Raw genomic sequence first — 71,679 nt, forward strand, 5'->3', positions numbered from 1 at the left:
GTGCAGATCCTGCCAATTTCTACCAGTTCCAACTGTGCTTTAAGTCTCATTGCAAAGCCTCAGTTAGAAAAAGGATCACCTCGGGGTATCCAACAAGAAGAAGAGTTGTTTTTTTTTTGTTTTTTTTTTTTTTTTTTAATATACCATAGGACTATGCAGTTCAATCATCAATCATCTTGGAAAGCTCAAGGAGGAGGTCATCCTCATCCTTCCCTGGGTCCAAGTCGAGCTCGGCTTCCAGTATGCCGTCTGAGAGTTCCCAAAGTAGCGTCTCTAAATCCTCGTCTACAGATACGGGCGCGTTGCCTGTGGAACTCAGCCGGCGTGTCCTTGCTTCTTCTAGCTGGGAAGAAGCTGAAGTCGAGCTTGAGAACTCCATTGGCTCCACAGATTCTGCCTGGCTTCCAAGATGTGCTTCAGGTCTTGGCAGAGCAAGGAAGAGAACAATCAGTATATGCCATTTCTTAACGGGAAATCCCTTTTCTGCAAACCGGCTCTTAAAACCGTAGCCAACCCCTCCTGCACTTCAATCTTACCCAGGGATTGTTATTCAATTAACCCAGGGCGACATTTAGAGCCCAATATATTAGCAGGTACATTTTTCAGTTTGGGGGTTTCTCTGTGAAGCCAGAGCACCTGGAGTCTAGCAAAGATGGTTCAATTGTTGTAGCAAGAGGCACTTTGCCACCTTGCTTAATTTTCCTGTAAAAATGTTAAGAAGTCTCCATCTGCAAATATCTGTTTGCTAAGTTAGTCATTTTTCCCACGGCACACTCAGCAGAGTTTGCTCCCCACTACAGGAAGCTGATCTGCAGCCATCACTTCCCTCTGCTCTCCCTGCACTCTTGTCACCTTGTATGTTTGTTCGGGTGGCATTCTTGAGGACCAAAAGGCAGAGGACACTACTCATCATTTATCACCTCACGAGGAAGTAGGAGAACTTCACCTCATCCTCATTTAGGTATTCAGACAGAGCAAGAAGTCACTGGAAAGCTGTACCGACTTGCAGCATTTAAAGAAAGTAAGTCTAATTAAGCATTCCTGCTAGCTGCTAGAAAGTCATTTCACGTGACTTATTCCTCTGATGGATTTGGGCTTTAATTATCTCAGAACCCTCCTTTTTTCCCCACGTGTGACAGAACTTATGTTTCACTGGGGATATACACCGATTGAGAAAAAGAACAAGTTGTGGTCATCACCTGTTTTGGGGATTTTCTTCAAGTCTGGTGGCTGGGACGTGCTCCAGCGTGGCTGGAACAGCCTAGAAAGCAGCAAAACAGCATTTAGGACTCATGGGTAAAAGATTCCTTACTAGCTTTTTCCTCCATGCTGCTTCTCCTCTGGCATTGCGGAGCCTTAGCCAAAATACAAAACCAAGGTGCTCCTGAAGAAAGTTAATATTCACTTGGAGGTTACTAATGATCTTGTGTCTTTTAAGAACACAGCATTAATGGACAAAATCCTCCACACCAGAGAAATCACAGAATCACAGAGGACTAAGTAAATAGTGCCATTAATCTAATAAATATGGAAGGGTACTACAAGAATTCTGTAGGCAGCTACTGGATTTAAAAGGAAACAGAAAGCCTGTAGAACTTTTGAGTTTTCCATCTTTTCTCCTAGAGGAGGGTGTAAATTTTACAAGGGATCCATTTCTGCATTAGCCCCTGTCCTTACCATAGCTGCTTTTTTGGCTGGAGGTCCCATTGTGTCAGCGTCAGAGGCAGTCCGTGGCTTCACAGCTGCTACAGCAGAGGGAAAACTGCCAGGTGCCTTACGTTTCAGTGCCTTCTTCTTGGGGGAAGCGACTTTCCCATCCCAAGGCTTCGCAAACATGTTAAAGTTGGCTAGAGTAAAAGGAAGAGAGAACTGATACAGTCTTGCTCTGCCTCATGAAAAATCCACGTTCTCTTCCTCATTTCCACGGCCCGTCTACACAGTTAACTGTATTTGGCCAGCAGAATTACACTGCCATTGCCTGGATTCTCAGCAATATCTTCCACATAGTAAACTCCGTCTACCAACAATCCATACAAAGGAACAAAGGAACTGAATAGCTACAGTAAATCATAATCCAGGACGAGGGAAACTCAGACACAGAGCGATCCCAAGTGCAAGCAATACTCTAAGACGTTGTATGAAGTCTAGTAAGATTCACAAATGTTGACAGCTTTTGTATTTAAAGTCTTGCTCCCTCTAGGAAAGGAAAAGCAGCAGGTATAGTAAGACAAGAGAGTGTATGCAACTGTTGTACCAGCTTCCTCTCCCCTGCAGTGATGTCCCACAAAATCTATTAAGTTGTTCTACAAAATCCAAATTTGTAGAGTCATATTCTAGTCTCCCATTCCTGACCTAACATCTGGCTGGCAGGAGAAGAAACGAAAGAAAGCTGGGTACTTGTTTTCTTTGTGTGTTTATTTCCTCGTGTCCCATGAGACAGAGAGAAAGGCTACAATGTGCAGTGCATGCAGCCTTTAAGCCCTCCTTATCTCCCTCACACAATCTCATTTTACAAAGTTGATATAATCTTAACAACGAGGCCTTTGATCCTCTGTCATTTTTGACAGAAACTGGCCCCCCACATTAAGACGCTGAAGCATGCTTTACAAACACATACACGTGTCAAGTTAAGCAACACATGCCAAAGAGGAAGGTGAACTTGAACTCAACGCAGGGAGGACTTCATACCATAAACAGATGGCAGAAAAAAACAGAATACCAAAATTAGACTAAAAAGCCCCTCAATGTGTTAATTTTCTAGTGGGAAATACAGAATACCATCACGTAATTAACGAAAACAGACATGGTTGCATGTTCTGGCCCTTCTTTGCCTTTGAACTTTGCAGCCTTAAACTCTTTTATCCTCTGCATTGAAGGAAAAAGCAAAGCAGATCCTGAGCAAACGGAACTTGCTCAATATGGGAAGCACCTCACCGGGGCAGGTATTAAAGCATCTTATTACCTGATAGCTTTGTGTTCCATAACGATTTCTGCCCGGCTGGGGCAGGTCCAGGTTGTGCTGGGGGAGCTGGCACATTTTCTCCACTCTGCTGCATCCGCAGAGCTTTCTCGCGCTTTATTTCTTCCAGGGTTTTAACACGCACTTCTCCTTCTGGCTTGGCTTTACCTGCCGGCTCCTTCGACTGCACTTTGCTGGGCCCGGAAAGAGTGAGCACGCTCTGCTTCTTGGGCTCACCCTCAATTTTTGCCCCTGCGCTGGGATCTTTGGTTTTACCATGCCATTCAGCCTGGGCTTTGGCTTGACATTCTCGTCTCTGAAGAGCTCTCTCACGACGGATTTCCTCCAGTGTTTTCACATGGACCTCTCCCTTTGGCTTAGCAGCCTTCCCTGTCATCATCAAGAAATGAGAAGCGCCAACATTTAAAGAGAGTCCAACAATAGTTTAAGTCTCCAAAATTTGTCACAGTACTAAGGAAAACTAAGCCTGAGCGTTCCCAATAACGCATCTTAGGACAATAGCCTAACATTCTCCTCCTCCTCTGAGCCACTTGTTGTATTTTGAAGACCAGCCCTATCCAGAGAGAGTTGCTACACAGAAATGCTAGTTTACTTGATTACTTTTTCAGACTGCATTTCAAATTCCTGCTCCCGGCAGTGGCTCTATTCTAATTGTATATGATGGTTCACAGAAGCAGCTTAAAACCTTGACAAGGCACAAGCGGAAAATAAACACACACCTAGAGCCAGATTTCTGATAGTGGCTGTCAGAAGAGCTTCAGCACTCGAGCAAGAGGAATCAGTTCTTTGTTTTCATTTGAATTCCTTTTTAGGGCTGTATGAAAACGGTCTAAGTTCACGGAAAGGAAGAAGGAGAAAGTATATTTAATAGCCAGTTGTTACCTTTCGCAGTACTAGTCCGTTGAGAAGGTAATCCTAGCCTCTCCTTCACAGACTTGGGAACTTGAACTGCAAAACAGAAAAAGACCAAATTAGGGAGGCTGCATAAACGTCAACTTTGTGTTCACATTCAAAAACAAGGCAGGAAAGGTAACTTTGAATCCCGGTGATTAAGACCTCAGCCAACATGCAAAAAGAAACATCGCAGGAAAAGGACAAACAGAAAGCCTAACTACAAAACCCGTGAATCACATCCAGATGCCTGTTTAGTAGCTGTACCTCTCTTTGGTGCTTTGTCAGCATTTCCCGGAACCTCCACCTTCTTCCCCAGCCTTTCAGCAAGGCTGCGCTTCACCGGAAGGGCGCTTACATCAGCTTCAGACAGAGAAAACAAGGAATATTTTAAGAACATTTCTTTGCAGGAAGATTTGAGAACAGTCAACCACAAGCTTCTATTTTTCAAGCATATTTTCATAAAATTGCCTTTCAGCTGCTAAATGGTTTTTTTGCCATTTCTGCAGTCAACACAGATCTCCACTGCAACGCATTTTCCTCTCATACGTCAAAAATACTCTTCAATGCAGTCATATAGAGAAGGCGGCACCTAAATAACAGCTCATAAAAAGTTCTTACCCACGGAGGCTTTCCGTTTTCCTTGTTTCTCAGCAAGATCTAGTCGAACCACAGGTTCCTCCCCTAAAACAAAAGTAAAATTTTTCTATTTCATAGAAACCAGTAGCCAATAGAAATAGTATACTGTTAGCCCATGTCCAAAAAAAACCCAGCAAGGCACTGTTTTGACAGCTAAACCACACAAACTCATATTTCAACTATAATTAACTTAGAAAAAGTATCCATAGTCTCAGTGTTTGCCTCAAATTCCAGCTGAATGTAGTCGAGAATGAATCTGAGTCTGCTTGACAGCTATACTTTGTGCAGAACAGAGCTGCATAAGCAAGCAGAATATTATTAGGTACAAATGCTGAGAAATATTCCTTTCTAAGGTGAATGTCTATGAGTAGAAGTTCTTCTTCACTTCTTTCCCTTTCAAAGGAATTTGCACAACTCTAAACAATATAATTTATACACAGACTCCTATCGCACTACTGTCCACACGTGCCACTGTCAGCCTCTTTAAAGCTTCAGAAATTGCTTCTTACATAGCACTGTCCTCTAGAGCTCTTTCTTCTCGTTACTCTCCTGTTTTTCAGTTATCCCCCTATTTGCATACTGACACATTTTTTTCTTTCTCCTGCTACTGCACTTAACCTGAGCACCAAAGCTTTCCAGTACAACCAGGGACTTTCAGCATAAAAGCATGTTTTGAACAGAAGGCGGCAGCACCAGGAGGCTAACAGGGGTGAATTGCCTTCCTTCTTGCTTAACCTTCCAGTTTAGGAGTAATGAAATCAAAACAAAAGCATGAATTATTACCTTCCTCTGTAGACAGTGTCACAGTTCTCACCACTGTCCGGACATTTTCCTTTTCCGGAGCAGGAAAAATCATAGAATCGACGGGAGGAAGAGAAGATCTTGAAGGACCTTCTGCTCAGAGCAAGCAAAACATAAGGAAGTTTACCAAACAGAAAAAACTATCACGAAGAACAAAAAACTTTAATTATTCATTACTGTCAAACATACAGTGACCAGAGCATGCAAATAAGAGAGGTGACTAGTTTGCCTCTGGTTGCCCTTGGAATTCCCATCTAGAATACCAGCTGGCTGAGAATCAGGTTGCTCGATGCCCCCAGCTAAACATGGAAGTCTATCCCTCAAGCAGCTCCCAGCCACCATCACCTGCCATTCTGAAGCCAATCAAATTTCACTTCTTTGGCAAAATAGTTGGATTCACCAAAGCATAGCCAGCTACCCGGTATTACTGGAAGAGGTTTTTTTTGAAAGAAAAATCATCACACAGGATGAAGGTGAACCGGGTAAGGAAGCAGGGAATATTAACTCACCACCGTGTCTCTTAGTTTTTTCCTTCATTTTCTGCAATTTGATTTCTTCAAGTGTTTTTATTCCAAAATTCAGACCGTCCTCTGAAAACAGAAAACAGTTAATGAGACTAAGGCTTAGAGGCACTCACTGAGGATCACAGATCCTCAGGCTTCTTAGTGCTCAGGAACTTTCAGAAGTATTTAGAATAAAGCCTGTCAACACTCCTCACAAGTGAAACAACCATAGAATCAATGGCATTTTGCCCCTCCTTTCACCCTTCAGGGTAAAAACTGTAGTTTTAATTTTAATCCATTTACGTGATATTAGATCCCTCTATCGTTAGATATGGCTTTCAACAGTGGTTGCCAGGCTGCACGTGCAGCCATTTAAACTCCATGCTGTGACCCTGTTTTGTTCTCCAAAAGGAAAGAAAAGCAGTTCAACTTTCTGACCCAATGGGCACATGATGGTATCAGGGAGAAATGAGATCATGGAAATAACCGAGTCCATTCAGCACCCCTACATTCTGTTGTGTTTTTACGCCACATTGCTTTTGAGTTAATTGTCAAGTTATCCTGCCGATTTATCCTACTACAGGTGCTGGAATACCTTGTTTAGCAGTAGTAGCACTGGCTTTCCGAGTGGAAATCATCCGTAATCCATTTTGGCCTTCCTCAGCTGGTTGCTGGACGGGAGTTTTAGTTTCTTCTCCTTCCGCAGAAAGCTGGTCTGAAGGGGAAAAATCTATTCAGTTATGCATAGGCCAGATTGTTCGTGATTATGTAGCTCATGCAATGACACTTCAGTCCATGGTTCCTATAAAAAAGTTGGTTTTTTTTTGTTTTTTTTTTTTTTTTAATACAGCTACACTGACCTGATGAACTCGTAAGTAGACTACCCTAGGACAAAACATCTAGGACTCTAGATTCTCTCTGCAGCTTTAACTACTACACAACATATTACTCTTCAGACAAAAAAAAAGGAATTTCCTTCCTAGTTTCACATAGAGCTTTACACAACAGACCAGCTAAAGCCAAGAGTGGTTCTAAGCTTTCCTCCAACATTTCAGGTTCTGTCCACTGACTGCCAGACAAAGCCACCAGTGACCTGAGCGGACTGCCTGCCCTATCGCTAGTCAGACCTCAGGTCATCTGTGATTTATACATTCATTTACAGCACAAATTCCTTCCAAGAACCAAAGACTTACACAATCATTTACAGCACAAATTCCTTCCAGGAACCAAACCATGCTCACCATCATCATCTTCATCATCATCTGCAGCATTGATTACAACTGGAGGGTGTGTAGGGCTTGGGACATTTTCCGAGTTTTCCACTTTCATCACCCGCCTTAGCTATGGAGAGGGATTGGACTGGACAGAAAGTTTGTTTTGCTGCAGTGACATCTGAGCCACTTTCAAATCATCGTCCGCGGACTCAGGCGGACTTGGCAGTGTAGCTAGAGGAAGAGGAGGATCATCAGTAATATGGCAGTTTAAAACTTTGACCACAATGCACGAAGATGGTAGCTAAGGCAGATAACCTGCACAGGCAATGAATGCAGCATCTCCTTTTGCCCATCCCGCCACTGTTTACACCGTGAACAATGACTTGCCTTCAAACAACAACACATCTCCCTGCCACCCAGCAGAAGACGAAACAACAGAAAGCAAACTGCAAGGCAAATATCACACAAAGCAGAGAGAAGCTGAGCATGAAAGCAGAAAACAAATACCAGCAGTACAGCAGCAGTACACTCGGTTTAGCTGACCACCTAGGACTGCAGACCTTTTCCTGCACTCACAAATGAACGGTTACCTGATGTCTCCTACACTATTGGCACCCACTAAGTAATATGCAAAATTAATTCTTCAATACTTAAAGAAAAAGGACCTAAACTCACTCTTGCTTGGTGGTAAGAAGACGCCATCGATGTAACGTCCCTTTGCGTGATGAAAAGCACAGTTGGCTTTCTGACAGCCTACTGGCTGCTTCTCCCAGTAGCAGGGAATCTCAGCGCGCTTTTTCTGAAGACAGAAAGAAAGACAAGCTCGTGATAACATGCACCTAAGGTTTGCAAAGAGATGCACAGTTCCAGGTCACGACAGCGATAGGGCTGTCACAATACAGTGCTGAAACATCATTCCAAAGGTCAGTTTATCACGGAAGTATAGTATTTCCGGGCATATTCACAAAGTTTGCAGAAGCTGTAACCACTATGCACGTTTAGCCTTGTCATCATTCAGTTTGAGAAGACAGGCACTCTCAGACATCAGTTTAGGGTGGGTTAAACTAATACACCCAGGATTATACTAGGATTATTCAGAGGGAAAAAGAACATCTTAAATTGCCTACGTTAACTCTATCCAGAACTACTTCTCGGAGACTTCGTTCTTCTGCACCTTTAACTTTCCCCACTGCTTCCTAGCCCAGGCAGCTAGAACAGCATTATCTGAAGGACTCCGGGACACAAGAGACCTGATAGATCATTATCAAGCCTGCTCTCAGGAGGCTAGTACAGCCTGTTTATTACCCCCCTGCTCCAGCAGGTTTTAGCAGTCTAGTTAGCGGTTATTCTGCATCTGTTGAGAAAATACTGTCGGCGTCTAATAAAAGAAAATCTTGCTAAGACATACCTAAGGCATTGATTTTATTTCCCTCTCCTTCCTCCCACCCCCTCCCCTGCTAACAGAAACCAGTGTAATTCCAAAGCAAAGGACTCTGTCCTGCAAAAGCACAATCAGCACACCTACAGCACTGAAAAATGCTTTTGTTGATTTATTTTGAGAACACATCTTTAGGCACTCACATCGATTTCCATGTGTCTGAATCGGCAGACATTCCTGAAACAACGACCCTCCTGCCACAGCGTGCAGACTGTCTCGTTCCCCAGAGCAGCTTCACAGTGGCGGAAGGAACAGTTGTCTCCCTGTAACCAAAAGGAAACCAACAAGGAAAATATAGTACAGCCTCAAAAACGTCCATGCTACTGCCTCAGGTTGCTACGATTGAATTCAGAATCTATCTGGTTATCACGTTAACCAAAGACCAGTGTGCCTCCTCCTCCTACTCTACCCCTTCCTGAAAAAAAAGAAAAAAAAAAAAAAAAAACAACAAAAAAACAAAGCAAAGCAAAGCAAAAGAAACCCAGCCATACCTTGGTACAGGTAGAATAGAAATAGAAGTAGCAATCGTCTCCTTGTTTAGACATGCCGACAAGTTCTGATAACAAGCTCGGGTTCTCTCCACAGGGACTTCCTCTGCTCTTGGAGAGAGCTGTCTTCACCCTTGCTTGGGCTGAAAGTCTTCCACTGGCTTGTGATCAGTGAAATCTTCTTTTTAAAAGTAACCCTAAACAAAGTACCAACAAGTGAAAAATAATGAGTAACAAGCATTTTTCCAGCTTTCTTCTGTTCATCAAATTAGTCTCTTGAGGAGAGCAATGCCTTGAAATCAGCTGTTACGGGAACTAACACAATATTAAACTAAAGTTCTGTAAAGCTGCCAGGAGCTTTGTCAGCAAGTGTTCTCTTCCACGTCCTCAATAATATGCCTTGGAGCACATCCGGAAGCCTGAAAAGGGAGTCACTTCTTCAAAAACCACCTGATCATACATGCAAGGCAATGATCAACTATGGCTACGAGTAACTTCTACAGAACGCAGTATGACGCATTAAATAGCACGTTCCAGTCACTGTGGGTCTTCGAGTTCACCTACCTGGACAACCTCAGCAAAGTTATCGATCTTCAAAGACTTCCAGTTAACTTCTCCTGGAGGCCGAACCAACACTGAATCCGTGAATTAATGATAAAGGGGTAGGAAGAATTTGCCTCCTCACTTTGCCAAGGGAGCCTCTCATCCACAATTCAAACATAGGATGTGCTTTTAAACAGCTTATAACTAATGGAGGAAGCAAGTCCATCTGAACACTCTCTCAGACTGGAGACAGCCAGGGTTAGTTAGCTCTTCAAAAAATAAAAACCAAAAAAAAAAACACCACAAAACAAAACAAAAACAAAAAAACCCAGTGCATTTAGAGATGAACTCGTGATTCAAAGTGGCTGCAAAAATGAGGCTCCATCTTCCACAGCCAGAAAATTTGACTTTTTTTTTTTTTTTTTTAATTCAAAATTCAGTATGTTCCAATCTCTGGTCTTCAAGATTTCTTCACCTATTAAGAAAACACTAAAACCTTTCCCCGTCTTTATTACCTGTACAGCAAAAAACACACCAGTGCACAGAAATACACAAATGTGCATACGCATACACACATATGTGTTTAGACACACACACGAGGAGTGAGTGATAGAAAGTTAGCGAGAGCGACAGTGGAAATCAGAAGTTTTGCCTTTTTGACACAGAGAGCGCGTAAAAACTCTCTCATTTTGAGGGAACTAGAAAAAAATGGAGGATCTACCAAATATTTTGATGAGTATGCCTTCGAGGCCAATGCTTTATACCATGAGTGATCTGGGGGCCAGCACACAAATATGCATACATATGTATCACACAGTATCACGGATTTCTAGGTTGGAAGAGACCTCAAGATCATCGAGTCCAACCTCCGACCTAACACTAAGTACTCCACTAAACCATATCGCTAAGCTCTACATCTAAACGTCTTTTAAAGACCTCCAGGGATGGTGACTCCACCACCTCCCTGGGCAGCCCGTTCCAATGCTTAATAACCCTTTCGGTAAAGAAGTACTTCCTAACATCCAACCTAAAACTCCCCTGTCGCAACTTTCGCCCATTCCCCCTCGTCCTGTCACCAGGCACGTAGGAGAACAGACCAACCCCCACCTCTTTACAGCCTCCTTTAAGGTAACTGTAGAGAGCGATAAGGTCGCCCCTGAGCCTCCTCTTCTCCAGGCTGAACAAGCCCAGCTCCCTCAGCCGCTCCTCGTAAGACTTGTTCTCCAGACCCCTCACCAGCTTGGTCGCCCTTCTCTGGACTCGCTCGAGCACGTCCATGTCCTTCCTGTAGCGAGGGGCCCAAAACTGAACACAGTACTCAAGGTGCGGCCTCACCAGAGCCGAGTACAGGGGGACAATCACTTCCCTAGACCTGCTGGCCACACTGCTTCTTATACAGGCCAGGATGCTGTTGGCCTTCTTGGCCACCTGGGCACACTGCTGGCTCATATTCAGCCGACTGTCAACCAACACTCCCAGGTCCTTCTCGGCCAGGCAGCTTTCCAGCCACTCATCTCCCAGCCTGTAGCTCTGCTTGGGGTTGTTGCGCCCCAGGTGCAGGACCCGGCACTTGGCCTTGTTGATCTTCATACAGTTGACCTCAGCCCATCGCTCCAGCCTATCCAGATCAAATATGTACATGCATACAGGATAAACATATCTATACACACAAGCGTGCACAGTATATGTCGTATGGTATCCATATCGAGAACAACTCGTAGCCCTGATCAGACACGTAGAGTTGCAATCAATTAACAGCAGCAAGACAGCAGATCAAGGATACAGCAAGCTTTGAGAGGCAGGGCAATGCTCACTTTGCCAGTGGCATGGCTGCATGATACCAAGAATTTTGAATTAGTTTGATTTTTTGGAAGCAATTTGTTTTCTTTCTGCGCTGTAGCAAATACCACAGGTTTGCCATCACGTGCTGTTCCCTAATCCATATATCCATCATCATCCATTGCTGCAAGATCATGAAAGGTTAGAAAAGATGACTTAGGTCCAATTTAACAGCCAATGATTTTTCAATGACCAGAGCTGCAACAGATTTTATTTAGCCACAAGCAGGTTTTTTTTTTCTGATGTGAAGTCAGATATTTTGATTTTTTTTTTAAGACACTAAATGTCATAAAACCTGCAACCAGACCAGATAAAGTTCAAATTAGAGTGATTCTGAAGCCTTTCATTAAAATGCTGCACATTTCTGTGCAAATTATTTCTGACTCTTCTGGACAAAAGCGGATGAAATAGTTCTTACAAATTAATAATAAAAGGTTGGAACCTTTTACTCACACAAACACTAGTGAATTTTCCAGGAAGTATTATTTTGGCAGGGAATTTTCCCAAATCTAAAGTAAAGAGGGGAAAAGTTGGGTTCCCGTATTAGTTGTTGGTTTTGACTGCTTGACAAAGGGAATAAAAACAGTAGTTAAGTGCAAGGTTTCCTTCTCTTCTTTAGTATTGAGAGGAATCGTCACTTCTGACCTTTAGCACCTTCAGAAACACACTTAGTGCCATGCAGATTCCTCTGCATCTACTTCTAAAAATTACTGGTGCTCCTTAGCATGGAAGTTGGACTTGAAATCTTTCCCAGACTGAGCTCTTTTGAATGCCCAAGGAGCTCATCATTTTGCTTGTTGCCTTCCATTTTCCTGAACAGACCCAGAACGCTGTTCAGGATATGAATGGATCTGGTCTAAGGAATGGGAAGAAAGCAAAAACCAAGGATACCTCACAGCCCTAAATGCCATAAAAAGCAGTCTCATTTTAAAAAAGATCTCCAAAGCTTTTTTTTTTTTTTTTTCTCCTTGTTGTGACCCTGCTTTTTAATCACCCAGCATCAGCCTTGCTGCAAAACAGTCTCCGCTGATTTACCTGCTTGTTAAAGCACCCCACAGGCTGCAAGTGTTGTGTGCTAGGTGTCAAATTATATTTAACGGTGCATAGGTAAACCATTCATCTTCCCATGGTCAAAGCACAGAAGAGCCTCCTGCTAACACAGCTCATCCTTGCTGTAACTGCTTTTAAACCTATTTGTTGGTAAGAAAAGAGCTCAGTACACCACCTTCACAGGGCAAAAATTCACATGGAAGAGCAGAAAAACCCAGAAGTGCTTCCTGAACTTCACGTTACCAACAGCACCATCGGATTTAGATCCTTGCCTGGCATCCAGGATGCACGGCCTGCAAGCACTGCTGCGATGTGGAAGTGCCAAGGCAGGTTTTTGGCCTGCCCTAAAACACTTTTTTTTTTTTTTCTTTTACAAACAATACAAAGAGTGTGCCAGGTATGCTGTAATGCCCGTGTGCCAGGTCAATAGAGGATATCCAAACAACAGAGGCGCTTCTCCTAATTTCTGGCGTGAAAACACTTTCACAGCATTCTTTTCACGAAGAAACCCCTCTCTATCTTCTCCAATGCTCCAGGACCTGCTGCAGCTGCAGCGGCTGCGCTGGTACCAGCCGCATCTTTGACAAATCTTTTCAACGGTTCTGCTTTACCTCGGCACAGTTGAGGTCACTCCTCTTCCTCTTCCAGCTGAGGAAGCAGCTTGCGGGCTCTGCCACACGGTCGGTGCAGAAGCGAAAGCTGGGAACACAGCAGTCAAACTCTCACTGCTAACGAAGCCACCAGGGCAGAGGGCTGACACAGACCCGCCAGAGGCGAACCGTACCCGCTCTCCCTCCCGGCTGCGAGGCTCGCCACAGCAGCCCCGACCCGAAGCGCTCACAATGCTTTGCTTGGTGATGTCACCGATGAGTCAGAGTCCCCAGATGAGCATCTGCCTTGCCACTCTTTAATGTTGGTGTTGTTTTTTGGTTGGTTGCTTGCTTGCTTTTGAAACTTATGTAGGTTATGGTAAACCTTCAGGTAAACCACAGATCAATGGGGAAGAAGTCCCACACGAGGGAAGGCCGTGCATTTCTTCCAGGCAATGGCGCATTCTTTAGCATGCTGCATTCGACAAAGAAGCTCTCTCCATTTTGCGCAGTGGCAACAGGCACGACTGCAACACACGCACGTGTAGGCAGCACCTGCAGGTCCCAAACCGTTAACCAATTTTTAGATAGCACCAATTTTTTATGTAGTTGCTTTCCCTTCATCCATAACCCCTTTTTTCCTTTCTTTATATCGGGTGGCTCTCCTCCATTGTTCTGTCATTTTACTCCCCAGTGTCTGAGCAGGCACTGGGAATCGTTTCCAGAGGAAGGGTACTGCTGAAGCTACAACATTTACTCTCAGGGAAAAGAGAGTATGTGAAAGAATACATACTTCCTTTCTTTTTCCTGTTGTTTTTTTTTTTAAATCTCTGAAATCAACGCTGCGGCCTGGCAGCAAATAACTATGGGAGTAATGATGATTCCTCATCCTCACTGTAACGTTGTAGTTAATGTCATAAAGAAGCAATTTCCCCAGGCAGTGGCCATTTGAGATGGGAAGGGGCAGTAAGAGGAAGTTTTCCTTAGACTAGCTCTTCCCCCAGAACACCTCGCCATCCAGCAACAAATTCAATTCACCTGCTCCGCCTGATCAGTCAAACGCGCGTCCGACTCCAGCACACGTCACAGCGGTGGTTCTGACGTGGTTTGAGAATCACCTATCCGCAGAATATCTCGGGTTTGTACACTCAAATAACGCAGTCTTTTCCAAATAAGGCCCAGAGCTCACACTCCGAGTGCAGCCTAACAGCACCAGAGGGCCGGTAGGCTAAACATTCCCATCCTGGCAACAGGACTGACCCGGGCAACAGTAAGCATCCCTTCTGCACTTTCGTCGTGAACATCAACATAAGGAAACAGAGACCTCCTCGATCCAAGTTTGAAGAAACAAACACAAAGGTCACCCAAGCGGGTTGTTTTCAGCAAACTAACGGAGAAATTAAGGTGACAACCGCGTGCATCCAGAGTTAGTCAGATCCCGAAGGCAGTTCCTTTGGGAAACGCAGGAGCAGCGCGCCAGATGACGGCTACCTTACAGCGCACCCCTCAGAGGCACTGCTACGAAAGGAAGGCAGAAGGTTGGAACTCAAAATAACTCGCAAGGCGCCCGTTAAGGGGGAAGCTTTAATTTCCTGAGCAGAACCTCCCCCCTGAAGGCAGCCCAGGGACTCTTTGCTTCCCTAGGGAGACGGCAGGGACGGGGCAGGGCGGTGGGATGGAGGGACACAGGGCCAGATGGACGGCCAGACGGCCGGATGGATGGACAGACGGACGGCCAGACGGCCCAAAAGGCCTGAGCAAGGGCTGAGGAGCGGGAGGGAAGGGCAGGGCGAGGGGAAGGGGAAGGGCGGCCCTGGGCCTGACAGGGCACCTTGGGCCTAACCCCGGGCAGCAGCTCCCCATCTCACAGGGCCCACGGGGGGCTGCCTGTAACAGGAGATGCGGGCAGGTAAATTTTACAAGCACTGCATCACAAATACCCTGCAACACCTGAACTATTCACTGGGACAGCCTCCTTCCTCACCTCCTGAAAGCTCCAGCTGGCAAACCAAGGACAAAATGAAAGGCAGATGTGGAGGACCTCGTAAGATACTGTTTTGTTCCCTACGTGCCCACTGCTGGTGACACGTAATGCCTCCTGTTCCCAAACGACATCGGCACGTTACATCTTTACTACATGCTGAAAGGAACTCAGCAACTTGAACACAACTTAGAATTACCCATCCCGGCAGCAGGCTGTCCAGCTGAAGCTGCTTTAGCCAATCAAGTGTGTCACGCTGCCCCTCAAAGGTTTCTTCCTGGGAACGTCTGCTGTGACACTCCTGACGTATTACTTCTCGGAATGGCAGAACTGCGCTGGGTAGGCCCCACAGCAAGACTCGTATTTCTGTCCTTCCCTTTCAGGAAAGGATCTCCCACCTTGAATTTATTAATTTTCATGATGATGATACACAAATTGAAGTTTTGAAAAACTGAATGCTGATTAACAGATTTCTAGCACAGCCTGTGCATCAAAATTCATTTCTCTCCATTTAGGTAATCTTAGTTTCTGAGTTACAGTTACAGTCAAAATTTTTCTTCTTCGATTTTTTTCTTTTTCTTTTTTTTTTTTTTTTTTTTGTGATCAGAAAAACGAGGGGACTGGCTGTCCCAAGTCAGCCGGGGAACTTCTCTTTGGTCGATGCATCAAGCAACTCAGCTCTCTTGGGGAAACTTAAATAGAAAAGACAGATCTCCAAACGGATAAAAAAAATAAATCAAATGATAAAAACCCAACCGACACATCTGATACCCCAGCTTATTGAACAGCACAAGGGTTTAATCTACAGGCTCTGTCCAAAGCAGCAAGAAGTGACAGATTTAATCCAAACCAGTTGCCCGCTCTCACTCTCTGATCTGGAGACGTTATTGGACAAGCATGCATAGCAGTAACACTTGTAAACACTGGGTTACTGCACCACAGCCCCAAATCCCTCACGGGCCCACTAAGATACTTTTACTGACTGATCCACAATAAACACTCCCAAAAAGATTCTCAACAAGCTAAACCCTGTTTAGAAAGAATCTGAGGAACCTGTCACTGCAGCAACAAAGGGCTGCAATTGTATGCAAAATCTCCAACACCCTCCTTAGCACCCTGCTAGCTCAAGGACTGTGTGGGGCTTCTGTGCCCTGAACGAGTCCACCCTGGCCACATAACGCAGATGTAATGGTCAAGAAAGCACATAGCGTTATCGAAACTTATCAGATCCACAGCAAAAGGAAAAGCCCACGCTTCTATATTTCTCCTCCTTCTCCATTCACAGAAGGAAGAGACTGAAAACAGGCAGATTTGTGGTTTACATTTACAGTTAATGTGAAAAATGGCTATTTGTGAAATACATCACGTATTGTTTCAAGCTACAAACAACTCGCTCCCACAAAGGAAAGACTTTTGACCTCAGCATGCAACCCCAGTTACAAATAACTTCCTATCTACCAGTGGGCCGCGTTCCCCTGGCACTCAGTCACTCCGCAGCACGGCAGCCACCTTTGTTCTAAGGATGGCAAATTCTACTTAGAAACGCTCTGTAGAAGAGTGATGTTGTCCCCTTTTAACACGATCCAGCCTGCAGCAAAGAGAAGGGAAAGAGGGGATTAGAGAGAGCCCAGAACCTGAGAATAATCTCGTGTTTTCAGAAAGTGTTTTGTGTGGTTGAGCAGGGTTTTGCCCATCATGCAGAGTGCAGGCCGCCTGGTATTACACGTTTCAAAGACCAGAACTGGTCTCAGGCAGGGACAGATTCTCCTTCATCCAGCAAAATCAGCAGCTCAAAAATCATCAGGGACAGAGATGTAGCCAGGAATTGCTCACTGAACTTCAACAGCAAGGCTCGTCACACGGTTGGTACGTCTCAGTGCTGCTACCTAGAAGGCTCACCCGGGCAGGTTTCAGACCGCGCGTCACTCGGGTTGCACAGACACACGACACACCCAGCTGTTTCCTTGATTTTGCCTTGGAGTGAATCTCCTCTGCGTCGTCCAGCGCCAAATTCACGTACTCGTCAAAGCCCTAGAAATCGGCAACAGTGGCAATTAGTTCAGCAACAACACGAACCATCGTCAGCTGTGCTGACCCAGGCTGGACAACGAAGACTAATTGTTAGAGAAGCACGATTTCTTTTTTCCCTTGGGCTAGTTTTTCTTGACAAGAAAAAATAGGATTGTGAATGAGGGAAAACAAACTAACGATGTAACGTGGGGTCGTGCTGACACTCACGATGATGCAGCCTTCTATCCGCACGTTCACTTGCTCAGCCACACCTGGATCCTCGAGCTCTGCAGAACGAAGGAGGAGAGTAAATTGGAACACAAACACCGCGAGCAGTTTTGTTCTCTCTCGTGTGTTCAGAAATACCCGCTAACCATAGCCGCTAGAGCTCCCAAAAACTCCAAGGAGCAACTCTCAGGGGCAGTTTCAATTAACAGTCTGACATTTTAGAGTCTTATATGACTGGGTGAATACTACACGTTTGCTGAAGGACACGTTTCCAGTCACAAGGGAACACTCCTGCACGCCCGGCTGCACGATCCCACTCCCGTTAACACGAGGGGGAAACGCCGGGCTGCGCAGCAGCTCCTTGTACCCACCACCACGCCGCACAGCTCTCCATTCCCCACAAACCTGCCCCGAGCAACGGGTGGGAGCCGAAAACTCAGCGAGGGAGATCCCCGGACCCTCCCCGCTCCCCCCACCCCCTCCAAATCCCCATCCCCATCCCCTCCCCGTCCTCTCCCCGCGCTACTCACGCTCTGCAGGTAGCGGAAGATGAGGTTCTGGGGCACTGCGTGAAGGGCTCAGCACGGGGACAAGAGCTCCAGGCCCGGGACAAGGCCTCAAGACAAGGCCTCAAACCCTGCAACGAGGCCCCAGGGCCCCGGGACAAGGCCTCAAGGTCCGGGCCGAGACCCCTGAGGCCCGGGCCGCCCCCCACCCGCTCCCCCGTCGCTCCCCGGCCGCAGGAAGGCTACGATGGGCTGCACCATCACCGTCTGCACCTTCTGGTCCTGCCCGCGGTACGCCATGGCTGCCGCCGCCTCGCTGCTCCCGCCGCCCCTGCTGGGCCGCCTCCGGAAGCCCCTGAGGCCGGGCGGGAGCGCACAAGGGACGCTGGGATGCTGGAGGAGCGTGGGGGGCCGCTCTAGCAGGCCGGGAGGACCGCGTCTCTATGGTTGCAGGCAGGAGTCCCTGCGCCAGCTTTATTGGTGAGCAGCGAGGCTGGGGGGGGGAGGGGGGCAAGACAGCCTTAAATAAAATACAAATATAAAAAGTGTTATAAATGGCTGTTATAAATCCAAATAGGATTACAATCAAAGTTTACAATTTATTAAACGAATAGAGGCAAGCAAGCAGCGCTGGGTGCGCCGGGAGTCTCTGCTCCCCCAGGACGCACACCTGTTACGTAAGGCGGCTGGTTTTGATGCTCCCAGGCTAATACATATTCATTACTACTTCGAGAAGAGGCAGGGTTATTAGAATTGGTTTCCGGAATCCGAAACCCCTCCCAGGGGCGCCTGCGTACCAGTCTCTGGTGGTCTCTCGGGGCTTGCTCGGGCTGAATGCTGGTTGTCTTCCTCCCAGGCTTTTGTCCTTCAATTGTCCTTCATCTCCCCCTTCCTCCTCGTTTGGGAGCCTCTGCGCCGGATTTCAGAAACTCTAGCAACATCCCCTGCAGTAGTCAGCACTTTTCCCTAAAAACCCCTTTGTTCTCTTATCACCTAGACCCGGGCCTCGATGTTAACCCTTCAAATCCCTTAGTGACACGAATTGCTGGACCATTCCTTACAAAAGGAAGGATAAAATATGTAGAGGAGCAATGGCACACGCGAAAGCCCAGCGCCGCGGGCAGAGGCAGCGAAGGTTGACGGCAGAACAGTGCTCGGTTTGAACACGGAGAGGGAAAGCGAGGGGAAGGTGGCCGAAGCCGGCCGCAGTCTCTGAGCTCTCCTCCTCCTGATTGTTTTCTCTCAAAGCCATTTCTGTCTGTGTGCGGGCACCCGGAGCCGGCAGAAGTCCCCGTGAAGTCCTTCGGCAGGACGGAGGGCTGCGTGGGCTCCAGTGAGAGAGGGAGTTAGGAGAATCTTATCAAGTAGAGATAGAGCGCTGACGGCATTAAACTAGGATGCTACTTAGTGTCTTTGCTAACTATGGTGCATTGTGCCAATTAACTAAAGCAAGAAGCCTTGGGCCCCTTACCAAGGTCAGTCTCCTAATAAGAGAGCGAGCCTATCTTAAGAAACTGGGAGAAACTGGTCCTGCAGGTGGACAAGAGCCAAGGAGCAACTGAGTCTGTGCAAAGACAAGAGGTCAACTAGCGGTGACGAGGAAGAGTCATCAATCTTCATGCCCACGACCTCCCGTGCTGCCCAGCGCTGAATAAACATACCTACTTTACAATCTCACTGATTGTGGAGTCCGTTTTCCGCAAGTCGCCAGCAGCAGTTTCTTCCGCAGAGGTTTTCCCAGAGCCGCTTCAAAGCTTCCCTCGCGGAGCTGGGGCGTCGCAGGGGGTCATCAAAGCACGCACGTACACACACACACACACACACACACACACACAGGCGTTGTTGTCCAAACAGAAAGTATTTACAACAAATTCGACAAGCGGTTTTTCTCTGCCAGCAGCAAATGCCTGAGGGCCCCTACAGCTTCACAAATCATAGCACAAAGAGCCTAAAGTTCCTCTAAAATTTAGGGAAATAATTCAAAATAGATCTGCTAGGGGAAAACGATCACTGGCGGCAGGGTACACAATACACCCGAGCCTCAGCTCTCCTCCGCAGAGTCAGTGCCCACGCCCAAGTGCGACGCTGATGGCACCCGAACATTTGCTGTAGCAGGCAGCAGAGCCAGCAGCTCAGGGGAGCAATTTTAAAAACCAGGAGGCACTTAAACCAACCCTTAATTGACCCAGTTACTGCAGGAGAGTCCCGACTACTCGCCCTGGAGTCCTACTGTCACCAGCAAAAAGCACCAACCAAAGCTTGGGGGAACTTTGGTACAGCACAAGAGAAGGGAGTGGGGGTAGCGTAGCCGTATCGCAGAGCTGCTGCTTTTCACACCATTTTATCATCCCTGATAATTGAAAGTAAGGCCGGGTGGGCTGACCCCACCACCACCACTCCTGGCAGCATGTTTGGTCCACAACGCTAGAATAATTATTCTGCTCCCTCCCGCCCCTACAGCTTCATCATCTGAAAAGATTACAGTCAAAACAATGGCATACACAAATAAAAGTCAAGAGTTGACATAGTAACTCCGGGATTTGGGTATCAACTGTCCGAGAAATCAGAACACCCAGGCTTCACAATGTGCCCAACATCGAGCTGTGCCAAGGGGGGGCGGAAGGAAGAAGCTTTCCGTTTAAGCCTTCAGAGCATCGCTCCATCACTACGTCAATTCACAGCCACCACAGCGTGCCGATGGACATCTTTCTGTGCCAAAAGAAACAAGTGCTTTGTCCTCTTGATATCAAAGGTAGCCACCTATAGTTACGGAACCATGCACAAGACCTTAACTCTGACCAGCAGGGAAACTTAGGACAACTGAGTGCAGATCCTGCCAATTTCTACCAGTTCCAACTGTGCTTTAAGTCTCATTGCAAAGCCTCAGTTAGAAAAAGGATCACCTCGGGGTATCCAACAAGAAGAAGAGTTGTTTTTTTTTTGTTTTTTTTTTTTTTTTTAATATACCATAGGACTATGCAGTTCAATCATCAATCATCTTGGAAAGCTCAAGGAGGAGGTCATCCTCATCCTTCCCTGGGTCCAAGTCGAGCTCGGCTTCCAGTATGCCGTCTGAGAGTTCCCAAAGTAGCGTCTCTAAATCCTCGTCTACAGATACGGGCGCGTTGCCTGTGGAACTCAGCCGGCGTGTCCTTGCTTCTTCTAGCTGGGAAGAAGCTGAAGTCGAGCTTGAGAACTCCATTGGCTCCACAGATTCTGCCTGGCTTCCAAGATGTGCTTCAGGTCTTGGCAGAGCAAGGAAGAGAACAATCAGTATATGCCATTTCTTAACGGGAAATCCCTTTTCTGCAAACCGGCTCTTAAAACCGTAGCCAACCCCTCCTGCACTTCAATCTTACCCAGGGATTGTTATTCAATTAACCCAGGGCGACATTTAGAGCCCAATATATTAGCAGGTACATTTTTCAGTTTGGGGGTTTCTCTGTGAAGCCAGAGCACCTGGAGTCTAGCAAAGATGGTTCAATTGTTGTAGCAAGAGGCACTTTGCCACCTTGCTTAATTTTCCTGTAAAAATGTTAAGAAGTCTCCATCTGCAAATATCTGTTTGCTAAGTTAGTCATTTTTCCCACGGCACACTCAGCAGAGTTTGCTCCCCACTACAGGAAGCTGATCTGCAGCCATCACTTCCCTCTGCTCTCCCTGCACTCTTGTCACCTTGTATGTTTGTTCGGGTGGCATTCTTGAGGACCAAAAGGCAGAGGACACTACTCATCATTTATCACCTCACGAGGAAGTAGGAGAACTTCACCTCATCCTCATTTAGGTATTCAGACAGAGCAAGAAGTCACTGGAAAGCTGTACCGACTTGCAGCATTTAAAGAAAGTAAGTCTAATTAAGCATTCCTGCTAGCTGCTAGAAAGTCATTTCACGTGACTTATTCCTCTGATGGATTTGGGCTTTAATTATCTCAGAACCCTCCTTTTTTCCCCACGTGTGACAGAACTTATGTTTCACTGGGGATATACACCGATTGAGAAAAAGAACAAGTTGTGGTCATCACCTGTTTTGGGGATTTTCTTCAAGTCTGGTGGCTGGGACGTGCTCCAGCGTGGCTGGAACAGCCTAGAAAGCAGCAAAACAGCATTTAGGACTCATGGGTAAAAGATTCCTTACTAGCTTTTTCCTCCATGCTGCTTCTCCTCTGGCATTGCGGAGCCTTAGCCAAAATACAAAACCAAGGTGCTCCTGAAGAAAGTTAATATTCACTTGGAGGTTACTAATGATCTTGTGTCTTTTAAGAACACAGCATTAATGGACAAAATCCTCCACACCAGAGAAATCACAGAATCACAGAGGACTAAGTAAATAGTGCCATTAATCTAATAAATATGGAAGGGTACTACAAGAATTCTGTAGGCAGCTACTGGATTTAAAAGGAAACAGAAAGCCTGTAGAACTTTTGAGTTTTCCATCTTTTCTCCTAGAGGAGGGTGTAAATTTTACAAGGGATCCATTTCTGCATTAGCCCCTGTCCTTACCATAGCTGCTTTTTTGGCTGGAGGTCCCATTGTGTCAGCGTCAGAGGCAGTCCGTGGCTTCACAGCTGCTACAGCAGAGGGAAAACTGCCAGGTGCCTTACGTTTCAGTGCCTTCTTCTTGGGGGAAGCGACTTTCCCATCCCAAGGCTTCGCAAACATGTTAAAGTTGGCTAGAGTAAAAGGAAGAGAGAACTGATACAGTCTTGCTCTGCCTCATGAAAAATCCACGTTCTCTTCCTCATTTCCACGGCCCGTCTACACAGTTAACTGTATTTGGCCAGCAGAATTACACTGCCATTGCCTGGATTCTCAGCAATATCTTCCACATAGTAAACTCCGTCTACCAACAATCCATACAAAGGAACAAAGGAACTGAATAGCTACAGTAAATCATAATCCAGGACGAGGGAAACTCAGACACAGAGCGATCCCAAGTGCAAGCAATACTCTAAGACGTTGTATGAAGTCTAGTAAGATTCACAAATGTTGACAGCTTTTGTATTTAAAGTCTTGCTCCCTCTAGGAAAGGAAAAGCAGCAGGTATAGTAAGACAAGAGAGTGTATGCAACTGTTGTACCAGCTTCCTCTCCCCTGCAGTGATGTCCCACAAAATCTATTAAGTTGTTCTACAAAATCCAAATTTGTAGAGTCATATTCTAGTCTCCCATTCCTGACCTAACATCTGGCTGGCAGGAGAAGAAACGAAAGAAAGCTGGGTACTTGTTTTCTTTGTGTGTTTATTTCCTCGTGTCCCATGAGACAGAGAGAAAGGCTACAATGTGCAGTGCATGCAGCCTTTAAGCCCTCCTTATCTCCCTCACACAATCTCATTTTACAAAGTTGATATAATCTTAACAACGAGGCCTTTGATCCTCTGTCATTTTTGACAGAAACTGGCCCCCCACATTAAGACGCTGAAGCATGCTTTACAAACACATACACGTGTCAAGTTAAGCAACACATGCCAAAGAGGAAGGTGAACTTGAACTCAACGCAGGGAGGACTTCATACCATAAACAGATGGCAGAAAAAAACAGAATACCAAAATTAGACTAAAAAGCCCCTCAATGTGTTAATTTTCTAGTGGGAAATACAGAATACCATCACGTAATTAACGAAAACAGACATGGTTGCATGTTCTGGCCCTTCTTTGCCTTTGAACTTTGCAGCCTTAAACTCTTTTATCCTCTGCATTGAAGGAAAAAGCAAAGCAGATCCTGAGCAAACGGAACTTGCTCAATATGGGAAGCACCTCACCGGGGCAGGTATTAAAGCATCTTATTACCTGATAGCTTTGTGTTCCATAACGATTTCTGCCCGGCTGGGGCAGGTCCAGGTTGTGCTGGGGGAGCTGGCACATTTTCTCCACTCTGCTGCATCCGCAGAGCTTTCTCGCGCTTTATTTCTTCCAGGGTTTTAACACGCACTTCTCCTTCTGGCTTGGCTTTACCTGCCGGCTCCTTCGACTGCACTTTGCTGGGCCCGGAAAGAGTGAGCACGCTCTGCTTCTTGGGCTCACCCTCAATTTTTGCCCCTGCGCTGGGATCTTTGGTTTTACCATGCCATTCAGCCTGGGCTTTGGCTTGACATTCTCGTCTCTGAAGAGCTCTCTCACGACGGATTTCCTCCAGTGTTTTCACATGGACCTCTCCCTTTGGCTTAGCAGCCTTCCCTGTCATCATCAAGAAATGAGAAGCGCCAACATTTAAAGAGAGTCCAACAATAGTTTAAGTCTCCAAAATTTGTCACAGTACTAAGGAAAACTAAGCCTGAGCGTTCCCAATAACGCATCTTAGGACAATAGCCTAACATTCTCCTCCTCCTCTGAGCCACTTGTTGTATTTTGAAGACCAGCCCTATCCAGAGAGAGTTGCTACACAGAAATGCTAGTTTACTTGATTACTTTTTCAGACTGCATTTCAAATTCCTGCTCCCGGCAGTGGCTCTATTCTAATTGTATATGATGGTTCACAGAAGCAGCTTAAAACCTTGACAAGGCACAAGCGGAAAATAAACACACACCTAGAGCCAGATTTCTGATAGTGGCTGTCAGAAGAGCTTCAGCACTCGAGCAAGAGGAATCAGTTCTTTGTTTTCATTTGAATTCCTTTTTAGGGCTGTATGAAAACGGTCTAAGTTCACGGAAAGGAAGAAGGAGAAAGTATATTTAATAGCCAGTTGTTACCTTTCGCAGTACTAGTCCGTTGAGAAGGTAATCCTAGCCTCTCCTTCACAGACTTGGGAACTTGAACTGCAAAACAGAAAAAGACCAAATTAGGGAGGCTGCATAAACGTCAACTTTGTGTTCACATTCAAAAACAAGGCAGGAAAGGTAACTTTGAATCCCGGTGATTAAGACCTCAGCCAACATGCAAAAAGAAACATCGCAGGAAAAGGACAAACAGAAAGCCTAACTACAAAACCCGTGAATCACATCCAGATGCCTGTTTAGTAGCTGTACCTCTCTTTGGTGCTTTGTCAGCATTTCCCGGAACCTCCACCTTCTTCCCCAGCCTTTCAGCAAGGCTGCGCTTCACCGGAAGGGCGCTTACATCAGCTTCAGACAGAGAAAACAAGGAATATTTTAAGAACATTTCTTTGCAGGAAGATTTGAGAACAGTCAACCACAAGCTTCTATTTTTCAAGCATATTTTCATAAAATTGCCTTTCAGCTGCTAAATGGTTTTTTTGCCATTTCTGCAGTCAACACAGATCTCCACTGCAACGCATTTTCCTCTCATACGTCAAAAATACTCTTCAATGCAGTCATATAGAGAAGGCGGCACCTAAATAACAGCTCATAAAAAGTTCTTACCCACGGAGGCTTTCCGTTTTCCTTGTTTCTCAGCAAGATCTAGTCGAACCACAGGTTCCTCCCCTAAAACAAAAGTAAAATTTTTCTATTTCATAGAAACCAGTAGCCAATAGAAATAGTATACTGTTAGCCCATGTCCAAAAAAAACCCAGCAAGGCACTGTTTTGACAGCTAAACCACACAAACTCATATTTCAACTATAATTAACTTAGAAAAAGTATCCATAGTCTCAGTGTTTGCCTCAAATTCCAGCTGAATGTAGTCGAGAATGAATCTGAGTCTGCTTGACAGCTATACTTTGTGCAGAACAGAGCTGCATAAGCAAGCAGAATATTATTAGGTACAAATGCTGAGAAATATTCCTTTCTAAGGTGAATGTCTATGGGTAGAAGTACTTCTTCACTTCTTTCCCTTTCAAAGGAATTTGCACAACTCTAAACAATATAATTTATACACAGACTCCTATCGCACTACTGTCCACACGTGCCACTGTCAGCCTCTTTAAAGCTTCAGAAATTGCTTCTTACATAGCACTGTCCTCTAGAGCTCTTTCTTCTCGTTACTCTCCTGTTTTTCAGTTATCCCCCTATTTGCATACTGACACATTTTTTTCTTTCTCCTGCTACTGCACTTAACCTGAGCACCAAAGCTTTCCAGTACAACCAGGGACTTTCAGCATAAAAGCATGTTTTGAACAGAAGGCGGCAGCACCAGGAGGCTAACAGGAGTGAATTGCCTTCCTTCTTGCTTAACCTTCCAGTTTAGGAGTAATGAAATCAAAACAAAAGCATGAATTATTACCTTCCTCTGTAGACAGTGTCACAGTTCTCACCACTGTCCGGACATTTTCCTTTTCCGGAGCAGGAAAAATCATAGAATCGACGGGAGGAAGAGAAGATCTTGAAGGACCTTCTGCTCAGAGCAAGCAAAACATAAGGAAGTTTACCAAACAGAAAAAACTATCACGAAGAACAAAAAACTTTAATTATTCATTACTGTCAAACATACAGTGACCAGAGCATGCAAATAAGAGAGGTGACTAGTTTGCCTCTGGTTGCCCTTGGAATTCCCATCTAGAATACCAGCTGGCTGAGAATCAGGTTGCTCGATGCCCCCAGCTAAACATGGAAGTCTATCCCTCAAGCAGCTCCCAGCCACCATCACCTGCCATTCTGAAGCCAATCAAATTTCACTTCTTTGGCAAAATAGTTGGATTCACCAAAGCATAGCCAGCTACCCGGTATTACTGGAAGAGGTTTTTTTTGAAAGAAAAATCATCACACAGGATGAAGGTGAACCGGGTAAGGAAGCAGGGAATATTAACTCACCACCGTGTCTCTTAGTTTTTTCCTTCATTTTCTGCAATTTGATTTCTTCAAGTGTTTTTATTCCAAAATTCAGACCGTCCTCTGAAAACAGAAAACAGTTAATGAGACTAAGGCTTAGAGGCACTCACTGAGGACCACAGATCCTCAGGCTTCTTAGTGCTCAGGAACTTTCAGAAGTATTTAGAATAAAGCCTGTCAACACTCCTCACAAGTGAAACAACCATAGAATCAATGGCATTTTGCCCCTCCTTTCACCCTTCAGGGTAAAAACTGTAGTTTTAATTTTAATCCATTTACGTGATATTAGATCCCTCTATCGTTAGATATGGCTTTCAACAGTGGTTGCCAGGCTGCACGTGCAGCCATTTAAACTCCATGCTGTGACCCTGTTTTGTTCTCCAAAAGGAAAGAAAAGCAGTTCAACTTTCTGACCCAATGGGCACATGATGGTATCAGGGAGAAATGAGATCATGGAAATAACCGAGTCCATTCAGCACCCCTACATTCTGTTGTGTTTTTACGCCACATTGCTTTTGAGTTAATTGTCAAGTTATCCTGCCGATTTATCCTACTACAGGTGCTGGAATACCTTGTTTAGCAGTAGTAGCACTGGCTTTCCGAGTGGAAATCATCCGTAATCCATTTTGGCCTTCCTCAGCTGGTTGCTGGACGGGAGTTTTAGTTTCTTCTCCTTCCGCAGAAAGCTGGTCTGAAGGGGAAAAATCTATTCAGTTATGCATAGGCCAGATTGTTCGTGATTATGTAGCTCATGCAATGACACTTCAGTCCATGGTTCCTATAAAAAAGTTGTTTTTTTTTTGTTTTTTGTTTTTTTTTTTAATACAGCTACACTGACCTGATGAACTCGTAAGTAGACTACCCTAGGACAAAACATCTAGGACTCTAGATTCTCTCTGCAGCTTTAACTACTACACGACATATTACTCTTCAGACAAAAAAAAAGGAATTTCCTTCCTAGTTTCACATAGAGCTTTACACAACAGACCAGCTAAAGCCAAGAGTGGTTCTAAGCTTTCCTCCAACATTTCAGGTTCTGTCCACTGACTGCCAGACAAAGCCACCAGTGACCTGAGCGGACTGCCTGCCCTATCGCTAGTCAGACCTCAGGTCATCTGTGATTTATACATTCATTTACAGCACAAATTCCTTCCAAGAACCAAAGACTTACACAATCATTTACAGCACAAATTCCTTCCAGGAACCAAACCATGCTCACCATCATCATCTTCATCATCATCTGCAGCATTGATTACAACTGGAGGGTGTGTAGGGCTTGGGACATTTTCCGAGTTTTCCACTTTCATCACCCGCCTTAGCTATGGAGAGGGATTGGACTGGACAGAAAGTTTGTTTTGCTGCAGTGACATCTGAGCCACTTTCAAATCATCGTCCGCGGACTCAGGCGGACTTGGCAGTGTAGCTAGAGGAAGAGGAGGATCATCAGTAATATGGCAGTTTAAAACTTTGACCACAATGCACGAAGATGGTAGCTAAGGCAGATAACCTGCACAGGCAATGAATGCAGCATCTCCTTTTGCCCATCCCGCCACTGTTTACACCGTGAACAATGACTTGCCTTCAAACAACAACACATCTCCCTGCCACCCAGCAGAAGACGAAACAACAGAAAGCAAACTGCAAGGCAAATATCACACAAAGCAGAGAGAAGCTGAGCATGAAAGCAGAAAACAAATACCAGCAGTACAGCAGCAGTACACTCGGTTTAGCTGACCACCTAGGACTGCAGACCTTTTCCTGCACTCACAAATGAACGGTTACCTGATGTCTCCTACACTATTGGCACCCACTAAGTAATATGCAAAATTAATTCTTCAATACTTAAAGAAAAAGGACCTAAACTCACTCTTGCTTGGTGGTAAGAAGACGCCATCGATGTAACGTCCCTTTGCGTGATGAAAAGCACAGTTGGCTTTCTGACAGCCTACTGGCTGCTTCTCCCAGTAGCAGGGAATCTCAGCGCGCTTTTTCTGAAGACAGAAAGAAAGACAAGCTCGTGATAACATGCACCTAAGGTTTGCAAAGAGATGCACAGTTCCAGGTCACGACAGCGATAGGGCTGTCACAATACAGTGCTGAAACATCATTCCAAAGGTCAGTTTATCACGGAAGTATAGTATTTCCGGGCATATTCACAAAGTTTGCAGAAGCTGTAACCACTATGCACGTTTAGCCTTGTCATCATTCAGTTTGAGAAGACAGGCACTCTCAGACATCAGTTTAGGGTGGGTTAAACTAATACACCCAGGATTATACTAGGATTATTCAGAGGGAAAAAGAACATCTTAAATTGCCTACGTTAACTCTATCCAGAACTACTTCTCGGAGACTTCGTTCTTCTGCACCTTTAACTTTCCCCACTGCTTCCTAGCCCAGGCAGCTAGAACAGCATTATCTGAAGGACTCCGGGACACAAGAGACCTGATAGATCATTATCAAGCCTGCTCTCAGGAGGCTAGTACAGCCTGTTTATTACCCCCCTGCTCCAGCAGGTTTTAGCAGTCTAGTTAGCGGTTATTCTGCATCTGTTGAGAAAATACTGTCGGCGTCTAATAAAAGAAAATCTTGCTAAGACATACCTAAGGCATTGATTTTATTTCCCTCTCCTTCCTCCCACCCCCTCCCCTGCTAACAGAAACCAGTGTAATTCCAAAGCAAAGGACTCTGTCCTGCAAAAGCACAATCAGCACACCTACAGCACTGAAAAATGCTTTTGTTGATTTATTTTGAGAACACATCTTTAGGCACTCACATCGATTTCCATGTGTCTGAATCGGCAGACATTCCTGAAACAACGACCCTCCTGCCACAGCGTGCAGACTGTCTCGTTCCCCAGAGCAGCTTCACAGTGGCGGAAGGAACAGTTGTCTCCCTGTAACCAAAAGGAAACCAACAAGGAAAATATAGTACAGCCTCAAAAACGTCCATGCTACTGCCTCAGGTTGCTACGATTGAATTCAGAATCTATCTGGTTATCACGTTAACCAAAGACCAGTGTGCCTCCTCCTCCTACTCTACCCCTTCCTGAAAAAAAAGAAAAAAAAAAAAAAACAACAACAAAAAAACAAAGCAAAGCAAAGCAAAAGAAACCCAGCCATACCTTGGTACAGGTAGAATAGAAATAGAAGTAGCAATCGTCTCCTTGTTTAGACATGCCGACAAGTTCTGATAACAAGCTCGGGTTCTCTCCACAGGGACTTCCTCTGCTCTTGGAGAGAGCTGTCTTCACCCTTGCTTGGGCTGAAAGTCTTCCACTGGCTTGTGATCAGTGAAATCTTCTTTTTAAAAGTAACCCTAAACAAAGTACCAACAAGTGAAAAATAATGAGTAACAAGCATTTTTCCAGCTTTCTTCTGTTCATCAAATTAGTCTCTTGAGGAGAGCAATGCCTTGAAATCAGCTGTTACGGGAACTAACACAATATTAAACTAAAGTTCTGTAAAGCTGCCAGGAGCTTTGTCAGCAAGTGTTCTCTTCCACGTCCTCAATAATATGCCTTGGAGCACATCCGGAAGCCTGAAAAGGGAGTCACTTCTTCAAAAACCACCTGATCATACATGCAAGGCAATGATCAACTATGGCTACGAGTAACTTCTACAGAACGCAGTATGACGCATTAAATAGCACGTTCCAGTCACTGTGGGTCTTCGAGTTCACCTACCTGGACAACCTCAGCAAAGTTATCGATCTTCAAAGACTTCCAGTTAACTTCTCCTGGAGGCCGAACCAACACTGAATCCGTGAATTAATGATAAAGGGGTAGGAAGAATTTGCCTCCTCACTTTGCCAAGGGAGCCTCTCATCCACAATTCAAACATAGGATGTGCTTTTAAACAGCTTATAACTAATGGAGGAAGCAAGTCCATCTGAACACTCTCTCAGACTGGAGACAGCCAGGGTTAGTTAGCTCTTCAAAAAATAAAAACCAAAAAAAAAAACACCACAAAACAAAACAAAAACAAAAAAACCCAGTGCATTTAGAGATGAACTCGTGATTCAAAGTGGCTGCAAAAATGAGGCTCCATCTTCCACAGCCAGAAAATTTGACTTTTTTTTTTTTTTTTTAATTCAAAATTCAGTATGTTCCAATCTCTGGTCTTCAAGATTTCTTCACCTATTAAGAAAACACTAAAACCTTTCCCCGTCTTTATTACCTGTACAGCAAAAAACACACCAGTGCACAGAAATACACAAATGTGCATACGCATACACACATATGTGTTTAGACACACACACGAGGAGTGAGTGATAGAAAGTTAGCGAGAGCGACAGTGGAAATCAGAAGTTTTGCCTTTTTGACACAGAGAGCGCGTAAAAACTCTCTCATTTTGAGGGAACTAGAAAAAAATGGAGGATCTACCAAATATTTTGATGAGTATGCCTTCGAGGCCAATGCTTTATACCATGAGTGATCTGGGGGCCAGCACACAAATATGCATACATATGTATCACACAGTATCACGGATTTCTAGGTTGGAAGAGACCTCAAGATCATCGAGTCCAACCTCCGACCTAACACTAAGTACTCCACTAAACCATATCGCTAAGCTCTACATCTAAACGTCTTTTAAAGACCTCCAGGGATGGTGACTCCACCACCTCCCTGGGCAGCCCGTTCCAATGCTTAATAACCCTTTCGGTAAAGAAGTACTTCCTAACATCCAACCTAAAACTCCCCTGTCGCAACTTTCGCCCATTCCCCCTCGTCCTGTCACCAGGCACGTAGGAGAACAGACCAACCCCCACCTCTTTACAGCCTCCTTTAAGGTAACTGTAGAGAGCGATAAGGTCGCCCCTGAGCCTCCTCTTCTCCAGGCTGAACAAGCCCAGCTCCCTCAGCCGCTCCTCGTAAGACTTGTTCTCCAGACCCCTCACCAGCTTGGTCGCCCTTCTCTGGACTCGCTCGAGCACGTCCATGTCCTTCCTGTAGCGAGGGGCCCAAAACTGAACACAGTACTCAAGGTGCGGCCTCACCAGAGCCGAGTACAGGGGCACAATCACTTCCCTAGACCTGCTGGCCACACTGCTTCTTATACAGGCCAGGATGCTGTTGGCCTTCTTGGCCACCTGGGCACACTGCTGGCTCATATTCAGCCGACTGTCAACCAACACTCCCAGGTCCTTCTCGGCCAGGCAGCTTTCCAGCCACTCATCTCCCAGCCTGTAGCTCTGCTTGGGGTTGTTGCGCCCCAGGTGCAGGACCCGGCACTTGGCCTTGTTGATCTTCATACAGTTGACCTCAGCCCATCGCTCCAGCCTATCCAGATCAAATATGTACATGCATACAGGATAAACATATCTATACACACAAGCGTGCACAGTATATGTCGTATGGTATCCATATGGAGAACAACTCGTAGCCCTGATCAGACACGTAGAGTTGCAATCAATTAACAGCAGCAAGACAGCAGATCAAGGATACAGCAAGCTTTGAGAGGCAGGGCAATGCTCACTTTGCCAGTGGCATGGCTGCATGATACCAAGAATTTTGAATTAGTTTGATTTTTTGGAAGCAATTTGTTTTCTTTCTGCGCTGTAGCAAATACCACAGGTTTGCCATCACGTGCTGTTCCCTAATCCATATATCCATCATCATCCATTGCTGCAAGATCATGAAAGGTTAGAAAAGATGACTTAGGTCCAATTTAACAGCCAATGATTTTTCAATGACCAGAGCTGCAACAGATTTTATTTAGCCACAAGCAGGTTTTTTTTTTCTGATGTGAAGTCAGATATTTTGATTTTTTTTTTAAGACACTAAATGTCATAAAACCTGCAACCAGACCAGATAAAGTTCAAATTAGAGTGATTCTGAAGCCTTTCATTAAAATGCTGCACATTTCTGTGCAAATTATTTCTGACTCTTCTGGACAAAAGCGGATGAAATAGTTCTTACAAATTAATAATAAAAGGTTGGAACCTTTTACTCACACAAACACTAGTGAATTTTCCAGGAAGTATTATTTTGGCAGGGAATTTTCCCAAATCTAAAGTAAAGAGGGGAAAAGTTGGGTTCCCGTATTAGTTGTTGGTTTTGACTGCTTGACAAAGGGAATAAAAACAGTAGTTAAGTGCAAGGTTTCCTTCTCTTCTTTAGTATTGAGAGGAATCGTCACTTCTGACCTTTAGCACCTTCAGAAACACACTTAGTGCCATGCAGATTCCTCTGCATCTACTTCTAAAAATTACTGGTGCTCCTTAGCATGGAAGTTGGACTTGAAATCTTTCCCAGACTGAGCTCTTTTGAATGCCCAAGGAGCTCATCATTTTGCTTGTTGCCTTCCATTTTCCTGAACAGACCCAGAACGCTGTTCAGGATATGAATGAATGGATCTGGTCTAAGGAATGGGAAGAAAGCAAAAACCAAGGATACCTCACAGCCCTAAATGCCATAAAAAGCAGTCTCATTTTAAAAAAGATCTCCAAAGCTTTTTTTTTTTTTTTTTCTCCTTGTTGTGACCCTGCTTTTTAATCACCCAGCATCAGCCTTGCTGCAAAACAGTCTCCGCTGATTTACCTGCTTGTTAAAGCACCCCACAGGCTGCAAGTGTTGTGTGCTAGGTGTCAAATTATATTTAACGGTGCATAGGTAAACCATTCATCTTCCCATGGTCAAAGCACAGAAGAGCCTCCTGCTAACACAGCTCATCCTTGCTGTAACTGCTTTTAAACCTATTTGTTGGTAAGAAAAGAGCTCAGTACACCACCTTCACAGGGCAAAAATTCACATGGAAGAGCAGAAAAACCCAGAAGTGCTTCCTGAACTTCACGTTACCAACAGCACCATCGGATTTAGATCCTTGCCTGGCATCCAGGATGCACGGCCTGCAAGCACTGCTGCGATGTGGAAGTGCCAAGGCAGGTTTTTGGCCTGCCCTAAAACACTTTTTTTTTTTTTTCTTTTACAAACAATACAAAGAGTGTGCCAGGTATGCTGTAATGCCCGTGTGCCAGGTCAATAGAGGATATCCAAACAACAGAGGCGCTTCTCCTAATTTCTGGCGTGAAAACACTTTCACAGCATTCTTTTCACGAAGAAACCCCTCTCTATCTTCTCCAATGCTCCAGGACCTGCTGCAGCTGCAGCGGCTGCGCTGGTACCAGCCGCATCTTTGACAAATCTTTTCAACGGTTCTGCTTTACCTCGGCACAGTTGAGGTCACTCCTCTTCCTCTTCCAGCTGAGGAAGCAGCTTGCGGGCTCTGCCACACGGTCGGTGCAGAAGCGAAAGCTGGGAACACAGCAGTCAAACTCTCACTGCTAACGAAGCCACCAGGGCAGAGGGCTGACACAGACCCGCCAGAGGCGAACCGTACCCGCTCTCCCTCCCGGCTGCGAGGCTCGCCACAGCAGCCCCGACCCGAAGCGCTCACAATGCTTTGCTTGGTGATGTCACCGATGAGTCAGAGTCCCCAGATGAGCATCTGCCTTGCCACTCTTTAATGTTGGTGTTGTTTTTTGGTTGGTTGCTTGCTTGCTTTTGAAACTTATGTAGGTTATGGTAAACCTTCAGGTAAACCACAGATCAATGGGGAAGAAGTCCCACACGAGGGAAGGCCGTGCATTTCTTCCAGGCAATGGCGCATTCTTTAGCATGCTGCATTCGACAAAGAAGCTCTCTCCATTTTGCGCAGTGGCAACAGGCACGACTGCAACACACGCACGTGTAGGCAGCACCTGCAGGTCCCAAACCGTTAACCAATTTTTAGATAGCACCAATTTTTTATGTAGTTGCTTTCCCTTCATCCATAACCCCTTTTTTCCTTTCTTTATATCGGGTGGCTCTCCTCCATTGTTCTGTCATTTTACTCCCCAGTGTCTGAGCAGGCACTGGGAATCGTTTCCAGAGGAAGGGTACTGCTGAAGCTACAACATTTACTCTCAGGGAAAAGAGAGTATGTGAAAGAATACATACTTCCTTTCTTTTTCCTGTTGTTTTTTTTTTTAAATCTCTGAAATCAACGCTGCGGCCTGGCAGCAAATAACTATGGGAGTAATGATGATTCCTCATCCTCACTGTAACGTTGTAGTTAATGTCATAAAGAAGCAATTTCCCCAGGCAGTGGCCATTTGAGATGGGAAGGGGCAGTAAGAGGAAGTTTTCCTTAGACTAGCTCTTCCCCCAGAACACCTCGCCATCCAGCAACAAATTCAATTCACCTGCTCCGCCTGATCAGTCAAACGCGCGTCCGACTCCAGCACACGTCACAGCGGTGGTTCTGACGTGGTTTGAGAATCACCTATCCGCAGAATATCTCGGGTTTGTACACTCAAATAACGCAGTCTTTTCCAAATAAGGCCCAGAGCTCACACTCCGAGTGCAGCCTAACAGCACCAGAGGGCCGGTAGGCTAAACATTCCCATCCTGGCAACAGGACTGACCCGGGCAACAGTAAGCATCCCTTCTGCACTTTCGTCGTGAACATCAACATAAGGAAACAGAGACCTCCTCGATCCAAGTTTGAAGAAACAAACACAAAGGTCACCCAAGCGGGTTGTTTTCAGCAAACTAACGGAGAAATTAAGGTGACAACCGCGTGCATCCAGAGTTAGTCAGATCCCGAAGGCAGTTCCTTTGGGAAACGCAGGAGCAGCGCGCCAGATGACGGCTACCTTACAGCGCACCCCTCAGAGGCACTGCTACGAAAGGAAGGCAGAAGGTTGGAACTCAAAATAACTCGCAAGGCGCCCGTTAAGGGGGAAGCTTTAATTTCCTGAGCAGAACCTCCCCCCTGAAGGCAGCCCAGGGACTCTTTGCTTCCCTAGGGAGACGGCAGGGACGGGGCAGGGCGGTGGGATGGAGGGACACAGGGCCAGATGGACGGCCAGACGGCCGGATGGATGGACAGACGGACGGCCAGACGGCCCAAAAGGCCTGAGCAAGGGCTGAGGAGCGGGAGGGAAGGGCAGGGCGAGGGGAAGGGGAAGGGCGGCCCTGGGCCTGACAGGGCACCTTGGGCCTAACCCCGGGCAGCAGCTCCCCATCTCACAGGGCCCACGGGGGGCTGCCTGTAACAGGAGATGCGGGCAGGTAAATTTTACAAGCACTGCATCACAAATACCCTGCAACACCTGAACTATTCACTGGGACAGCCTCCTTCCTCACCTCCTGAAAGCTCCAGCTGGCAAACCAAGGACAAAATGAAAGGCAGATGTGGAGGACCTCGTAAGATACTGTTTTGTTCCCTACGTGCCCACTGCTGGTGACACGTAATGCCTCCTGTTCCCAAACGACATCGGCACGTTACATCTTTACTACATGCTGAAAGGAACTCAGCAACTTGAACACAACTTAGAATTACCCATCCCGGCAGCAGGCTGTCCAGCTGAAGCTGCTTTAGCCAATCAAGTGTGTCACGCTGCCCCTCAAAGGTTTCTTCCTGGGAACGTCTGCTGTGACACTCCTGACGTATTACTTCTCGGAATGGCAGAACTGCGCTGGGTAGGCCCCACAGCAAGACTCGTATTTCTGTCCTTCCCTTTCAGGAAAGGATCTCCCACCTTGAATTTATTAATTTTCATGATGATGATACACAAATTGAAGTTTTGAAAAACTGAATGCTGATTAACAGATTTCTAGCACAGCCTGTGCATCAAAATTCATTTCTCTCCATTTAGGTAATCTTAGTTTCTGAGTTACAGTTACAGTCAAAATTTTTCTTCTTCGATTTTTTTCTTTTTCTTTTTTTTTTTTTTTTTTTTTGTGATCAGAAAAACGAGGGGACTGGCTGTCCCAAGTCAGCCGGGGAACTTCTCTTTGGTCGATGCATCAAGCAACTCAGCTCTCTTGGGGAAACTTAAATAGAAAAGACAGATCTCCAAACGGATAAAAAAAATAAATCAAATGATAAAAACCCAACCGACACATCTGATACCCCAGCTTATTGAACAGCACAAGGGTTTAATCTACAGGCTCTGTCCAAAGCAGCAAGAAGTGACAGATTTAATCCAAACCAGTTGCCCGCTCTCACTCTCTGATCTGGAGACGTTATTGGACAAGCATGCATAGCAGTAACACTTGTAAACACTGGGTTACTGCACCACAGCCCCAAATCCCTCACGGGCCCACTAAGATACTTTTACTGACTGATCCACAATAAACACTCCCAAAAAGATTCTCAACAAGCTAAACCCTGTTTAGAAAGAATCTGAGGAACCTGTCACTGCAGCAACAAAGGGCTGCAATTGTATGCAAAATCTCCAACACCCTCCTTAGCACCCTGCTAGCTCAAGGACTGTGTGGGGCTTCCGTGCCCTGAACGAGTCCACCCTGGCCACATAACGCAGATGTAATGGTCAAGAAAGCACATAGCGTTATCGAAACTTATCAGATCCACAGCAAAAGGAAAAGCCCACGCTTCTATATTTCTCCTCCTTCTCCATTCACAGAAGGAAGAGACTGAAAACAGGCAGATTTGTGGTTTACATTTACAGTTAATGTGAAAAATGGCTATTTGTGAAATACATCACGTATTGTTTCAAGCTACAAACAACTCGCTCCCACAAAGGAAAGACTTTTGACCTCAGCATGCAACCCCAGTTACAAATAACTTCCTATCTACCAGTGGGCCGCGTTCCCCTGGCACTCAGTCACTCCGCAGCACGGCAGCCACCTTTGTTCTAAGGATGGCAAATTCTACTTAGAAACGCTCTGTAGAAGAGTGATGTTGTCCCCTTTTAACACGATCCAGCCTGCAGCAAAGAGAAGGGAAAGAGGGGATTAGAGAGAGCCCAGAACCTGAGAATAATCTCGTGTTTTCAGAAAGTGTTTTGTGTGGTTGAGCAGGGTTTTGCCCATCATGCAGAGTGCAGGCCGCCTGGTATTACACGTTTCAAAGACCAGAACTGGTCTCAGGCAGGGACAGATTCTCCTTCATCCAGCAAAATCAGCAGCTCAAAAATCATCAGGGACAGAGATGTAGCCAGGAATTGCTCACTGAACTTCAACAGCAAGGCTCGTCACACGGTTGGTACGTCTCAGTGCTGCTACCTAGAAGGCTCACCCGGGCAGGTTTCAGACCGCGCGTCACTCGGGTTGCACAGACACACGACACACCCAGCTGTTTCCTTGATTTTGCCTTGGAGTGAATCTCCTCTGCGTCGTCCAGCGCCAAATTCACGTACTCGTCAAAGCCCTAGAAATCGGCAACAGTGGCAATTAGTTCAGCAACAACACGAACCATCGTCAGCTGTGCTGACCCAGGCTGGACAACGAAGACTAATTGTTAGAGAAGCACGATTTCTTTTTTCCCTTGGGCTAGTTTTTCTTGACAAGAAAAAATAGGATTGTGAATGAGGGAAAACAAACTAACGATGTAACGTGGGGTCGTGCTGACACTCACGATGATGCAGCCTTCTATCCGCACGTTCACTTGCTCAGCCACACCTGGATCCTCGAGCTCTGCAGAACGAAGGAGGAGAGTAAATTGGAACACAAACACCGCGAGCAGTTTTGTTCTCTCTCGTGTGTTCAGAAATACCCGCTAACCATAGCCGCTAGAGCTCCCAAAAACTCCAAGGAGCAACTCTCAGGGGCAGTTTCAATTAACAGTCTGACATTTTAGAGTCTTATATGACTGAGTGAATACTACACGTTTGCTGAAGGACACGTTTCCAGTCACAAGGGAACACTCCTGCACGCCCGGCTGCACGATCCCACTCCCGTTAACACGAGGGGGAAACGCCGGGCTGCGCAGCAGCTCCTTGTACCCACCACCACGCCGCACAGCTCTCCATTCCCCACAAACCTGCCCCGAGCAACGGGTGGGAGCCGAAAACTCAGCGAGGGAGATCCCCGGACCCTCCCCGCTCCCCCCACCCCCTCCAAATCCCCATCCCCATCCCCTCCCCGTCCTCTCCCCCCGCTACTCACGCTCTGCAGGTAGCGGAAGATGAGGTTCTGGGGCACTGCGTGAAGGGCTCAGCACGGGGACAAGAGCTCCAGGCCCGGGACAAGGCCTCAAGACAAGGCCTCAAACCCTGCAACGAGGCCCCAGGGCCCCGGGACAAGGCCTCAAGGTCCGGGCCGAGACCCCTGAGGCCCGGGCCGCCCCCCACCCGCTCCCCCGTCGCTCCCCGGCCGCAGGAAGGCTACGATGGGCTGCACCATCACCGTCTGCACCTTCTGGTCCTGCCCGCGGTACGCCATGGCTGCCGCCGCCTCGCTGCTCCCGCCGCCCCTGCTGGGCCGCCTCCGGAAGCCCCTGAGGCCGGGCGGGAGCGCACAAGGGACGCTGGGATGCTGGAAGAGCGTGGGGGGCCGCTCTAGCAGGCCGGGAGGACCGCGTCTCTATGGTCGCAGGCAGGAGTCCCTGCGCCAGCTTTATTGGTGAGCAGCGAGGCTGGGGGGGGGAGGGGGGCAAGACAGCCTTAAATAAAATACAAATATAAAAAGTGTTATAAATGGCTGTTATAAATCCAAATAGGATTACAATCAAAGTTTACAATTTATTAAACGAATAGAGGCAAGCAAGCAGCGCTGGGTGCGCCGGGAGTCTCTGCTCCCCCAGGACGCACACCTGTTACGTAAGGCGGCTGGTTTTGATGCTCCCAGGCTAATACATATTCATTACTACTTCGAGAAGAGGCAGGGTTATTAGAATTGGTTTCCGGAATCTGAAACCCCTCCCAGGGGCGCCTGCGTACCAGTCTCTGGTGGTCTCTCGGGGCTTGCTCGGGCTGAATGCTGGTTGTCTTCCTCCCAGGCTTTTGTCCTTCAATTGTCCTTCATCTCCCCCTTCCTCCTCGTTTGGGAGCCTCTGCGCCGGATTTCAGAAACTCTAGCAACATCCCCTGCAGTAGTCAGCACTTTTCCCTAAAAACCCCTTTGTTCTCTTATCACCTAGACCCGGGCCTCGATGTTAACCCTTCAAATCCCTTAGTGACACGAATTGCTGGACCATTCCTTACAAAAGGAAGGATAAAATATGTAGAGGAGCAATGGCACACGCGAAAGCCCAGCGCCGCGGGCACAGGCAGCGAAGGTTGACGGCAGAACAGTGCTCGGTTTGAACACGGAGAGGGAAAGCGAGGGGAAGGTGGCCGAAGCCGGCCGCAGTCTCTGAGCTCTCCTCCTCCTGATTGTTTTCTCTCAAAGACATTTCTGTCTGTGTGCGGGCACCCGGAGCCGGCAGAAGTCCCCGTGAAGTCCTTCGGCAGGACGGAGGGCTGCGTGGGCTCCAGTGAGAGAGGGAGTTAGGAGAATCTTATCAAGTAGAGATAGAGCGCTGACGGCATTAAACTAGGATGCTACTTAGTGTCTTTGCTAACTATGGTGCATTGTGCCAATTAACTAAAGCAAGAAGCCTTGGGCCCCTTACCCAGGTCAGTCTCCTAATAAGAGAGCGAGCCTATCTTAAGAAACTGGGAGAAACTGGTCCTGCAGGTGGACAAGAGCCAAGGAGCAACTGAGTCTGTGCAAAGACAAGAGGTCAACTAGCGGTGACGAGGAAGAGTCATCAATCTTCATGCCCACGACCTCCCGTGCTGCCCAGCGCTGAATAAACATACCTACTTTACAATCTCACTGATTGTGGAGTCCGTTTTCCGCAAGTCGCCAGCAGCAGTTTCTTCCGCAGAGGTTTTCCCAGAGCCGCTTCAAAGCTTCCCTCGCGGAGCTGGGGCGTCGCAGGGGGTCATCAAAGCACGCACGTACACACACACACACACACACACACACACACACAGGCGTTGTTGTCCAAACAGAAAGTATTTACAACAAATTCGACAAGCGGTTTTTCTCTGCCAGCAGCAAATGCCTGAGGGCCCCTACAGCTTCACAAATCATAGCACAAAGAGCCTAAAGTTCCTCTAAAATTTAGGGAAATAATTCAAAATAGATCTGCTAGGGGAAAACGATCACTGGCGGCAGGGTACACAATACACCCGAGCCTCAGCTCTCCTCCGCAGAGTCAGTGCCCACGCCCAAGTGCGACGCTGATGGCACCCGAACATTTGCTGTAGCAGGCAGCAGAGCCAGCAGCTCAGGGGAGCAATTTTAAAAACCAGGAGGCACTTAAACCAACCCTTAATTGACCCAGTTACTGCAGGAGAGTCCCGACTACTCGCCCTGGAGTCCTACTGTCACCAGCAAAAAGCACCAACCAAAGCTTGGGGGAACTTTGGTACAGCACAAGAGAAGGGAGTGGGGGTAGCGTAGCCGTATCGCAGAGCTGCTGCTTTTCACACCATTTTATCATCCCTGATAATTGAAAGTAAGGCCGGGTGGGCTGACCCCACCACCACCACTCCTGGCAGCATGTTTGGTCCACAACGCTAGAATAATTATTCTGCTCCCTCCCGCCCCTACAGCTTCATCATCTGAAAAGATTACAGTCAAAACAATGGCATACACAAATAAAAGTCAAGAGTTGACATAGTAACTCCGGGATTTGGGTATCAACTGTCCGAGAAATCAGAACACCCAGGCTTCACAATGTGCCCAACATCGAGCTGTGCCAAGGGGGGGCGGAAGGAAGAAGCTTTCCGTTTAAGCCTTCAGAGCATCGCTCCATCACTACGTCAATTCACAGCCACCACAGCGTGCCGATGGACATCTTTCTGTGCCAAAAGAAACAAGTGCTTTGTCCTCTTGATATCAAAGGTAGCCACCTATAGTTACGGAACCATGCACAAGACCTTAACTCTGACCAGCAGGGAAACTTAGGACAACTGAGTGCAGATCCTGCCAATTTCTACCAGTTCCAACTGTGCTTTAAGTCTCATTGCAAAGCCTCAGTTAGAAAAAGGATCACCTCGGGGTATCCAACAAGAAGAAGAGTTGTTTTTTTTTTGTTTTTTTTTTTTTTTTTTAATATACCATAGGACTATGCAGTTCAATCATCAATCATCTTGGAAAGCTCAAGGAGGAGGTCATCCTCATCCTTCCCTGGGTCCAAGTCGAGCTCGGCTTCCAGTATGCCGTCTGAGAGTTCCCAAAGTAGCGTCTCTAAATCCTCGTCTACAGATACGGGCGCGTTGCCTGTGGAACTCAGCCGGCGTGTCCTTGCTTCTTCTAGCTGGGAAGAAGCTGAAGTCGAGCTTGAGAACTCCATTGGCTCCACAGATTCTGCCTGGCTTCCAAGATGTGCTTCAGGTCTTGGCAGAGCAAGGAAGAGAACAATCAGTATATGCCATTTCTTAACGGGAAATCCCTTTTCTGCAAACCGGCTCTTAAAACCGTAGCCAACCCCTCCTGCACTTCAGTCTTACCCAGGGATTGTTATTCAATTAACCCAGGGCGACATTTAGAGCCCAATATATTAGCAGGTACATTTTTCAGTTTGGGGGTTTCTCTGTGAAGCCAGAGCACCTGGAGTCTAGCAAAGATGGTTCAATTGTTGTAGCAAGAGGCACTTTGCCACCTTGCTTAATTTTCCTGTAAAAATGTTAAGAAGTCTCCATCTGCAAATATCTGTTTGCTAAGTTAGTCATTTTTCCCACGGCACACTCAGCAGAGTTTGCTCCCCACTACAGGAAGCTGATCTGCAGCCATCACTTCCCTCTGCTCTCCCTGCACTCTTGTCACCTTGTATGTTTGTTCGGGTGGCATTCTTGAGGACCAAAAGGCAGAGGACACTACTCATCATTTATCACCTCACGAGGAAGTAGGAGAACTTCACCTCATCCTCATTTAGGTATTCAGACAGAGCAAGAAGTCACTGGAAAGCTGTACCGACTTGCAGCATTTAAAGAAAGTAAGTCTAATTAAGCATTCCTGCTAGCTGCTAGAAAGTCATTTCACGTGACTTATTCCTCTGATGGATTTGGGCTTTAATTATCTCAGAACCCTCCTTTTTTCCCCACGTGTGACAGAACTTATGTTTCACTGGGGATATACACCGATTGAGAAAAAGAACAAGTTGTGGTCATCACCTGTTTTGGGGATTTTCTTCAAGTCTGGTGGCTGGGACGTGCTCCAGCGTGGCTGGAACAGCCTAGAAAGCAGCAAAACAGCGTTTAGGACTCATGGGTAAAAGATTCCTTACTAGCTTTTTCCTCCATGCTGCTTCTCCTCTGGCATTGCGGAGCCTTAGCCAAAATACAAAACCAAGGTGCTCCTGAAGAAAGTTAATATTCACTTGGAGGTTACTAATGATCTTGTGTCTTTTAAGAACACAGCATTAATGGACAAAATCCTCCACACCAGAGAAATCACAGAATCACAGAGGACTAAGTAAATAGTGCCATTAATCTAATAAATATGGAAGGGTACTACAAGAATTCTGTAGGCAGCTACTGGATTTAAAAGGAAACAGAAAGCCTGTAGAACTTTTGAGTTTTCCATCTTTTCTCCTAGAGGAGGGTGTAAATTTTACAAGGGATCCATTTCTGCATTAGCCCCTGTCCTTACCATAGCTGCTTTTTTGGCTGGAGGTCCCATTGTGTCAGCGTCAGAGGCAGTCCGTGGCTTCACAGCTGCTACAGCAGAGGGAAAACTGCCAGGTGCCTTACGTTTCAGTGCCTTCTTCTTGGGGGAAGCGACTTTCCCATCCCAAGGCTTCGCAAACATGTTAAAGTTGGCTAGAGTAAAAGGAAGAGAGAACTGATACAGTCTTGCTCTGCCTCATGAAAAATCCACGTTCTCTTCCTCATTTCCACGGCCCGTCTACACAGTTAACTGTATTTGGCCAGCAGAATTACACTGCCATTGCCTGGATTCTCAGCAATATCTTCCACATAGTAAACTCCGTCTACCAACAATCCATACAAAGGAACAAAGGAACTGAATAGCTACAGTAAATCATAATCCAGGACGAGGGAAACTCAGACACAGAGCGATCCCAAGTGCAAGCAATACTCTAAGACGTTGTATGAAGTCTAGTAAGATTCACAAATGTTGACAGCTTTTGTATTTAAAGTCTTGCTCCCTCTAGGAAAGGAAAAGCAGCAGGTATAGTAAGACAAGAGAGTGTATGCAACTGTTGTACCAGCTTCCTCTCCCCTGCAGTGATGTCCCACAAAATCTATTAAGTTGTTCTACAAAATCCAAATTTGTAGAGTCATATTCTAGTCTCCCATTCCTGACCTAACGTCTGGCTGGCAGGAGAAGAAACGAAAGAAAGCTGGGTACTTGTTTTCTTTGTGTGTTTATTTCCTCGTGTCCCATGAGACAGAGAGAAAGGCTACAATGTGCAGTGCATGCAGCCTTTAAGCCCTCCTTATCTCCCTCACACAATCTCATTTTACAAAGTTGATATAATCTTAACAACGAGGCCTTTGATCCTCTGTCATTTTTGACAGAAACTGGCCCCCCACATTAAGACGCTGAAGCATGCTTTACAAACACATACACGTGTCAAGTTAAGCAACACATGCCAAAGAGGAAGGTGAACTTGAACTCAACGCAGGGAGGACTTCATACCATAAACAGATGGCAGAAAAAAACAGAATACCAAAATTAGACTAAAAAGCCCCTCAATGTGTTAATTTTCTAGTGGGAAATACAGAATACCATCACGTAATTAACGAAAACAGACATGGTTGCATGTTCTGGCCCTTCTTTGCCTTTGAACTTTGCAGCCTTAAACTCTTTTATCCTCTGCATTGAAGGAAAAAGCAAAGCAGATCCTGAGCAAACGGAACTTGCTCAATATGGGAAGCACCTCACCGGGGCAGGTATTAAAGCATCTTATTACCTGATAGCTTTGTGTTCCATAACGATTTCTGCCCGGCTGGGGCAGGTCCAGGTTGTGCTGGGGGAGCTGGCACATTTTCTCCACTCTGCTGCATCCGCAGAGCTTTCTCGCGCTTTATTTCTTCCAGGGTTTTAACACGCACTTCTCCTTCTGGCTTGGCTTTACCTGCCGGCTCCTTCGACTGCACTTTGCTGGGCCCGGAAAGAGTGAGCACGCTCTGCTTCTTGGGCTCACCCTCAATTTTTGCCCCTGCGCTGGGATCTTTGGTTTTACCATGCCATTCAGCCTGGGCTTTGGCTTGACATTCTCGTCTCTGAAGAGCTCTCTCACGACGGATTTCCTCCAGTGTTTTCACATGGACCTCTCCCTTTGGCTTAGCAGCCTTCCCTGTCATCATCAAGAAATGAGAAGCGCCAACATTTAAAGAGAGTCCAACAATAGTTTAAGTCTCCAAAATTTGTCACAGTACTAAGGAAAACTAAGCCTGAGCGTTCCCAATAACGCATCTTAGGACAATAGCCTAACATTCTCCTCCTCCTCTGAGCCACTTGTTGTATTTTGAAGACCAGCCCTATCCAGAGAGAGTTGCTACACAGAAATGCTAGTTTACTTGATTACTTTTTCAGACTGCATTTCAAATTCCTGCTCCCGGCAGTGGCTCTATTCTAATTGTATATGATGGTTCACAGAAGCAGCTTAAAACCTTGACAAGGCACAAGCGGAAAATAAACACACACCTAGAGCCAGATTTCTGATAGTGGCTGTCAGAAGAGCTTCAGCACTCGAGCAAGAGGAATCAGTTCTTTGTTTTCATTTGAATTCCTTTTTAGGGCTGTATGAAAACGGTCTAAGTTCACGGAAAGGAAGAAGGAGAAAGTATATTTAATAGCCAGTTGTTACCTTTCGCAGTACTAGTCCGTTGAGAAGGTAATCCTAGCCTCTCCTTCACAGACTTGGGAACTTGAACTGCAAAACAGAAAAAGACCAAATTAGGGAGGCTGCATAAACGTCAACTTTGTGTTCACATTCAAAAACAAGGCAGGAAAGGTAACTTTGAATCCCGGTGATTAAGACCTCAGCCAACATGCAAAAAGAAACATCGCAGGAAAAGGACAAACAGAAAGCCTAACTACAAAACCCGTGAATCACATCCAGATGCCTGTTTAGTAGCTGTACCTCTCTTTGGTGCTTTGTCAGCATTTCCCGGAACCTCCACCTTCTTCCCCAGCCTTTCAGCAAGGCTGCGCTTCACCGGAAGGGCGCTTACATCAGCTTCAGACAGAGAAAACAAGGAATATTTTAAGAACATTTCTTTGCAGGAAGATTTGAGAACAGTCAACCACAAGCTTCTATTTTTCAAGCATATTTTCATAAAATTGCCTTTCAGCTGCTAAATGGTTTTTTTGCCATTTCTGCAGTCAACACAGATCTCCACTGCAACGCATTTTCCTCTCATACGTCAAAAATACTCTTCAATGCAGTCATATAGAGAAGGCGGCACCTAAATAACAGCTCATAAAAAGTTCTTACCCACGGAGGCTTTCCGTTTTCCTTGTTTCTCAGCAAGATCTAGTCGAACCACAGGTTCCTCCCCTAAAACAAAAGTAAAATTTTTCTATTTCATAGAAACCAGTAGCCAATAGAAATAGTATACTGTTAGCCCATGTCCAAAAAAAACCCAGCAAGGCACTGTTTTGACAGCTAAACCACACAAACTCATATTTCAACTATAATTAACTTAGAAAAAGTATCCATAGTCTCAGTGTTTGCCTCAAATTCCAGCTGAATGTAGTCGAGAATGAATCTGAGTCTGCTTGACAGCTATACTTTGTGCAGAACAGAGCTGCATAAGCAAGCAGAATATTATTAGGTACAAATGCTGAGAAATATTCCTTTCTAAGGTGAATGTCTATGAGTAGAAGTACTTCTTCACTTCTTTCCCTTTCAAAGGAATTTGCACAACTCTAAACAATATAATTTATACACAGACTCCTATCGCACTACTGTCCACACGTGCCACTGTCAGCCTCTTTAAAGCTTCAGAAATTGCTTCTTACATAGCACTGTCCTCTAGAGCTCTTTCTTCTCGTTACTCTCCTGTTTTTCAGTTATCCCCCTATTTGCATACTGACACATTTTTTTCTTTCTCCTGCTACTGCACTTAACCTGAGCACCAAAGCTTTCCAGTACAACCAGGGACTTTCAGCATAAAAGCATGTTTTGAACAGAAGGCGGCAGCACCAGGAGGCTAACAGGGGTGAATTGCCTTCCTTCTTGCTTAACCTTCCAGTTTAGGAGTAATGAAATCAAAACAAAAGCATGAATTATTACCTTCCTCTGTAGACAGTGTCACAGTTCTCACCACTGTCCGGACATTTTCCTTTTCCGGAGCAGGAAAAATCATAGAATCGACGGGAGGAAGAGAAGATCTTGAAGGACCTTCTGCTCAGAGCAAGCAAAACATAAGGAAGTTTACCAAACAGAAAAAACTATCACGAAGAACAAAAAACTTTAATTATTCATTACTGTCAAACATACAGTGACCAGAGCATGCAAATAAGAGAGGTGACTAGTTTGCCTCTGGTTGCCCTTGGAATTCCCATCTAGAATACCAGCTGGCTGAGAATCAGGTTGCTCGATGCCCCCAGCTAAACATGGAAGTCTATCCCTCAAGCAGCTCCCAGCCACCATCACCTGCCATTCTGAAGCCAATCAAATTTCACTTCTTTGGCAAAATAGTTGGATTCACCAAAGCATAGCCAGCTACCCGGTATTACTGGAAGAGGTTTTTTTTGAAAGAAAAATCATCACACAGGATGAAGGTGAACCGGGTAAGGAAGCAGGGAATATTAACTCACCACCGTGTCTCTTAGTTTTTTCCTTCATTTTCTGCAATTTGATTTCTTCAAGTGTTTTTATTCCAAAATTCAGACCGTCCTCTGAAAACAGAAAACAGTTAATGAGACTAAGGCTTAGAGGCACTCACTGAGGACCACAGATCCTCAGGCTTCTTAGTGCTCAGGAACTTTCAGAAGTATTTAGAATAAAGCCTGTCAACACTCCTCACAAGTGAAACAACCATAGAATCAATGGCATTTTGCCCCTCCTTTCACCCTTCAGGGTAAAAACTGTAGTTTTAATTTTAATCCATTTACGTGATATTAGATCCCTCTATCGTTAGATATGGCTTTCAACAGTGGTTGCCAGGCTGCACGTGCAGCCATTTAAACTCCATGCTGTGACCCTGTTTTGTTCTCCAAAAGGAAAGAAAAGCAGTTCAACTTTCTGACCCAATGGGCACATGATGGTATCAGGGAGAAATGAGATCATGGAAATAACCGAGTCCATTCAGCACCCCTACATTCTGTTGTGTTTTTACGCCACATTGCTTTTGAGTTAATTGTCAAGTTATCCTGCCGATTTATCCTACTACAGGTGCTGGAATACCTTGTTTAGCAGTAGTAGCACTGGCTTTCCGAGTGGAAATCATCCGTAATCCATTTTGGCCTTCCTCAGCTGGTTGCTGGACGGGAGTTTTAGTTTCTTCTCCTTCCGCAGAAAGCTGGTCTGAAGGGGAAAAATCTATTCAGTTATGCATAGGCCAGATTGTTCGTGATTATGTAGCTCATGCAATGACACTTCAGTCCATGGTTCCTATAAAAAAGTTGGGTTTTTTTTGTTTTTTTTTTTTTTTTTAATACAGCTACACTGACCTGATGAACTCGTAAGTAGACTACCCTAGGACAAAACATCTAGGACTCTAGATTCTCTCTGCAGCTTTAACTACTACACAACATATTACTCTTCAGACAAAAAAAAAGGAATTTCCTTCCTAGTTTCACATAGAGCTTTACACAACAGACCAGCTAAAGCCAAGAGTGGTTCTAAGCTTTCCTCCAACATTTCAGGTTCTGTCCACTGACTGCCAGACAAAGCCACCAGTGACCTGAGCGGACTGCCTGCCCTATCGCTAGTCAGACCTCAGGTCATCTGTGATTTATACATTCATTTACAGCACAAATTCCTTCCAAGAACCAAAGACTTACACAATCATTTACAGCACAAATTCCTTCCAGGAACCAAACCATGCTCACCATCATCATCTTCATCATCATCTGCAGCATTGATTACAACTGGAGGGTGTGTAGGGCTTGGGACATTTTCCGAGTTTTCCACTTTCATCACCCGCCTTAGCTATGGAGAGGGATTGGACTGGACAGAAAGTTTGTTTTGCTGCAGTGACATCTGAGCCACTTTCAAATCATCGTCCGCGGACTCAGGCGGACTTGGCAGTGTAGCTAGAGGAAGAGGAGGATCATCAGTAATATGGCAGTTTAAAACTTTGACCACAATGCACGAAGATGGTAGCTAAGGCAGATAACCTGCACAGGCAATGAATGCAGCATCTCCTTTTGCCCATCCCGCCACTGTTTACACCGTGAACAATGACTTGCCTTCAAACAACAACACATCTCCCTGCCACCCAGCAGAAGACGAAACAACAGAAAGCAAACTGCAAGGCAAATATCACACAAAGCAGAGAGAAGCTGAGCATGAAAGCAGAAAACAAATACCAGCAGTACAGCAGCAGTACACTCGGTTTAGCTGACCACCTAGGACTGCAGACCTTTTCCTGCACTCACAAATGAACGGTTACCTGATGTCTCCTACACTATTGGCACCCACTAAGTAATATGCAAAATTAATTCTTCAATACTTAAAGAAAAAGGACCTAAACTCACTCTTGCTTGGTGGTAAGAAGACGCCATCGATGTAACGTCCCTTTGCGTGATGAAAAGCACAGTTGGCTTTCTGACAGCCTACTGGCTGCTTCTCCCAGTAGCAGGGAATCTCAGCGCGCTTTTTCTGAAGACAGAAAGAAAGACAAGCTCGTGATAACATGCACCTAAGGTTTGCAAAGAGATGCACAGTTCCAGGTCACGACAGCGATAGGGCTGTCACAATACAGTGCTGAAACATCATTCCAAAGGTCAGTTTATCACGGAAGTATAGTATTTCCGGGCATATTCACAAAGTTTGCAGAAGCTGTAACCACTATGCACGTTTAGCCTTGTCATCATTCAGTTTGAGAAGACAGGCACTCTCAGACATCAGTTTAGGGTGGGTTAAACTAATACACCCAGGATTATACTAGGATTATTCAGAGGGAAAAAGAACATCTTAAATTGCCTACGTTAACTCTATCCAGAACTACTTCTCGGAGACTTCGTTCTTCTGCACCTTTAACTTTCCCCACTGCTTCCTAGCCCAGGCAGCTAGAACAGCATTATCTGAAGGACTCCGGGACACAAGAGACCTGATAGATCATTATCAAGCCTGCTCTCAGGAGGCTAGTACAGCCTGTTTATTACCCCCCTGCTCCAGCAGGTTTTAGCAGTCTAGTTAGCGGTTATTCTGCATCTGTTGAGAAAATACTGTCGGCGTCTAATAAAAGAAAATCTTGCTAAGACATACCTAAGGCATTGATTTTATTTCCCTCTCCTTCCTCCCACCCCCTCCCCTGCTAACAGAAACCAGTGTAATTCCAAAGCAAAGGACTCTGTCCTGCAAAAGCACAATCAGCACACCTACAGCACTGAAAAATGCTTTTGTTGATTTATTTTGAGAACACATCTTTAGGCACTCACATCGATTTCCATGTGTCTGAATCGGCAGACATTCCTGAAACAACGACCCTCCTGCCACAGCGTGCAGACTGTCTCGTTCCCCAGAGCAGCTTCACAGTGGCGGAAGGAACAGTTGTCTCCCTGTAACCAAAAGGAAACCAACAAGGAAAATATAGTACAGCCTCAAAAACGTCCATGCTACTGCCTCAGGTTGCTACGATTGAATTCAGAATCTATCTGGTTATCACGTTAACCAAAGACCAGTGTGCCTCCTCCTCCTACTCTACCCCTTCCTGAAAAAAAAGAAAAAAAAAAAAAACAACAACAAAAAAACAAAGCAAAGCAAAGCAAAAGAAACCCAGCCATACCTTGGTACAGGTAGAATAGAAATAGAAGTAGCAATCGTCTCCTTGTTTAGACATGCCGACAAGTTCTGATAACAAGCTCGGGTTCTCTCCACAGGGACTTCCTCTGCTCTTGGAGAGAGCTGTCTTCACCCTTGCTTGGGCTGAAAGTCTTCCACTGGCTTGTGATCAGTGAAATCTTCTTTTTAAAAGTAACCCTAAACAAAGTACCAACAAGTGAAAAATAATGAGTAACAAGCATTTTTCCAGCTTTCTTCTGTTCATCAAATTAGTCTCTTGAGGAGAGCAATGCCTTGAAATCAGCTGTTACGGGAACTAACACAATATTAAACTAAAGTTCTGTAAAGCTGCCAGGAGCTTTGTCAGCAAGTGTTCTCTTCCACGTCCTCAATAATATGCCTTGGAGCACATCCGGAAGCCTGAAAAGGGAGTCACTTCTTCAAAAACCACCTGATCATACATGCAAGGCAATGATCAACTATGGCTACGAGTAACTTCTACAGAACGCAGTATGACGCATTAAATAGCACGTTCCAGTCACTGTGGGTCTTCGAGTTCACCTACCTGGACAACCTCAGCAAAGTTATCGATCTTCAAAGACTTCCAGTTAACTTCTCCTGGAGGCCGAACCAACACTGAATCCGTGAATTAATGATAAAGGGGTAGGAAGAATTTGCCTCCTCACTTTGCCAAGGGAGCCTCTCATCCACAATTCAAACATAGGATGTGCTTTTAAACAGCTTATAACTAATGGAGGAAGCAAGTCCATCTGAACACTCTCTCAGACTGGAGACAGCCAGGGTTAGTTAGCTCTTCAAAAAATAAAAACCAAAAAAAAAAACACCACAAAACAAAACAAAAACAAAAAAACCCAGTGCATTTAGAGATGAACTCGTGATTCAAAGTGGCTGCAAAAATGAGGCTCCATCTTCCACAGCCAGAAAATTTGACTTTTTTTTTTTTTTTTTAATTCAAAATTCAGTATGTTCCAATCTCTGGTCTTCAAGATTTCTTCACCTATTAAGAAAACACTAAAACCTTTCCCCGTCTTTATTACCTGTACAGCAAAAAACACACCAGTGCACAGAAATACACAAATGTGCATACGCATACACACATATGTGTTTAGACACACACACGAGGAGTGAGTGATAGAAAGTTAGCGAGAGCGACAGTGGAAATCAGAAGTTTTGCCTTTTTGACACAGAGAGCGCGTAAAAACTCTCTCATTTTGAGGGAACTAGAAAAAAATGGAGGATCTACCAAATATTTTGATGAGTATGCCTTCGAGGCCAATGCTTTATACCATGAGTGATCTGGGGGCCAGCACACAAATATGCATACATATGTATCACACAGTATCACGGATTTCTAGGTTGGAAGAGACCTCAAGATCATCGAGTCCAACCTCCGACCTAACACTAAGTACTCCACTAAACCATATCGCTAAGCTCTACATCTAAACGTCTTTTAAAGACCTCCAGGGATGCTGACTCCACCACCTCCCTGGGCAGCCCGTTCCAATGCTTAATAACCCTTTCGGTAAAGAAGTACTTCCTAACATCCAACCTAAAACTCCCCTGTCGCAACTTTCGCCCATTCCCCCTCGTCCTGTCACCAGGCACGTAGGAGAACAGACCAACCCCCACCTCTTTACAGCCTCCTTTAAGGTAACTGTAGAGAGCGATAAGGTCGCCCCTGAGCCTCCTCTTCTCCAGGCTGAACAAGCCCAGCTCCCTCAGCCGCTCCTCGTAAGACTTGTTCTCCAGACCCCTCACCAGCTTGGTCGCCCTTCTCTGGACTCGCTCGAGCACGTCCATGTCCTTCCTGTAGCGAGGGGCCCAAAACTGAACACAGTACTCAAGGTGCGGCCTCACCAGAGCCGAGTACAGGGGGACAATCACTTCCCTAGACCTGCTGGCCACACTGCTTCTTATACAGGCCAGGATGCTGTTGGCCTTCTTGGCCACCTGGGCACACTGCTGGCTCATATTCAGCCGACTGTCAACCAACACTCCCAGGTCCTTCTCGGCCAGGCAGCTTTCCAGCCACTCATCTCCCAGCCTGTAGCTCTGCTTGGGGTTGTTGCGCCCCAGGTGCAGGACCCGGCACTTGGCCTTGTTGATCTTCATACAGTTGACCTCAGCCCATCGCTCCAGCCTATCCAGATCAAATATGTACATGCATACAGGATAAACATATCTATACACACAAGCGTGCACAGTATATGTCGTATGGTATCCATATCGAGAACAACTCGTAGCCCTGATCAGACACGTAGAGTTGCAATCAATTAACAGCAGCAAGACAGCAGATCAAGGATACAGCAAGCTTTGAGAGGCAGGGCAATGCTCACTTTGCCAGTGGCATGGCTGCATGATACCAAGAATTTTGAATTAGTTTGATTTTTTGGAAGCAATTTGTTTTCTTTCTGCGCTGTAGCAAATACCACAGGTTTGCCATCACGTGCTGTTCCCTAATCCATATATCCATCATCATCCATTGCTGCAAGATCATGAAAGGTTAGAAAAGATGACTTAGGTCCAATTTAACAGCCAATGATTTTTCAATGACCAGAGCTGCAACAGATTTTATTTAGCCACAAGCAGGTTTTTTTTTTCTGATGTGAAGTCAGATATTTTGATTTTTTTTTTAAGACACTAAATGTCATAAAACCTGCAACCAGACCAGATAAAGTTCAAATTAGAGTGATTCTGAAGCCTTTCATTAAAATGCTGCACATTTCTGTGCAAATTATTTCTGACTCTTCTGGACAAAAGCGGATGAAATAGTTCTTACAAATTAATAATAAAAGGTTGGAACCTTTTACTCACACAAACACTAGTGAATTTTCCAGGAAGTATTATTTTGGCAGGGAATTTTCCCAAATCTAAAGTAAAGAGGGGAAAAGTTGGGTTCCCGTATTAGTTGTTGGTTTTGACTGCTTGACAAAGGGAATAAAAACAGTAGTTAAGTGCAAGGTTTCCTTCTCTTCTTTAGTATTGAGAGGAATCGTCACTTCTGACCTTTAGCACCTTCAGAAACACACTTAGTGCCATGCAGATTCCTCTGCATCTACTTCTAAAAATTACTGGTGCTCCTTAGCATGGAAGTTGGACTTGAAATCTTTCCCAGACTGAGCTCTTTTGAATGCCCAAGGAGCTCATCATTTTGCTTGTTGCCTTCCATTTTCCTGAACAGACCCAGAACGCTGTTCAGGATATGAATGGATCTGGTCTAAGGAATGGGAAGAAAGCAAAAACCAAGGATACCTCACAGCCCTAAATGCCATAAAAAGCAGTCTCATTTTAAAAAAGATCTCCAAAGCTTTTTTTTTTTTTTTTTCTCCTTGTTGTGACCCTGCTTTTTAATCACCCAGCATCAGCCTTGCTGCAAAACAGTCTCCGCTGATTTACCTGCTTGTTAAAGCACCCCACAGGCTGCAAGTGTTGTGTGCTAGGTGTCAAATTATATTTAACGGTGCATAGGTAAACCATTCATCTTCCCATGGTCAAAGCACAGAAGAGCCTCCTGCTAACACAGCTCATCCTTGCTGTAACTGCTTTTAAACCTATTTGTTGGTAAGAAAAGAGCTCAGTACACCACCTTCACAGGGCAAAAATTCACATGGAAGAGCAGAAAAACCCAGAAGTGCTTCCTGAACTTCACGTTACCAACAGCACCATCGGATTTAGATCCTTGCCTGGCATCCAGGATGCACGGCCTGCAAGCACTGCTGCGATGTGGAAGTGCCAAGGCAGGTTTTTGGCCTGCCCTAAAACACTTTTTTTTTTTTTTCTTTTACAAACAATACAAAGAGTGTGCCAGGTATGCTGTAATGCCCGTGTGCCAGGTCAATAGAGGATATCCAAACAACAGAGGCGCTTCTCCTAATTTCTGGCGTGAAAACACTTTCACAGCATTCTTTTCACGAAGAAACCCCTCTCTATCTTCTCCAATGCTCCAGGACCTGCTGCAGCTGCAGCGGCTGCGCTGGTACCAGCCGCATCTTTGACAAATCTTTTCAACGGTTCTGCTTTACCTCGGCACAGTTGAGGTCACTCCTCTTCCTCTTCCAGCTGAGGAAGCAGCTTGCGGGCTCTGCCACACGGTCGGTGCAGAAGCGAAAGCTGGGAACACAGCAGTCAAACTCTCACTGCTAACGAAGCCACCAGGGCAGAGGGCTGACACAGACCCGCCAGAGGCGAACCGTACCCGCTCTCCCTCCCGGCTGCGAGGCTCGCCACAGCAGCCCCGACCCGAAGCGCTCACAATGCTTTGCTTGGTGATGTCACCGATGAGTCAGAGTCCCCAGATGAGCATCTGCCTTGCCACTCTTTAATGTTGGTGTTGTTTTTTGGTTGGTTGCTTGCTTGCTTTTGAAACTTATGTAGGTTATGGTAAACCTTCAGGTAAACCACAGATCAATGGGGAAGAAGTCCCACACGAGGGAAGGCCGTGCATTTCTTCCAGGCAATGGCGCATTCTTTAGCATGCTGCATTCGACAAAGAAGCTCTCTCCATTTTGCGCAGTGGCAACAGGCACGACTGCAACACACGCACGTGTAGGCAGCACCTGCAGGTCCCAAACCGTTAACCAATTTTTAGATAGCACCAATTGTTTATGTAGTTGCTTTCCCTTCATCCATAACCCCTTTTTTCCTTTCTTTATATCGGGTGGCTCTCCTCCATTGTTCTGTCATTTTACTCCCCAGTGTCTGAGCAGGCACTGGGAATCGTTTCCAGAGGAAGGGTACTGCTGAAGCTACAACATTTACTCTCAGGGAAAAGAGAGTATGTGAAAGAATACATACTTCCTTTCTTTTTCCTGTTGTTTTTTTTTTTAAATCTCTGAAATCAACGCTGCGGCCTGGCAGCAAATAACTATGGGAGTAATGATGATTCCTCATCCTCACTGTAACGTTGTAGTTAATGTCATAAAGAAGCAATTTCCCCAGGCAGTGGCCATTTGAGATGGGAAGGGGCAGTAAGAGGAAGTTTTCCTTAGACTAGCTCTTCCCCCAGAACACCTCGCCATCCAGCAACAAATTCAATTCACCTGCTCCGCCTGATCAGTCAAACGCGCGTCCGACTCCAGCACACGTCACAGCGGTGGTTCTGACGTGGTTTGAGAATCACCTATCCGCAGAATATCTCGGGTTTGTACACTCAAATAACGCAGTCTTTTCCAAATAAGGCCCAGAGCTCACACTCCGAGTGCAGCCTAACAGCACCAGAGGGCCGGTAGGCTAAACATTCCCATCCTGGCAACAGGACTGACCCGGGCAACAGTAAGCATCCCTTCTGCACTTTCGTCGTGAACATCAACATAAGGAAACAGAGACCTCCTCGATCCAAGTTTGAAGAAACAAACACAAAGGTCACCCAAGCGGGTTGTTTTCAGCAAACTAACGGAGAAATTAAGGTGACAACCGCGTGCATCCAGAGTTAGTCAGATCCCGAAGGCAGTTCCTTTGGGAAACGCAGGAGCAGCGCGCCAGATGACGGCTACCTTACAGCGCACCCCTCAGAGGCACTGCTACGAAAGGAAGGCAGAAGGTTGGAACTCAAAATAACTCGCAAGGCGCCCGTTAAGGGGGAAGCTTTAATTTCCTGAGCAGAACCTCCCCCCTGAAGGCAGCCCAGGGACTCTTTGCTTCCCTAGGGAGACGGCAGGGACGGGGCAGGGCGGTGGGATGGAGGGACACAGGGCCAGATGGACGGCCAGACGGCCGGATGGATGGACAGACGGACGGCCAGACGGCCCAAAAGGCCTGAGCAAGGGCTGAGGAGCGGGAGGGAAGGGCAGGGCGAGGGGAAGGGGAAGGGCGGCCCTGGGCCTGACAGGGCACCTTGGGCCTAACCCCGGGCAGCAGCTCCCCATCTCACAGGGCCCACGGGGGGCTGCCTGTAACAGGAGATGCGGGCAGGTAAATTTTACAAGCACTGCATCACAAATACCCTGCAACACCTGAACTATTCACTGGGACAGCCTCCTTCCTCACCTCCTGAAAGCTCCAGCTGGCAAACCAAGGACAAAATGAAAGGCAGATGTGGAGGACCTCGTAAGATACTGTTTTGTTCCCTACGTGCCCACTGCTGGTGACACGTAATGCCTCCTGTTCCCAAACGACATCGGCACGTTACATCTTTACTACATGCTGAAAGGAACTCAGCAACTTGAACACAACTTAGAATTACCCATCCCGGCAGCAGGCTGTCCAGCTGAAGCTGCTTTAGCCAATCAAGTGTGTCACGCTGCCCCTCAAAGGTTTCTTCCTGGGAACGTCTGCTGTGACACTCCTGACGTATTACTTCTCGGAATGGCAGAACTGCGCTGGGTAGGCCCCACAGCAAGACTCGTATTTCTGTCCTTCCCTTTCAGGAAAGGATCTCCCACCTTGAATTTATTAATTTTCATGATGATGATACACAAATTGAAGTTTTGAAAAACTGAATGCTGATTAACAGATTTCTAGCACAGCCTGTGCATCAAAATTCATTTCTCTCCATTTAGGTAATCTTAGTTTCTGAGTTACAGTTACAGTCAAAATTTTTCTTCTTCGATTTTTTTCTTTTTCTTTTTTTTTTTTTTTTTTTTGTGATCAGAAAAACGAGGGGACTGGCTGTCCCAAGTCAGCCGGGGAACTTCTCTTTGGTCGATGCATCAAGCAACTCAGCTCTCTTGGGGAAACTTAAATAGAAAAGACAGATCTCCAAACGGATAAAAAAAATAAATCAAATGATAAAAACCCAACCGACACATCTGATACCCCAGCTTATTGAACAGCACAAGGGTTTAATCTACAGGCTCTGTCCAAAGCAGCAAGAAGTGACAGATTTAATCCAAACCAGTTGCCCGCTCTCACTCTCTGATCTGGAGACGTTATTGGACAAGCATGCATAGCAGTAACACTTGTAAACACTGGGTTACTGCACCACAGCCCCAAATCCCTCACGGGCCCACTAAGATACTTTTACTGACTGATCCACAATAAACACTCCCAAAAAGATTCTCAACAAGCTAAACCCTGTTTAGAAAGAATCTGAGGAACCTGTCACTGCAGCAACAAAGGGCTGCAATTGTATGCAAAATCTCCAACACCCTCCTTAGCACCCTGCTAGCTCAAGGACTGTGTGGGGCTTCTGTGCCCTGAACGAGTCCACCCTGGCCACATAACGCAGATGTAATGGTCAAGAAAGCACATAGCGTTATCGAAACTTATCAGATCCACAGCAAAAGGAAAAGCCCACGCTTCTATATTTCTCCTCCTTCTCCATTCACAGAAGGAAGAGACTGAAAACAGGCAGATTTGTGGTTTACATTTACAGTTAATGTGAAAAATGGCTATTTGTGAAATACATCACGTATTGTTTCAAGCTACAAACAACTCGCTCCCACAAAGGAAAGACTTTTGACCTCAGCATGCAACCCCAGTTACAAATAACTTCCTATCTACCAGTGGGCCGCGTTCCCCTGGCACTCAGTCACTCCGCAGCACGGCAGCCACCTTTGTTCTAAGGATGGCAAATTCTACTTAGAAACGCTCTGTAGAAGAGTGATGTTGTCCCCTTTTAACACGATCCAGCCTGCAGCAAAGAGAAGGGAAAGAGGGGATTAGAGAGAGCCCAGAACCTGAGAATAATCTCGTGTTTTCAGAAAGTGTTTTGTGTGGTTGAGCAGGGTTTTGCCCATCATGCAGAGTGCAGGCCGCCTGGTATTACACGTTTCAAAGACCAGAACTGGTCTCAGGCAGGGACAGATTCTCCTTCATCCAGCAAAATCAGCAGCTCAAAAATCATCAGGGACAGAGATGTAGCCAGGAATTGCTCACTGAACTTCAACAGCAAGGCTCGTCACACGGTTGGTACGTCTCAGTGCTGCTACCTAGAAGGCTCACCCGGGCAGGTTTCAGACCGCGCGTCACTCGGGTTGCACAGACACACGACACACCCAGCTGTTTCCTTGATTTTGCCTTGGAGTGAATCTCCTCTGCGTCGTCCAGCGCCAAATTCACGTACTCGTCAAAGCCCTAGAAATCGGCAACAGTGGCAATTAGTTCAGCAACAACACGAACCATCGTCAGCTGTGCTGACCCAGGCTGGACAACGAAGACTAATTGTTAGAGAAGCACGATTTCTTTTTTCCCTTGGGCTAGTTTTTCTTGACAAGAAAAAATAGGATTGTGAATGAGGGAAAACAAACTAACGATGTAACGTGGGGTCGTGCTGACACTCACGATGATGCAGCCTTCTATCCGCACGTTCACTTGCTCAGCCACACCTGGATCCTCGAGCTCTGCAGAACGAAGGAGGAGAGTAAATTGGAACACAAACACCGCGAGCAGTTTTGTTCTCTCTCGTGTGTTCAGAAATACCCGCTAACCATAGCCGCTAGAGCTCCCAAAAACTCCAAGGAGCAACTCTCAGGGGCAGTTTCAATTAACAGTCTGACATTTTAGAGTCTTATATGACTGGGTGAATACTACACGTTTGCTGAAGGACACGTTTCCAGTCACAAGGGAACACTCCTGCACGCCCGGCTGCACGATCCCACTCCCGTTAACACGAGGGGGAAACGCCGGGCTGCGCAGCAGCTCCTTGTACCCACCACCACGCCGCACAGCTCTCCATTCCCCACAAACCTGCCCCGAGCAACGGGTGGGAGCCGAAAACTCAGCGAGGGAGATCCCCGGACCCTCCCCGCTCCCCCCACCCCCTCCAAATCCCCATCCCCATCCCCTCCCCGTCCTCTCCCCGCGCTACTCACGCTCTGCAGGTAGCGGAAGATGAGGTTCTGGGGCACTGCGTGAAGGGCTCAGCACGGGGACAAGAGCTCCAGGCCCGGGACAAGGCCTCAAGACAAGGCCTCAAACCCTGCAACGAGGCCCCAGGGCCCCGGGACAAGGCCTCAAGGTCCGGGCCGAGACCCCTGAGGCCCGGGCCGCCCCCCACCCGCTCCCCCGTCGCTCCCCGGCCGCAGGAAGGCTACGATGGGCTGCACCATCACCGTCTGCACCTTCTGGTCCTGCCCGCGGTACGCCATGGCTGCCGCCGCCTCGCTGCTCCCGCCGCCCCTGCTGGGCCGCCTCCGGAAGCCCCTGAGGCCGGGCGGGAGCGCACAAGGGACGCTGGGATGCTGGAGGAGCGTGGGGGGCCGCTCTAGCAGGCCGGGAGGACCGCGTCTCTATGGTCGCAGGCAGGAGTCCCTGCGCCAGCTTTATTGGTGAGCAGCGAGGCTGGGGGGGGGAGGGGGGCAAGACAGCCTTAAATAAAATACAAATATAAAAAGTGTTATAAATGGCTGTTATAAATCCAAATAGGATTACAATCAAAGTTTACAATTTATTAAACGAATAGAGGCAAGCAAGCAGCGCTGGGTGCGCCGGGAGTCTCTGCTCCCCCAGGACGCACACCTGTTACGTAAGGCGGCTGGTTTTGATGCTCCCAGGCTAATACATATTCATTACTACTTCGAGAAGAGGCAGGGTTATTAGAATTGGTTTCCGGAATCCGAAACCCCTCCCAGGGGCGCCTGCGTATCAGTCTCTGGTGGTCTCTCGGGGCTTGCTCGGGCTGAATGCTGGTTGTCTTCCTCCCAGGCTTTTGTCCTTCAATTGTCCTTCATCCCCCCCTTCCTCCTCGTTTGGGAGCCTCTGCGCCGGATTTCAGAAACTCTAGCAACATCCCCTGCAGTAGTCAGCACTTTTCCCTAAAAACCCCTTTGTTCTCTTATCACCTAGACCCGGGCCTCGATGTTAACCCTTCAAATCCCTTAGTGACACGAATTGCTGGACCATTCCTTACAAAAGGAAGGATAAAATATGTAGAGGAGCAATGGCACACGCGAAAGCCCAGCGCCGCGGGCAGAGGCAGCGAAGGTTGACGGCAGAACAGTGCTCGGTTTGAACACGGAGAGGGAAAGCGAGGGGAAGGTGGCCGAAGCCGGCCGCAGTCTCTGAGCTCTCCTCCTCCTGATTGTTTTCTCTCAAAGCCATTTCTGTCTGTGTGCGGGCACCCGGAGCCGGCAGAAGTCCCCGTGAAGTCCTTCGGCAGGACGGAGGGCTGCGTGGGCTCCAGTGAGAGAGGGAGTTAGGAGAATCTTATCAAGTAGAGATAGAGCGCTGACGGCATTAAACTAGGATGCTACTTAGTGTCTTTGCTAACTATGGTGCATTGTGCCAATTAACTAAAGCAAGAAGCCTTGGGCCCCTTACCAAGGTCAGTCTCCTAATAAGAGAGCGAGCCTATCTTAAGAAACTGGGAGAAACTGGTCCTGCAGGTGGACAAGAGCCAAGGAGCAACTGAGTCTGTGCAAAGACAAGAGGTCAACTAGCGGTGACGAGGAAGAGTCATCAATCTTCATGCCCACGACCTCCCGTGCTGCCCAGCGCTGAATAAACATACCTACTTTACAATCTCACTGATTGTGGAGTCCCTTTTCCGCAAGTCGCCAGCAGCAGTTTCTTCCGCAGAGGTTTTCCCAGAGCCGCTTCAAAGCTTCCCTCGCGGAGCTGGGGCGTCGCAGGGGGTCGTCAAAGCACGCACGCGCACACACACGCACACGCACACACACACACACAGGCGTTGTTGTCCAAACAGAAAGTATTTACAACAAATTCGACAAGCGGTTTTCCTCTGCCAGCAGCAAATGCCTGAGGGCCCCTACAGCTTCACAAATCATAGCACAAAGAGCCTAAAGTTCCTCTAAAATTTAGGGAAATGATTCAAAATAGATCTGCTAGGGGAAAACGATCACTGGCGGCAGGGTACACAATACACGCGAGTCTCAGCTCTCCTCCGCAGGGTCAGTGCCCACGCCCAAGTGCGACGCTGATGGCACCCGAACATTTGCTGTAGCAGGCAGCAGAGCCAGCAGCTCAGGGGAGCAATTTTAAAAACCAGGAGGCACTTAAACCAACCCTTAATTGACCCAGTTACTGCAGGAGAGTCCCGACTACTCGCCCTGGAGTCCTACTGTCACCAGCAAAAAGCACCAACCAAAGCTTGGGGGAACTTTGGTACAGCACAAGAGAAGGGAGTGGGGGTAGCGTAGCCGTATCGCAGAGCTGCTGCTTTTCACACCATTTTATCATCCCTGATAATTGAAAGTAAGGCCGGGTGGGCTGACCCCACCACCACCACTCCTGGCAGCATGTTTGGTCCACAACGCTAGAATAATTATTCTGCTCCCTCCCGCCCCTACAGCTTCATCATCTGAAAAGATTACAGTCAAAACAATGGCATACACAAATAAAAGTCAAGAGTTGACATAGTAACTCCGGGATTTGGGTATCAACTGTCCGAGAAATCAGAACACCCAGGCTTCACAATGTGCCCAACATCGAGCTGTGCCAAGGGGGGGCGGAAGGAAGAAGCTTTCCGTTTAAGCCTTCAGAGCATCGCTCCATCACTACGTCAATTCACAGCCACCACAGCGTGCCGATGGACATCTTTCTGTGCCAAAAGAAACAAGTGCTTTGTCCTCTTGATATCAAAGGTAGCCACCTATAGTTACGGAACCATGCACAAGACCTTAACTCTGACCAGCAGGAAAACTTAGGACAACTGAGTGCAGATCCTGCCAATTTCTACCAGTTCCAACTGTGCTTTAAGTCTCATTGCAAAGCCTCAGTTAGAAAAAGGATCACCTCAGGGTATCCAACAAGAAGAAGAGTTGTTTTCTTTTTTTTTTTTTTTTTTTTTTCAATATACCATAGGACTATGCAGTTCAATCATCAATCATCTTGGAAAGCTCAAGGAGGAGGTCATCCTCATCCTTCCCTGGGTCCAAGTCGAGCTCGGCTTCCAGTATGCCGTCTGAGAGTTCCCAAAGTAGCATCTCTAAATCCTTGTCTACAGATACGGGCGCGTTGCCTGTGGAACTCAGCCGGCGTGTCCTTGCGTCTTCTAGCTGGGAAGAAGCTGAAGTCGAGCTTGAGAACTCCATTGGCTCCACGGATTCTGCCTGGCTTCCAAGATGTGCTTCAGGTCTTGGCAGAGCAAGGAAGAGAACAATCAGTATATGCCATTTCTTAACGGGAAATCCCTTTTCTGCAAACCGGCTCTTAAAACCGTAGCCAACCCCTCCTGCACTTCAGTCTTACCCAGGGATTGTTATTCAATTAACCCAGGGCGACATTTAGAGCCCAATATATTAGCAGGTACATTTTTCAGTTTGGGGGTTTCTCTGTGAAGCCAGAGCACCCGGAGTCTAGCAAAGATGGGAAACCAACATGGCCTCTCGGAAGCCCAGTGTCCGAGAACTACATCTCCCGGCATGCTCTGGGAAAACAATATGGACTCCCGGAAACCCGGTGGCCAAGAACTACATTTCCCAGCACTCCCCAGAAAATTGAGCCTCGCAGCGTGCCGTAGGACGCCATTTTTTGCTCTGTTACATTACCGGTTTCGTGTTTATGGAGGGTTTTCCCGCCGTTTTGGGGGGTTTCCCCTCAATTTCGGGTTTTCAGCTCTCCATTTCAGAGTTCTTCCCCGCAATTTTGGGGTTCCTTCCCCTAATTTGGTGCTTCGCCCCCCCCCTTTTGGGGTTCACCCTCCATTTTGGGGATTCCCCCCAATTCCAAGCCCCCCACAATTTTGGAGGCCCCCACCATCCTTTCTTGGCCTGCCACCCTAATATTAAGGTTCTTTCCCCCAATGTTGGGGTTCTCACCACATGTTTGAGGTTCCTTCCCTTAATTTGGGGCTTAGCTCCCCGGGATCTGGGGCTTTAACCCCAATTTTGGGGGTCCCCCCCAAGTTTGGGGATTCCTCCCCAGGTCTGGGGGGGGTCCACATTCAATTCTGGAATTTCACACTTCCATTTAAGTCTTCTTCCCCCCCAATATGGGGGTTCGCCCACCCAATTTTGGGGGTTCCTCCCCTAATTTGGGGGGGACACAACCGATTGTAGAGTCCCCCACCCTCCTTTTTTGGGTTCCCCCCTAATATTAAAAGTTCTTCCGCCCAATTTTGGGGGACCCCACAATTTTGACGTTCCTTCCCCTAACTTGGGGCTTCAACCCTTCAATTTTGGGGGGGGCTCCCACCCTCTTATTTTGGCCTTCCGCCCTAATATTAGGCCTAACCCCTAAGAACCTTGACCCCTAACGCTATGGCAACCACGGATCTAACCCTAACCCCTACCCCAACAAACCCTAGAAACCCTAACCCTAAAAACCCTTACAGCCCTAACCCGATAAAATTTACCACACTAAACCCCTGAAGACTGTTCTGGGGGGTCCACATTCAATTCTGGAATTTCACACTTCCGTTTAAGTGTTCTGCCCCCCCAATATGGGGGTTCGCCCACCCAATTTTGGGGGTTCCTCCCCTAATTGGGGGGGACACAACCAATTTTGGGGGGGACACAACCAATTTGGGGGGGGACACAACCAATTTGGGGGGGGACACAACCAATTTTAGAGTCCCCCACCCTCCTTTTTTGGGTTTCCCCCAATATTAAGAGCTCTTCCGCCCAATTTTGGGGGACCCCACAATTTTGACGTTTCTTCCCCTAAATTGGGGCTTCGACCCTTCAATTTTGGGGGGGGCTCCCCCCTTAGTTTGGCCTTCCACCCTAATATTGGGCCTTAGCCCTAAGAACCCTGACCCCTAACACTACGGCTCCCACGGATCTAACCCTAACCCCTACCCCAAAAAACCCTAGAAACCCTAACCCTAAAAACCCTTACAGTCCTAACCCGATAAAATTTACCACACTAGACCTACGCCTAAAAGCCCTAACCCTAAAAATTAAGACCCTCTAAACCCTAACCCAAAACGTAAAGATTCTCAAAGCCCTAACGCTGGAGACCCTAACCTTAAAAAAAAAAAATAAGACCTTAAAACCCTAACCCTAAATACCTGACCATAACTAAAACCCTAAGACCCTAACCCTAAAAACCCTATCAACACTAAAACCACAAAATACTTTAAAACCTTAACACACTAACCCCCAAACCCTAACCCTTATAACTCCAACCCTAACAACCTTAAAATCCTAACCCTAAACCCTGGAAACCCTAACCCTGAAACCCAACCCTAGTGCCTTAGCCCTGAAACCTTAAAACCCTAACACCTTATTAGAAACACTCTGTAACCAATACCATAGGCTCAGGCAAGTATCTCAGTGAGGTAGCATTTTTATTCACGATTGCAATGGCAGGCGTCCCACAAGCCACCTACTAGTTCCATAACACAGTTTATATAATTTTTTTTTTCCTCTCGGTGACCAGGACCCTCCCCAGTTTCCCCATTGACTGGGTAATCCATGTTCACAATCTATCCAGTGCTTCACAGAAAATACACAGCTGCTGGCCTGTTACTAGTCAATTTTATTTTTTTCTTGACTGTTTTCCTCTTTGAGGTGGTAATGTTTCTTACACCGTGATTTCCACCCAATTGCTCTAAGGATTCTGGTTGTCTGCATTTTACAAGGTTGTCTGTTAAGCTTTCTTATCACTGCAAGCATATATCAATACCACCTTCCTTCCCTCTAAACGATGTAACTCTGTGCAAAAACATTTTTATTCCCACAACCTTGATCCCCTTACCCTAAAATCCTTATTCTCTTTAACCCTAACAACTCTAACCACAACCCTAACCCTTCATATCAACCCCCCGACGCTAATGACACTGACTAATGATCCAAACCCCAAACCCCAGGCAACCAACAAAGAAACAGACACAAAGCTGAAAACTACAAAAAAGGCAAAACCCTGGATACAGACCCCAAATCACAAACACGCTACCAAAATGCTACAGAAAAGCCCCAGACGCAGGCCCCAAGCACTACAGCTAGGCCCCAGAAGCTCTAGACACATCCCAAAGCCAAAATGCAATCCCCAAACACTACAGAAAAGCCCCCAAACACCAGACACAGGCTGCAGAAGTCTACAAGCAGGCCCCAGCCACACCCGGATGCAGACCCCAACTGTCCACAAGCAGCTCCCAACCCACCCCCCCCATGAACTGGACCCCCCACCACCACCACCCAGATGCATGCCCCAGGCCCCAGGCCTCAGCCCCAGCCCCCACACCCCAGACTCAGGCCCCAAAGGTGTACAACCAGCTCCCAACTGCCCCCCTCAAAGGGAGGCCCCAAAGCCTGCCAGAGGACCCTAGAGCGTACAAGCAGCTCCCAACCCCCCCGGCACAGGCCCCAACCCCCCCCCAGACACAGGCCCCAAAGGTGTACAAGCAACTCCCCATCCTCCCCAGAGGCACGCCCCAAAGGTGTACAAACAGCCCCAACCCCCCAAGACCCAGACCCCTACAGCGTAGAAGCAGCTCCCAACCCCATGCCCCCAAGGCACATGCCCCAACCCCTCCCCCAAGGCAGGCCCTAACAGTGTACAAGCAGCTCCCACCCCCCCCAGACGCAGGCCCCAAAGGTGTACAAGCAGGCCCCTACAGTATACAAGCAGCTCACAACCACCCCCCCAAAGGCAGGCCCCAACCCCCTCCAGATGCAAGCCCGAAAGGTTAAAACCAGCTCCAACCCCGCAACCCCCCACGCCCCGCGCAGACGCAGGCCCCAAAGGTGTACAAGCAGTTCCCAACCCCTCCAAGGCAGGCCCCAAAAGTGTACAGGCAGGCCCCTACAGTGTAGAAACGCTCCAACCCCTCCCCTTCCACCTCGAGGGAGGCCCTCCCCCCCCAGTATACACGAAGCTCCCAACCCCCTCTCAGAGGAATGCCTAAAAAAGTATACAAGCAGCTCCTAACACCCCCCCACCCCCCCCCCAAAAGAGGCAGTCCCCAAAGGTGTACAAGCAGGCCCTCAAATCCCTTAGGTGTACAAGCAGGCTCTTCAAATCCCTTAGCCCCTGCGCCAGCTTTATTGGCGAGCAGCGAGGCTGGGGGGGGAGGGGGGCAAGACAGCCTTAAATAAAATACAAATATAGAAAGTGTTATAAATGGCTGTTATAAATCCAAATAGGATTACAATCAAAGTTTACAATTTATTAAACGAATAGAGGCAAGCAAGCAGCGCTGGATGCGCCAGGAGTCTCTGCTCCCCCAGGACGCACACCTGTTACGTAAGGCGGCTGGTTTTGATGCTTCCAGGGTAATACATATTCATTACTTCTTCGAGAAGAGGCAGGGTTATTAGAATTGGTTTCCGGAATCCGAAACCCCTCCCAGGGGCGCCTGCGTACCAGTCTCTGGTGGTCTCTCGGGGCTTGCTCGGGCTGAATGCTGGTTGTCTTCCTCCCAGGCTTTTGTCCTTCAATTGTCCTTCAGCTCCCCCTTCCTCCTCGTTTGGGAGCCTCTGCGCCGGATTTCAGAAACTCTAGCAACATCCCCTGCAGTAGTCAGCACTTTTCCCTAAAAACCCCTTTGTTCTTTTATCACCTAGACCCGGGCCTCGATGTTAACCCTTCAAATCCCTTAGTGACACGAATTGCTGGACCATTCCTTGCAAAAGGAAGGATAAAATATGTAGAGGAGCAATGGCACACGCGAAAGCCCAGCGCCGCGGGCAGAGGCAGCGAAGGTTGACGGCAGAACAGTGCTCGGTTTGAACACGGAGAGGGAAAGTGAGGGGAAGGTGGCCGAAGCCGGCCGCAGTCTCTGAGCTCTCCTCCTCCTGATTGTTTTCTCTCAAAGCCATTTCTGTCTGTGTGCGGGCACCCGGAGCCGGCAGAAGTCCCCGTGAAGTCCTTCGGCAGGACGGAGGGCTGCGTGGGCTCCAGTGAGAGAGGGAGTTAGGAGAATCTTATCAAGTAGAGATAGAGCGCTGACAGCGTTAAACTAGGATGCTACTTAGCGTCTTTGCTAACTATGGTGCATTGTGCCAATTAACTAAAGCAAGAAGCCTTGGGCCCCTTACCAAGGTCAGTCTCCTAATAAGAGAGTGAGCCTGTCTTAAGAAACTGGGAGAAACTGGTCCTGCAGATGGACAAGAGCCAAGGAGCAACTGAGTCTGTGCAAAGACAAGAGGTCAACTAGCGGTGACGAGGAAGAGTCATCAATCTTCATGCCCACGACCTCCCGTGCTGCCCAGCGCTGAATAAACATACCTACTTTACAATCTCACTGATTGTGGAGTCCCTTTTCCGCAAGTCACTAGCAGCGGTTTCTTCCGCAGAGGTTTTCCCAGAGCCGCTTCAAAGCTTCCCTCGCGGAGCTGGGGCATCGCAGGGGGTCGTCAAAGCACGCACGCACACACACACACACACGCACACACACACACACAGGCGTTGTTGTCCAAACAGAAAGTATTTACAACAAATTCGACAAGCGGTTTTCCTCTGCCAGCAGCAAATGCCTGAGGGCCCCTACAGCTTCACAAATCATAGCACAAAGAGCCTAAAGTTCCTCTAAAATTTAGGGAAATGATTCAAAATAGATCTGCTAGGGGAAAACGATCACTGGCGGCAGGGTACACAATACACGCGAGTCTCAGCTCTCCTCCGCAGGGTCAGTGCCCACGCCCAAGTGCGACGCTGATGGCACCCGAACATTTGCTGTAGCAGGCAGCAGAGCCAGCAGCTCAGGGGAGCAATTTTAAAAACCAGGAGGCACTTAAACCAACCCTTAATTGACCCAGTTACTGCAGGAGAGTCCTGACTACTCGCCCTGGAGTCCTACTGTCACCAGCAAAAAGCACCAACCAAAGCTTGGGGGAACTTTGGTACAGCACAAGAGAAGGGAGTGGGGGTAGCGTAGCCGTATCGCAGAGCTGCTGCTTTTCACACCATTTTATCATCCCTGATAATTGAAAGTAAGGCCGGGTGGGCTGACCCCACCACCACCACTCCTGGCAGCATGTTTGGTCCACAACGCTAGAATAATTATTCTGCTCCCTCCCGCCCCTACAGCTTCATCATCTGAAAAGATTACAGTCAAAACAATGGCATACACAAATAAAAGTCAAGAGTTGACATAGTAACTCCGGGATTTGGGTATCAACTGTCCGAGAAATCAGAACACCCAGGCTTCACAATGTGCCCAACATCGAGCTGTGCCAAGGGGGGGCGGAAGGAAGAAGCTTTCCGTTTAAGCCTTCAGAGCATCGCTCCATCACTACGTCAATTCACAGCCACCACAGCGTGCCGATGGACATCTTTCTGTGCCAAAAGAAACAAGTGCTTTGTCCTCTTGATATCAAAGGTAGCCACCTATAGTTACGGAACCATGCACAAGACCTTAACTCTGACCAGCAGGAAAACTTAGGACAACTGAGTGCAGATCCTGCCAATTTCTACCAGTTCCAACTGTGCTTTAAGTCTCATTGCAAAGCCTCAGTTAGAAAAAGGATCACCTCAGGGTATCCAACAAGAAGAAGAGTTGTTTTCTTTTTTTTTTTTTTTTTTTTTTTTCAATATACCATAGGACTATGCAGTTCAATCATCAATCATCTTGGAAAGCTCAAGGAGGAGGTCATCCTCATCCTTCCCTGGGTCCAAGTCGAGCTCGGCTTCCAGTATGCCGTCTGAGAGTTCCCAAAGTAGCATCTCTAAATCCTTGTCTACAGATACGGGCGCGTTGCCTGTGGAACTCAGCCGGCGTGTCCTTGCTTCTTCTAGCTGGGAAGAAGCTGAAGTCGAGCTTGAGAACTCCATTGGCTCCACGGATTCTGCCTGGCTTCCAAGATGTGCTTCAGGTCTTGGCAGAGCAAGGAAGAGAACAATCAGTATATGCCATTTCTTAACGGGAAATCCCTTTTCTGCAAACCGGCTCTTAAAACCGTAGCCAACCCCTCCTGCACTTCAGTCTTACCCAGGGATTGTTATTCAATTAACCCAGGGCGACATTTAGAGCCCAATATATTAGCAGGTACATTTTTCAGTTTGGGGGTTTCTCTGTGAAGCCAGAGCACCCGGAGTCTAGCAAAGATGGGAAACCAACATGGCCTCCCGGAAGCCCAGTGTCCGAGAACTACATCTCCCGGCATGCTCTGGGAAAACAATATGGACTCCCGGAAACCCGGTGGCCAAGAACTACATTTCCCAGCACTCCCCAGAAAATTGAGCCTCGCAGCGTGCCGTAGGACGCCATTTTTTGCTCTGTTACATTACCGGTTTCGTGTTTATGGAGGGTTTTCCCGCCGTTTTGGGGGGTTTCCCCTCAATTTCGGGTTTTCAGCTCTCCATTTCAGAGTTCTTCCCCGCAATTTTGGGGTTCCTTCCCCTAATTTGGTGCTTCGCCCCCCCCCCTTTTGGGGTTCACCCTCCATTTTGGGGATTCCCCCCAATTCCAAGCCCCCCACAATTTTGGAGGCCCCCACCATCCTTTCTTGGCCTGCCACCCTAATATTAAGGTTCTTTCCCCCAATGTTGGGGTTCTCACCACATGTTTGAGGTTCCTTCCCTTAATTTGGGGCTTAGCTCCCCGGGATCTGGGGCTTTAACCCCAATTTTGGGGGTCCCCCCCAAGTTTGGGGATTCCTCCCCAGGTCTGGGGGGGGTCCACATTCAATTCTGGAATTTCACACTTCCATTTAAGTCTTCTTCCCCCCAATTTGGGGGTTCACCCACCCAATTTTGGGGGTTCCTCCCCTAATTTGGGGGGACCCGACCAATTTTGGGGGTCCCCCCCAATTGTAGAGTCCCCCACCCTCCTTTTTTGGGTTCCCCCCTAATATTAAAGAGTTCTTCCACCCAATTTTGGGGGACCCCACAATTTTGACGTTCCTTCCCCTAACTTTGGGCTTCAACCCTTCAATTTTGGGGGGGGCTCCCCCCCTCTTATTTTGGCCTTCCGCCCTAATATTAGGCCTAACCCCTACGAACCTTGACCCCTAAGCCTATGGCAACCACGGATCTAACCCTAACCCCTACCCCAACAAACCCTAGAAACCCTAACCCTAAAAACCCTTGCAGCCCTAACCCGATAAAATTTACCACACTAAACCCCTGAAGACTGTTCTGGGGGGTCCACATTCAATTCTGGAATTTCACACTTCCATTTAAGTGTTCTTCCCCCCCCAATATGGGGGTCCGCCCACCCAATTTTGGGGGTTCCTCCCCTAATTGGGGGGACACAACCAATTTTGGGGGGGACACAACAAAATTGGGGGGGGACACAACCAATTTTAGAGTCCCCCACCCTCCTTTTTTGGGTTTCCCCCAAATATTAAGAGCTCTTCCGCTCAATTTTGGGGGACCCCACAATTTTGACGTTCCTTCCCCTAACTTTGGGCTTCAACCCTTCAATTTTGGGTGGGCTCCTCCCCTCTTATTTTGGCCTTCCGCCCTAATATTAGGCCTAACCCCTAAGAACCTTGACCCCTAACGCTATGGCAACCACGGATCTAACCCTAACCCCTACCCCAACAAACCCTAGAAACCCTAACCCTAAAAACCCTTACAGCCCTAACCCGATAAAATTTACCACACTAAACCCCTGAAGACTGTTCTGGGGGGTCCACATTCAATTCTGGAATTTCACACTTCCGTTTAAGTGTTCTGCCCCCCCAATATGGGGGTTCGCCCACCCAATTTTGGGGGTTCCTCCCCTAATTGGGGGGGACACAACCAATTTTGGGGGGGACACAACCAATTTGGGGGGGGACACAACCAATTTGGGGGGTCCCCCCAATTTTAGAGTCCCCCACCCTCCTTTTTTGGGTTTCCCCCAATATTAAGAGCTCTTCCGCCCAATTTTGGGGGACCCCACAATTTTGACGTTTCTTCCCCTAAATTGGGGCTTCGACCCTTCAATTTTGGGGGGGGCTCCCCCCTTAGTTTGGCCTTCCAGCCTAATATTGGGCCTTAGCCCTAAGAACCCTGACCCCTAACACTACGGCTCCCACGGATCTAACCCTAACCCCTACCCCAAAAAACCCTAGAAACCCTAACCCTAAAAACCCTTACAGTCCTAACCCGATAAAATTTACCACACTAGACCTACGCCTAAAAGCCCTAACCCTAAAAATTAAGACCCTCTAAACCCTAACCCAAAACGTAAAGATTCTCAAAGCCCTAACGCTGGAGACCCTAACCTTAAAAAAAAAAAAAATAAGACCTTAAAACCCTAACCCTAAATACCTGACCATAACTAAAACCCTAAGACCCTAACCCTAAAAACCCTATCAACACTAAAACCACAAAATACTTTAAAACCTTAACACACTAACCCCCAAACCCTAACCCTTATAACTCCAACCCTAACAACCTTAAAATCCTAACCCTAAACCCTGGAAACCCTAACCCTGAAACCCAACCCTAGTGCCTTAGCCCTGAAACCTTAACACCCTAACACCTTATTAGAAACACTCTGTAACCAATACCATAGGCTCAGGCAAGTATCTCAGTGAGGTAGCATTTTTATTCACGATTGCAATGGCAGGCGTCCCACAAGCCACCTACTAGTTCCATAACACAGTTTATATAATTTTTTTTTTCCTCTCGGTGACCAGGACCCTCCCCAGTTTCCCCATTGACTGGGTAATCCATGTTCACAATCTATCCAGTGCTTCACAGAAAATACACAGCTGCTGGCCTGTTACTAGTCAATTTTATTTTTTTCTTGACTGTTTTCCTCTTTGAGGTGGTAATGTTTCTTACACCGTGATTTCCACCCAATTGCTCTAAGGATTCTGGTTGTCTGCATTTTACAAGGTTGTCTGTTAAGCTTTCTTATCACTGCAAGCATATATCAATACCACCTTCCTTCCCTCTAAACGATGTAACTCTGTGCAAAAACATTTTTAT

General features: G+C 46.9%; 3 pseudogenes across 3 annotated transcripts; all 3 read right to left on the minus strand.

Annotated features, from left to right (window-relative positions):
- Positions 1–2,962: 2,962 nt before the first annotated feature.
- On the minus strand, positions 2,963–9,011 carry LOC310891652 (zinc finger CCCH domain-containing protein 11A-like; annotated as a pseudogene). Its single transcript has 11 exons — positions 8,958–9,011; positions 8,610–8,729; positions 7,704–7,827; positions 7,056–7,259; positions 6,410–6,529; positions 5,821–5,901; positions 5,294–5,404; positions 4,493–4,555; positions 4,139–4,234; positions 3,863–3,928; positions 2,963–3,349 (listed from the first exon to the last, which is right to left on the minus strand). The product of its transcript is annotated as a zinc finger CCCH domain-containing protein 11A-like (transcript).
- Positions 9,012–23,469: 14,458 nt separating this feature from the next.
- Positions 23,470–29,537, minus strand: LOC310891653 (zinc finger CCCH domain-containing protein 11A-like; annotated as a pseudogene). Its single transcript has 11 exons — positions 29,484–29,537; positions 29,136–29,255; positions 28,230–28,353; positions 27,582–27,785; positions 26,934–27,053; positions 26,345–26,425; positions 25,818–25,928; positions 25,017–25,079; positions 24,663–24,758; positions 24,387–24,452; positions 23,470–23,873 (listed from the first exon to the last, which is right to left on the minus strand). The product of its transcript is annotated as a zinc finger CCCH domain-containing protein 11A-like (transcript).
- A 14,465-nt stretch (positions 29,538–44,002) lies between these two features.
- Positions 44,003–50,068, minus strand: LOC310891654 (zinc finger CCCH domain-containing protein 11A-like; annotated as a pseudogene). Its single transcript has 11 exons — positions 50,015–50,068; positions 49,668–49,787; positions 48,762–48,885; positions 48,114–48,317; positions 47,467–47,586; positions 46,878–46,958; positions 46,351–46,461; positions 45,550–45,612; positions 45,196–45,291; positions 44,920–44,985; positions 44,003–44,406 (listed from the first exon to the last, which is right to left on the minus strand). The product of its transcript is annotated as a zinc finger CCCH domain-containing protein 11A-like (transcript).
- Between the last annotated feature and the right edge of the window lie 21,611 nt (positions 50,069–71,679).

The sequence above is a fragment of the Anser anser genome (assembly GCF_964211835.1).
Source record: "Anser anser genome assembly, contig: HAP1_SCAFFOLD_278, whole genome shotgun sequence".
Lineage (NCBI taxonomy): Eukaryota > Metazoa > Chordata > Aves > Anseriformes > Anatidae > Anser > Anser anser.